Source organism: Beta vulgaris, chromosome 1 (genome assembly GCF_026745355.1).
Source record: "Beta vulgaris subsp. vulgaris cultivar EL10 chromosome 1, EL10.2, whole genome shotgun sequence".
In the NCBI taxonomy this organism is placed as follows: domain Eukaryota; kingdom Viridiplantae; phylum Streptophyta; class Magnoliopsida; order Caryophyllales; family Amaranthaceae; genus Beta; species Beta vulgaris.
Genome location: NC_079202.1, coordinates 49,966,538 through 50,037,764, shown reverse-complemented (window position 1 = coordinate 50,037,764; position 71,227 = coordinate 49,966,538). Strand labels below are relative to the sequence as shown.

Here is a 71,227-nt window from a genome sequence, read left to right as displayed (position 1 = left end):
TTTGTTATTGTTGCGAATTTTGGTGTCAAATTCATGCCATTGTTTGTTTTTATGCGGTTGTTATTATTTGTTTCATGAACTCAACCTACTTTATCTTTATCTCAGATACTTGGTTATTTCATGTTTTTATGATCCGAATTTCTGGGGGTATAACTTGTTAATTCATGTTTGTTTGTTCCATGGAACTAAATGATAACAAAATTTATGATACAAATTGTAGATGGGCATATTTTCATGCCATTCTTCACTTGTTGTTGATTATTTCATCAGATTGATTTTTCAAGTATTTCAGAACTCATCTTTTCTTACTTTTCTTATATAATAAATTTAATGATTTGCTTCCTTGTTGTTTTAGAAATTGTTGTTGATTTTGAATATGTAATATATGTTGAATTTTGTTGGGAAAGAAAACAACTTTTATTAGTTGTATGTTTGCTTTTGATATGTATAGGATGACATTTTTTACTTATTATTTGGGGCCTCATAATTTAATTTAGCATAGTGCCCCTAAATTCTACGAGACAGCCATGTTAACCCCCTCCTTCCTTTGTTCGTAATCTCATTGTTCCCAATTTTGGATAAAATTTATAATTGGATTGTGGATTGTGGTTTGTAGTTGTATGATGTCGATGATGCTCACTTTATCGTTGATCTTGTATTGAAGTTCTAAATTGAATGGTTTGTTCAGGACTAATTTGACCATTTTAAATTTTAAGATTTTCTTTTATTTTTTTAATAATTCACTGGTCTGCTAAAAAAATCCAGATTTTGGCGTTCCCTTGGTTATCAATCTAGAAATCGTAAATGTGTTAGTTTTGTGGATTTCATGGGTTGGTATTTAGTATGTTTCCCAAGTTACATGCCCTTGCATCTGCGCTCTATCAAAGGATAAAAATAACATAACACTGTGGGACTTAATAACTTCTTCGCGTTCAGAACGTATCGTTATCCCTTCTTTATCTACAATCTAGAAATTGTAACTGTGGTAGTTTTGTGGATTCTATGGTTGGTGTTTAGTATGTTTCCGAAGTTACATGCCCTTGCATTTGCGCTCTATTAAGGGATACAAATAACATAATATTGTGGAGGGTTTTTGCTGACTTATAATCCGAGCATCATAACATCTACAGGTGGATTACTAGTCATTTGTGGTGATGAATCAGTCAGAAATTGGAGAGACATCTTGTCAGGATGCTGTTAGCAAAGATGGCAGTGTGGAGATTACATGCTTCAGTGATGATCTTTATGAGACCACTGTTCATTTTCAGATAATAAACCTTCACAAACAGGTATTATTAGGGTCTGCTACTTCGACACCTTCATTGACCCGATACTTGCATACTTCATTTCAAAACAAAAACTTGACATTAGTCTACTACATGGACGAGTCTGACACACAAACACCCATATTCAAGTAGACATTTTATCCGAGTCTGAGTTACATAGTTGTTATGCTGTACATCCATCTGTTGATCATTAGCTTTTTCCAGGTTTCCGTCCCTTCAATTATTATGAATTTCAAATGATAAGATCTGCAGAAGTGGCGATGTTGGGGAGTGCCTCATCTCCTCGTTGTCTTTGTAGGTTCTAAGCCTTTAGATGCTTTGAGCACATAACATTCCTGTGTTCGTTAGAAGCTCAGCATTTTTCTATATGGTGTTCATAGTTGTAGAGAGAGGGGAAGCATAACGTTGCCGGTCTTCCTGATAAAACACACAACTTCTCATGTCTACCATCAATCTTAGTATATCATTTGTTCATTCTTTATGATTCGGAGGCTAGTTGCCAAAATGATGTAATATTTGAACGGCCTACATTGCCAAATAACCATTCGTACTTCCCTGTGTCTGATTAGCTCTTGTGTATGGTTCTCGGTCCTCTTTTTTTTATGAGTCTAAACATTTGTCATGTTTACCAAGTTAGATGGTCTCATGTCTGGCTGGTTTATCCCTGTGCTTAGTTACCCCTTGCTGATATAAGTCATGTGCAGACCCTAGTGTGGCCGTGAGGCTTCTTCTTTAATCTACGTACTTCATTCTAATACTATATTCCTTACCAAGTTCTCTCTTGATAATTATTCTAGATTTATGTGTGGATCGGTTGCAACTCTGCTAAGCTGGGACCTCTTTGTGCTGCTGGCCCGACCCGACCTGTAAGTTACTGACATCGAGTTGAATTTAGCATTTTCTTATGTTCCCTTGTCTGCTTTACATCCTATACAAGTGTACAATTATGTAGAATTTTAGCAAGAACTCTATTTACCAACTCTGTAACTGCAAAATTGCTCAAAGAGAGCAGTACTCTCTGTGTGAGAAGCCAGAAGCCTTCCCATTCTTGTTTATCAGCATGTTTTCACCATAACCTTGTTTGTTATCTCTGTTTCCATCTAGAAGTTTATATCTGCTAACAATTATGTGCAGAATAATACAGTCAGCGTGACTTCTATACTTGGGAGCACATCTGATAATGCTGGGTTTGGCTTTGCTCGTCGGTTAGGTAATGCTGCTCTTCTGCCTTTGATTTTTTTTGTAATCCTGGAATAATGAGCCTCTCACCAATAGGGATCCTCTCTCCCACATAGTGTCTCAAATAGTTTTGTTTTGTCACTTCACCCACTTACATAAACTATTTAAGGTAGTTATTTTTAGATTGATGAGATGAAAATTAGAATAAAGTTGGGATACAAAATTGGATCACTTCACCCACTTACATAAACTATTTGATCTTCTGTTTGATTTTTTGTAATCCTGGAATAATGAGCCTCTCACCAATAGGGATCCTCTCTCCCGCAGCGTCTCATCTAGTGTCTCAAATAGCTTTGTTTTATCACTTCACCCACTTACATAAACTATTAGAATAAAGTTGGGATACAAAATTGGACATACAATCTCAACTCCCTTCTCTAACCTTATTGGTGTGATGGGTTGCAGTGCTTCGGACTGGATTGAATATAATATTGGCTTGCAATCTCCCAAAGGATAACCCAATGCTCGAGGTTTGCCCTCGTTTCAGTGAAATTTTTACTTTCAACTGTTGCACGCCATTTATGTTAATAAAACGATGTTGCATGATGAAAGCTTAATCATTTTTGTATGTAAATAGAGATTTCTTTAATTTGTAGATTGGTGCTGAGAAGAAGCTGGTAGAGAAGTTGATCAGCCTGGGGTATACAAAACCGAGATCCAAAGATTTGCCACATTCATAAAAAGACTGGTCTGCTCATCTAGAGATCAAAGAAACCCTCTAGCATGAATGAACTTTGGTGTGATTTGAATGGTTTGCACTCAAACATAGATTTATAAGGATGCCATGGCTGCTGGTGGATAGTAACTATTGAGAGCATGCTAACTTGGAGGAACAGGATACTGATTTATTAATCTGTGCTGCTTCTTTGTCGAATCAATAGGTTCTCACGAGTCACGAGGTTTGTAATTGATTTTGCATCTGATTAGGAAATGAAAATCGAAAGCAAAGCTGCTGTAATATACTTGCGTTATTATAGAACTGAGACAAAATTGCTATTATAGCTGACATAATTCTCATGTGAGGATGGGGAATGTACTGGATTGAGTATGAATACCAGATTTGTCCGAATTCTATGTACATCTAGAATGATTTGGGTAGCAGCGTAGCACCAAGTATTGACATGGTATGGGAAATGGTCATTGATGTGCATTCGATCTACTAGGATGTGTTTGGTGAACTTGGAGTATTATTTTTTACAGCCATAAAACATGCAAAACTACAAACGAATCAACATAATTCTACTTCTTCGACTTGCTTGTGCGCTTATGCCAGATCGCGGGGCTTCTGGACTTGAGTTCTTGAAATCTTTGTTAACCTGCACTAATTAAACGATTTCGCAATTGTTTCAACAAAAATTATTAAAAGAGACTGTTTCATTTTAATATAAAAGTAGACCTAGTTACTAAATGGATGAAACTAGTCACCGAAAGAAATTAAACTAATCATATGGGCTAATTCTCTTTTTAATATGGGTTTATCATTACCTAATTTTAATTTTAAAATAGGCGTTTTTTACAAGACAAATTCAATGACTGCTATTACATATCAGATTTCCTTTTTCATGTTTATTATTGGTGTTCTTTTTACAAACAACTTAACTTTCAATATGTTTCTCAAACTTTTGAGTATTTTTTTTTAACAAACTGTAATCGGCAAGCTGATAACTTACAATTTTTGTCTTTCCTTTAATTTTTCCCTCATAAGGAACAAAATGCTGTAAACAAACAAAATCTAGAATCTAGAATAGGAGTTTTCACTTCTCATAAACAGAAGAGGGCTTACATTACTGACACCAAAAGTATATAAACAACAAACAACTGCTCTAAATTACAAATTTCACTACAAACATACTATTACTAGTTACTACTACATAAATAAGAACTGTTGATTATGTGAGTTAGTGCTACAAAGTACAAACTATGGAGTACATCTAAATTAAAATCTACACTACAGATTTAAAGCATTCAAACAATTTAGACCAGCATTAACTTCAAAACTCTTCTCTTCTCACTTCATTATCTCTTTCCCTCTTTTAGAAGTGAGAATTTCACTGTGATCAACAACAATTTCTTATTTCCTCCAACATTTCACCCATTTCCTCCCTAATCTTCTTCCATATTAGGAGTAATACTCTTCTATTCATTCAAATTTCAATTATTAACCATCCTAAAATCTTGACCGCTTCAATTTCGGTCTCAAAATTCAACAACAAATCCCAACCACCACCAACACCACCACCACAAATTAGGCCGGCATGGGATTCTTCCGGGGACGCCCACGCTTCTTAGTCCCCGGAGTAGACATCCCTAACGGCACTCTGCCGAACCCTGCTGAAACATGATTACCCAAACCAGCAGAGCCACTTCCATCTGATATATCAATACCACCCACAGATGCATTCACATTAGGCACATTCATATTCATATTCACATTCCCACCACCACCTTGTGCCCCAGCTGCCACAGGGGTAGTAAACATACCTGCCGGCATCCAATTCGGAAAACCCGAATTCAGATTATGATTACTATGATTCACATTATTATTATCATTACCATTACCATTATCATTATTATTAACACTACTAACATTAACATTATTAGTAGCACCATCATTATTATCTGAACCAACCTTCTTCTTTCCCTTGGCCGTAGTAGTACTAGTCTCAAGAGAGAATCCCAAAGGGAAAAAACCCCAACAACAATAGTACGCTTCTTTTCCAGGAACCATAGGCGGAAGTGAGTTTATTACCGTAGCATGAAAAGCTCGTTCGCAATTCTGACACCGAAGACAACAATCTTCATAAGCTCTTGGATACTCATACAAAACATAACAATATGGACAAGCTGTCCAAAAATTGGATAACTTACTATTACCTACTCCCTTTCTCCCGCCCAAGTTGCTTCGCGGTTGATTATTCCTCGAAGCAACGTGTGCGGTAGCGGGTGGCGGCGAGGGATCAGATGAATCTACATCAATTCCTCCACCGCCGCCACCTGCACCTCCGCCACCGCGGGGGCTTCTCCTAACAGGGAGCTTATCTTTATCCGCACCAGCACCACCAGCACCACCACCAGCACCAGCAGGTCGAAGGTCGACTTTCTCGTAGACGGATAGCTCATGGTCGTAAAGGCCACGCCTGGAAGGATCTGATAGAGTTGCCCATGCGTCGGCTACGAGCTTGAAAGCGGAATCAGCGAGGGGGAAACGGTTTTTGTCGGGGTGGAGGAGGAGAGCAAGACGGCGGTAGTTTTTTTTAAGGAGATCAGGGTCAGAGGAGAGAGAATGACGATTTGTTTGAAGGATGTTGTACCAATCATGGTGGCGATTGTTGACTACGCGCTTTTCGGATGCGAATAATACGTCTGTAATGGCTAAGATCTGGTCGGATCCTTCGAGGAGAGGTTCGGTTTCTTGAGCGAGAAGGGCGAATTCTTTTGAACCAGTTAGATCTCGGTTTTGTAAGAGTTTTTCTGCTATGCCTAGAAGACGTTCTGCTTCTGTGCGGTTTGGGTTGGGGGATGGGTTTGTGGTGGGTGTGGTTATGTGGGGGTGGTGTTGATGGAGGTCCATTTTTGTCAGGAGAGAGATTTTGAGAACTGGGAAAGATGGAGTAGATTGATTTGGAGGGGGTGATTTTTATTACAAGAGTGAGTAAGAATGTAAGATGGATGAGTGTGTTGAGACTTGAGAGGGAGAAAGAAGATCGGAGAAATGGATGAGAGAGGAAATAGTGGTTGTTTTGGTTTGAACACGGGTTGGGTATTTGCTTTTTGCGGTCTTTAAGAATGAACTTTGACCATAATTTTATAGGAAAAATGGACATAAATAATCTCAACTTTTACCGGTGTTTTTAAAATAGTGTTAATGTATAATTAATTTAGTATAATTTAAGGATTATCTACTCAAAATGGTCCTTGATAAGTTGATAATCGATAACAAGTTAATTTTTGAGACACATATCTCGAGTTATAACTATTTTAATTTTAATTAAAATAATATACCCTTTTTCAGAATTCTTTTTTCTCTCCTCCCTTTCAATGGTTGTGAATATTGTCACTCATTTTCTCTCTTCTCCCTCAACTCCACTACTTCACCTACCCCACCACTCGCTTTCTCTTTCCTCCTCTTTATTGCTTTCTTTCTCCCTATGCTTGTTGTGGTTGCTTTTTTCCGCTGTTAATTGTAAGCTGGGATTGTTTTGAAGATCGGGTAAAAGTTGGATTTAATCCTATCAATTTATTCATTTTGTAATCTGTATTTGAATTTTCTATTTTCTTTGTTATTTAATACTTGTATAATATTGGTTGGAGATGCGTTTTAAGTGATTGTTTGGTTATTTGTGGAAAAAAAGAATTTAAGAAACTTCTAATATCAAGAATATTTTAATTCATAGGAATTGTAAATCATTAGTTTAGTTGTGTAAAGGATAGGAGTTAGCTCAAGTGGATAAAGCGCTCCTCCTTGGCCCTTAAGGTCAAGGATTCGATCCTTACCCCCAGCATTATGATGAGGTATTTCCTTTGCATGCTATGCATGCCTTATCAGTCAATGTGTTGGTGTTTCCTACAAGCTAGTAGCCTTGTAGTGACTTAATTTCCTAATCAAAAAGAAAAAAAATAGTTTGGTTGTGTATGTGGGGAGTGACAATCCCCGTAGGAAAGTTCTATTTCGCAAAGAAGTACATGCACCCAAGTGCATGTAGAGCATGGTGCACCTTTTCTAAACTACGTCGTTTTATCATTTTTCGAGTCTATAATTTTAAAAAATTATTTTTATTTGCTTCCTTAAATTTTGCAACTAAAGATTCCTTTTTCAAATTTAAATTTAAGAAGTATATGTTCTTTTATCTTCAGTGTAGATGTTCATTTTCTATATATTATTTTCATTATAATCTTTATACTTTTATAAATATAAATTTACACTTTGTTTAATTTTAAGTCGTGTGTTCTTTTTAAAGTAGAAAAGTTGTTGAAAAAAGTTTGTGTTCTTTTATATAAATGGTATGTTCTTTTTGGGTGCACGATGAGCATTGTGCACCCTAGTGCATAATCCACGCTTTGCTCTAGCGGTACTAGGGGCAAGGGCTCCGTTCTCTTCAACTTATTTTTACATAACTTATTGTTATTGAATTTAGCTTATTTTTGCTGAATTTAACTTACTTTTACTGAATTTGATTTATTTTTATTAAACTTATTTTTACTGAGCTTAATTTTTACTAAACCTATTGTTGCTGAAACTTAGAGTAAATATTTGTTTTACTAGACTTATTTTTGCTGAAATAAAATTATTTTTGTTGGATTAAACTTATTTTTACTTAAACTTATTTTTTGATAAGCTCGGTAAAACATAGCTCTATGTTTGTTAATTCTTCCATTTTAAATGGGAAATTAAACTCTCCTGAAAATTTCCACTTTATACAATTATGTGAAACAAACTATTATAAAGTCTTCTACTTTACATTAATTCCTACGTCTCATCTTTTTGTTTGTCAATCAAACAAGCAATTAACTAAATAATTTATTTAATAACTGTAACCTAGTCCACAATTGATATATAAGCTATTTTAACTAATTTGTCTAATTACTTTCTTTAATCTCTATCATATAATAGAAGGGGGGAGCAATGGTGTCCTCTTTTGAAATGCCTATTTTGTCCCCCTTCCCTTTCTAAATTACAAAAGTAATGTCAAAATCAAAATCGACACTCAAAGAAAACTAACGAAAATTAATTTACAACACTCACTCACAAATCACTTAAAAGAATAAACTTTACAAATCACTCAGGTTGAGAAAATTGTTAGAAATAGTAATCTAGAAAAATCTAATGTAATAATCAAGATGAATTCTAGAGTTATGTAAACAAGTATCTATTGAAATTAAAACATATTATAGAAAAATCTAGGAATGAAGAATCTAGAATAAACTAGCATGAGATATTATTAGATCATATAAGAATAGTGTAGAATATTCTAGATTTAGACATACCACTCCTATAAATATGTGTTAGCATTGTATGTAGGTGGAGTCATATTATGTACTTCCTCCCACATTCATAAGCAAGAGTTCTCTTATGGAACCTTGCATATCACATAACATATGTATCTCCCCCAAGTTTGTAACAAATTATTCCAATCAATGAAAATTCATAAATTACAAAATTGGTCCATTAAACTTCCGCATGTGCTTGTCAAAAAATTCTATCATGGTATTAGAGCCAGAAGATTCTGTCTCCTCCAAGTTTTCACCAAAAATACGGTAAGTCATTGTATGCATGCTTCCCGAATCATGCATGTTTGTTTCAACATTACTCCATGCATGTTTCATTATTCAATATGTAATTATACATTTCACATGCACATACATATGGTGGTTAAAATGCCAACCAAATTAAGTTGTTGGCTAAACAAAGCCACAACAATACAAGCATATGGGTGGCAAATACAAGCTAGCCCTATGCATTTAAGGGTGACTGAAAAAAATGTCAACCCTATTCATCAAGGGGCAAAGAAAAAGACCCCAAATATGTGCCGGGCAAAAAGACTCGAGCACAAAAGGGCATTAGACCCTAATACAACAAGCTGGGCAAGACCCAAGCACAACATGGGCAATAGACCCAACAACAGTGCATGTGATTGGCAAAGACCCAAAATACATATTGAAGCAAGAAGACATCATAAGTCGGATCAACAATCAAAATGCTGAAAATGGAAGGAAACAAGGAGCATGGAGTTTACCAACAATGAATCAAGCAAAAAAAAAAAACACAAAGAATATCAGAGAAGCAAAAGTGGAGGAGTAAACAAGAAGATAAAGGTCGGGGAGCATTAACAAGGTCACAAGGACATCAAGAACACCAAATAAGTGCGCAACTTTTGATCTTTGCAAATTCAAGGAGGACCCAACAAGGATACAATTATGGGGGAGTTGAGCAAAATTATTTACAAGTATGAAAGTCAGATTTTTCAAGATTAAGGGGGAGTGTTAGAAATAGTAATCTAGAAAAATCTAATGTAATAATCAAGATGAATTCTAGAGTTATGTAAACAAACATCTATTGAAATTAAAACATATTATAGAAAAATCTAGGAATGAAGAATCTAGAATAAACTAGCATGAGATATTATTAGATCATATAAGAATAGTGTGAATATTCTAGATTTAGACATACCACTCCTATAAATATGTGTTAGCATTGTATGTAGGGGTGGAGTCATATTATGTACTTCCTCCCACATTCATAAGCAAGAGTTCTCTTATGGAACCTTGCATATCACATAACATATGTATCTCCCCCAAGTTTGTAACAAATTATTCCAATCAATGAAAATTCATAAATTACAAAATTGGTCCATTAAACTTCCGCATGTGCTTGTCAAAAAATTCTATCATGGTATTAGAGCCAGAAGATTCTGTCTCCTCCAAGTTTTCACCAAAAATACGGTAAGTCATTGTATGCATGCTTCCCGAATCATGCATGTTTGTTTCAACATTACTCCATGCATGTTTCATTATTCAATATGTAATTATACATTTCACATGCACATACATATGGTGGTTAAAATGCCAACCAAATTAAGTTGTTGGCTAAACAAAGCCACAACAATACAAGCATATGGGTGGCAAATACAAGCTAGCCCTATGCATTTAAGGGTGACTGAAAAAAATGTCAACCCTATTCATCAAGGGCAAAGAAAAAGACCCCAAATATGTGCCGGGCAAAAAGACTCGAGCACAAAAGGGCATTAGACCCTAATACAACAAGCTGGGCAAGACCCAAGCACAACATGGGCAATAGACCCAACAACAGTGCATGTGATTGGCAAAGACCCAAAATACATATTGAAGCAAGAAGACATCATAAGTCGATCAACAATCAAAATGCTGAAAATGGAAGGAAACAAGGAGCATGGAGTTTACCAACAATGAATCAAGCAAAAAAAAAAAACACAAAGAATATCAGAGAAGCAAAAGTGGAGGAGTAAACAAGAAGATAAAGGTCGGGGAGCATTAACAAGGTCACAAGGACATCAAGAACACCAAATAAGTGCGCAACTTTTGATCTTTGCAAATTCAAGGAGGACCCAACAAGGATACAATTATGGGGGAGTTGAGCAAAATTATTTACAAGTATGAAAGTCAGATTTTTCAAGATTAAGGGGGAGTGTTAGAAATAGTAATCTAGAAAAATCTAATGTAATAATCAAGATGAATTCTAGAGTTATGTAAACAAACATCTATTGAAATTAAAACATATTATAGAAAAATCTAGGAATGAAGAATCTAGAATAAACTAGCATGAGATATTATTAGATCATATAAGAATAGTGTAGAATATTCTAGATTTAGACATACCACTCCTATAAATATGTGTTAGCATTGTATGTGGGGTGGAGTCATATTATGTACTTTCTCCCACATTCATAAGCAAGAGTTCTCTTATGGAACCTTGCATATCACATAACATATGTATCTCCCCCAAGTTTGTAACAAATTATTCCAATCAATGAAAATTCATAAATTACAAAATTGGTCCATTAACCTTCCGCATGTGCTTGTCAAAAAATTCTATCAAAAATCACGTTATAAAAATCACGCAAATTAAATCACTCAAATAATCAGAAAACTTTATTAAAACTAATTAAAGTTAACATACAAACTAAAACTACTAACCTAGAACGTCAATACATACAAAAACATTTACAAAAATTTACTTACAAATCACTATTCTCAAGAATCATTCACAATTCCTGTCAAAAAAAAAAGAATCATTCACAATTAATGGTGGGCCATGATAAAAAAAATAGAGGTGTATTTGTAGTGAAATTAGTTAGAAGTTCGACAGTGAAAAAAATTTATTTACCTTTTTAATAGTGTTTCCTATATATAATAAAACCTTTACATATATTTGGACCTATCTTTTTCTATTATATACTAGCGATTAATTATCAAGGTAAAAATGTTTATATAAAATATCATTTAAGAATTAAAGTACAACATATCTCTATTATATAAGGGAAGGGGGGAGCTATGGTATTCCCGGATGAAGAGATTGTGTTACCCCTTTCCCATTCTAAATTACAAATTCACTTACAAATCAAAGGGGGCATCAAACAAAAATACCAAAAATATAATTATAACAATCACTCACAAACTACAACCTATGGAAAAATTGACTTGAAATTAAAGTGTACACTTTTTTTATAATTTATGAAGACTGAAGTATTGTACTTAATTCAAAAATCAACTAAAAAATTATAATATTAGAAATCATAAATAAACTCAATAAAATTTCTATTTTGTTCATAGAATTTAACTTTCAAAAGTAAAAAAAATTTTAAAAAAAATGGTGAGAGACTTAAGTGACAGAAACCAAACCAATCAAATTTTGCAACTAAGAACCATTATACTTCATATGTCTAATGTTCAAATTTCGACTCTTATGCCGAAGAAAATCGATTTTGTGTTTCGAAAAAAATTCATGCGTGCAAAAAGTTCTAGTATCTTCCTTAAACTACGTGTCCTACCTAATTTGTGCAAGTAGTAAAAGTGGTACATATGTAAAGACTTTTGAGGACATGTGACGCTTTATAAACTTTTGTTTTGGCGTTGTTTGGTTGACAAAATAAATCATGGGAAGTGCAAATTCCTAGAAAGTAGAAGTATATGAAGTTGTTTGGTTGGCAAAATCATGAGAATTTGCACTTCCTAGGAAGTTCTACTTCCTCCAAAATGGAGGAAGTTACTTACCTAGGAAGTTCTACTTCCCATTATCAACCAAACACAATTTTACAATTCCTAGAAATTTCAAATACATGGAAAAAATAACTTCTTAGGAATTAGGAAGTATGACTTCCTATATACAACCAAACAAGACCTTTGAATATAAAGTTGAGAGATTTTATTGGATTGGTACATAAATTCTTACATTGCAACCACAAATTACGAGTTGGATTTGTATCGAACATTTCTTTCAAATGAGGTTGACATTGAGAGAGGCCTTTGTAACATTGTAGTTAAAATCTCGATCCAGATCTTACGATCCAACAATCCGAAAGGATCTCACCGATCCCCAATCTACGTAGGATGTTAATTTTGTAGGATTTTTTGATCCCGTCCAACCACAAAAAATCACATGGTAAGATCTTAATACGACTTTACGATCTGATCCTATCATAAAAAAATCATAAAGTTATTTCACATATTATATTTCTCCAGTTAGATTTTGGTTGCATGTTATTTCAATCTTATAATATTGAAAAACTATCACCATTTGTTAATAAAATAAGTCATTATTAATTTGTGTAAACTTTAACATGAGTTTTTCACCATATTATACCATAATTATCTATATTTTACGGAATTGTAGGATCTTACGATCCAATGATCCGATCCACCGATTCGACCCTACCAACCCCTACAATTTAAAATAGGATCCCGATTCTAATATCATTGCTTTGTAAGACATGAGACGAACATGTGCCTGATTAACAGTTTTGTCAATATCTTTTAGTAAAAATGTATAGATTTTATAAGGTTGCTTCATGTGAACACATATTTTTTTTATCCCACTTTGTTTTCACGTTCTCCAAAAATTAACTTTGAGCGTAATATTAGAAAATTAATATAAAAAAAATCCTTTTCTAAGTAAATAGGTGAACAACATATAGAAGTATAAGAATATATTATCTTAATTTTGAAAAAAAAATCACAGGCGGAGTCGTTAAAATTTGACCATAAATTCAATATAACTAGTAGGACATTCTCCACATTTTCATTTGAACTTACAGCTTAGAAATATAGGCAATTCTAAAAAAATTAAAATCTCAATAGATTTATTATGTTTCCTTTCACACATTTTTATCTATCGATTTATTTAATGTATATATTTTATGGGATAGGAGTTTTAAGTGATTATATTTAAAGTAGCTTTTAGTACTTTGAATAAGTCATCGCAATTTATAATTAAAGTGAGACATTTTTATAATGCAGAATTCAAATTGTTATTTTGGAAAAATTAGAGTAATCTTGCTACATAAACAGATGAGATCGTGCAAAAATCATGTTCAGAAAAACGTATATGTAACATTTATATAAATATATCACAAGACGTTCCTAAACAAGGAACGTATGCCACGCAACACTCTTCCTAGAAGAGTTTTAGTTCATGTACTTCGTGTACAATAAAAATATAGAAAAATGTATAGTACTTCCTCTGTTTGTTTTTTTTATCTTTCTCACTTTCTTGTGCACATCTTCCAATGCGCATTTTTGAACTTAAATATCTTTTATTATATATTAGTAAAAATTATAACGATTGAATATTAATAATGTACTAATTGAGACGAATCAAACAAGACCCCACATGACTATATTTTTTTCTTATAAATTGAAAAAAAATAGAGAAGATTCTCTCTAACTATGAATAGTGTCAAGATTCTAAGTGATAATGATAATAAAAAAAAAAAAACAGAGGGAGTATATGTTTTGATCCCATGACTTCAAATTCATATGCAAAAATTTTAATCATTAGACCAAGTTGTATTTAGTATTATCATTTTAAAGTACAATATTAATAAATGATTTTTTTAAACTCGGGACATAGCCCGAACCTAATAACTACTTTTATCTAAAACCCTCTCAATATACAAATATAATATTTAAGTCAAGGAAACATGGAATTGCATATACAATTTTCGAAAGCAACAGGTGATAATCTATTGGTATTGGTATCACCGTCGATTAGGGATGGCAGCGGGTCGGACTTGGACCGGATTATGCATAATCCGACTCCGACCCAACAAGAAGTCGGATTTAAATCTGAGTCCGTTTTCGACACCGACTCTGACCCGATTTAAAACACGAGCATTCGACTCCAAATTCGTCCCGACTTAAAATCTGCATATCTGACATAAAATCTGCACATCCGACTCCGATCCCAATCTGACTTATATTTTCGTACATGTTTTATAATAGAAAAGTCTTCTACAATACAATAATCCGATAAGTACTATTAATCTAATTATCATATGGAAATATTATATAGTACATATAATCTAAATATTACTATTATTTTTAACAATCATTTCTTCCATGAGAAAATCTTATATAACACAACTAGTTTTTGGACCCGTGCAAAAATGCACGGGAACTTTTTTGTTTAATAAGCTTGTTTATATACCAACTACAGTAAAAGCATATAAAAGATTCTCTACGTCTACTCGATTTAATATACGCTTATGTACTACTCGAAACTCAAATGAGTTTAACCTTTATACCATATTAAATTAATAAACTTTGAACGATGTATTGAAATACAACATAATCATATACATATTTAACCAAAAACAAAGTATCAATGATGCACTTTACACAGAAAGACAGTGAATGCTCCTTTATGTTAATTATGAAGTTGTTTTGCAAATACATGACACTCTTAGGTTGTAGAAGACTTATTTATATATGTCATTAGCTGTAATATTAGACATATCATGTTCTTTCTCACAAATCAGTATTATTATACACTTTCTACCCGCGATTTTAGAATTGACCACATGAAATTGGCTGTGGCTGAAAACCGAACCTGGAAGATACAAATCCCATATGTGATAGGGATATCTTTGACTTTTATTTGTAGTCATTGCTAAACACAATTCAAGGGAAATTTTGTTCCATTTGATAGAATGAGTGTCATACGGGGTATAAATATCATATTACTCCCCTTTCCTTGACATACTCAGGCCCCCTTTAAATGATTTTCTAGGAAATACCAAATATATAGTTTATGGACATGTGCAAAAATGCACGGGAAGGGATTTGCTTAATAAGAAAAAATTTCCAATGAAACGAATAATAGACAACAAATTTTCTAATGAAACAATAAGTAAAAGTTATAATAACAAAAATTACAAAAATGTGTATGAAGTTATACGTTTTAGAACAGTTCCTTATAAACAACATTTGTAGTTGTTTTGCACATTATTCTTTTTATCTCAAATAAGAATTTTAAGTCTTTTTTTGCTCGTGACTCGAAAAATAGCGACATATAGCTGATCATGACTGGAAATAAGCCTTGGTAAATACAACCGTACCCGACGTGCGAACAATGATTGTCCTTGACTTTTGTTTATAGTAATGGCAAAACACATCGTTAAAGGAAATTGCCGTCTTTGAAATCTGATAGGAAATTTTGTTAAGTCAGACGGTGTTAGTGTCATTCGTGGGATGAATACCTTGCCACCAACATTACTCCCTGAAATGACGGTAGCTTCAATCACTCGATTGCCTAAATGCTTGACTACCAGTCTCGTGCCATTACACAATCCAGATGTCTGATCAATATTACGAAACAACATGACCGGCGCACCAACTTTTAACTTAATACTATGATTTGGCAGTCCCGAATACTTAATTTTGTTTAGGAATTCAGTAGAATATATTTCATGAGCCCCTAAGTTCCCTTCATCTTTACTAATTGCATCACAACTCAAGTACATTTTCTCATCACCTGGAATTGTAGACAACACATGATCATTTACCTTCTCAACTATTTCATTAGGTGTGCAAATTGCACAGGAATTTTTTATTTTATAAATTTAAAATTTTAATATGTTTCTCCTAAATCATGGTCTGAATATTAACTTGTGATTTAAAGTTATTATAGTCATATATTTAATGTTATGGTGGAACATGTGAGCAACAATATTTTAGAAAATCTGACTGGAAATTTCTTTGCTTTGCCCATTTAAATAAAATTTTAATTCGCACCACTACTAACACTCAATCATGCAACCACTTCCACTCCTACATTCTACAGTCATGCTCTCCCCCTCTTTCTTGTTGTCTTGCACCACTGCTGCACGCCTGCACTATACCAGGCCACCCACTGGCCACCACCAACCAGACTACCACTGCTTGCGGCTGGGAACTTCATCAGATGTTATCTTATAGAAAATTTTGGCATATTGTATAAATTAAGGGAGTGATTGCACACAAATGGGAATCATCAATGACCTATCACAAAAGTCTCATCATATTATTTCCTTTATATAATACGTCATTATTTTCCTGAAATTCCAAGCAACCTTTTTATAATCATATCGTGTATTAAGAATATATTAAATTGGCTTACGACCCATATGTTCAGTAACTAACGTATCTAATATTATGGTGGGACACGTGACCAACCGTTTTTCTTTAAAAAGGTTTACTGAGAAAGTCGTCGATGTGCCCATTGCTTCACTTAGAAGCTCATACAAAATCACAATTCGCATCACTACTTGCACTCTATATGTAACCACTTTCACTCCCGCTTTCCCCAGCCCACTCACCCTCTCTTCTCTTATAATCTTGCATCATCATTGCAATGCACCAGGTCACCCACCGGGCAACCACTACTTGCACGGGGAATTTCTTCAAACGTTATCTATTTAGAAAATTTTGGTCGATTGTACAATTTAATTAACGGAGTGATTGCACAAAAATGATAATCTTCAATGACTTGTCACAAAGTCTCATCATATTATTAACGTTATATACCTTTTTATAGTCTTGTATCATTGTACGTCACGTTCAAAATTAATATGAATTAATTTTTAATACTCCATTTGCTTTAGAGTAATCCTATCACCTTTCATAATCTTTTCTCTTAATAGTATTTACACTTTTATGGTGGAAAGGATCCTTCTATTTAAAGCAACTTTTGACTTTGTTACATTACGTTTTTTTTGTCATCTTGTATTATGTTATTTTTCCTTTTTTATTCATTTTGTTCTCCAGTTATAGATTTCAGTTACTACGTTTTTTTTCTATTTGTTAGAAAGCACCAAATATGTTGCTTATTTCACGTATCTTGATATTTTGTAACTATATGCAAATGTTTAACATTCATTCTTATAGTTATATTTTCATCCTATTAGTAACATTATGTGATAATATGTTTGCACAGACTCCATTGGTCATCAAATTTTCACGCATTCATAAATAATTATCTTTTTACCTTAATTAAATGATATACTCCTCCAAACCCATCTGATATAAATTCCTCCACTAATTACATCTCTCTCACACATTCTTCTCATATTCATGTGATATGGAGCCCTCCACTGTTCTTTTTCTTACTCAATCAAGTTTTTTGTTTATACTTGTACACTATTTGTCAACAATACCTACACCCACTACTATATACTCTTAATATGTGTGTCCAAACCTTACATGACAATTATTCAAGAATGGAGGGAGTATACTTTATAGAACGATTTCCTACAATGGCGTCTAAAAGAAGAAATTCCCGTTTCAGTGCTAAGAAAAATAATTATTGCACAATCTGGGGTCCAAATTTTGGTTCGAATAAAAGATTGAATGACATAGTGTTAGAGCAAAAGAATTTCTTATTTTGGTGTTAAGCCATCTAAAGATTTTAACTTTATAGTCTTGTATCATTTTTTAACTTTTATTTTAGGATTAATATGATTTTTGACGAACTTTTTATGATGTTTATTACCTAAATTGTTCAAGTCTCTTTCTATAATATTGTTAAAGTGCATTTCTATTATGTGACTAATATTATAAATCAAAATGGTTTTTGTCAAAATCGTTAAGCAGGGTATTTTTTTTCTTATATACTTGGTTTCAACTGACATATACCATTTCTAAAACTTCTAATTCGTTAATATTCTGATTATAACATAATCCGTTTTTATTTTCATATTGTACATAGATATTGTAATTTGATTTTTTTTATCCCACTGCCCAAAAAGTATAAAAAACTTAATTATGGTAGTTTCCTTAAATGAATTGGATATTGTAGTATTGTACTTGTCTCGTTACCTAAAATAACTACTCATCCTACACTAACGATTCAAAATTGAAATGATTTTATGTAGAAGTTTAATATACTAATATGATTGCTATTGAAGTATTAAAATCCATGAACTTAAAGTATTATAATGGTATTTAATCATTGCTAATTTGCTATTGAGTTAAAATATTTACAATATAATATTATACATTTATATACACATGTCAATAAAGTTAAAAAAATCAAAACCATTCATACAACTTGTCAATGGATTCTCTCGACTAATACTACACATTAGTTCACCAATCCAAAAAGAATGTGAAATTTGCATTCATTATACTATAACCATTTACAATATGATATTAGATACATTAATGATTCATGCAACAAAATAACCAAACACTTCATCTATCTCTCTCTTCATCTCATCTTCTCTTCATTGAAAATTAGTAACCTCCATGAGAGACAAAATTGAAAGATTTGTTTGACACTTCATCTTCTCACCTCCACTGGTAAAAAAAAAATTGTGTAGCAAACATTGTCATACAGGCTCTATATCTTTAGGTAATTATAACTACTGGTATACTGCCTCTGTGGTACTCTGTATAGTTGGTTTAGCTGCTTCTTTTGGTCTGCAGTTTGACTTGCTTTTGTTTCACATGCTTTTCAGCTGGGTCGTAATACCAGCAATACGATATGTAAGAAATTTTTGAGAATGTTGGCCCTAGCTGACAAGTGACATGCTTTCATGGTGTCTTAAACTCCATTATTTTCCCTACTGAAGAAAAAAGAATATATCTAGTGATTCAACTTTTTAAAAGAAGTGCTATGCCCGTAGAGTAGACACATCTGAAATTGCATCTAAAGGATATAAATCCTAAAACTTTTAAGTGCATTCTCACTAAATGCGCCATGAATTATGCGGTTAAACCTATGAAGAGGAAATCTACAAGAACTTGTGTGAATATGAAAAGTTGGTTACTCCTATGAAGACTCTTCGTCAGTGTGTAGCACAGAACATGCTACTCAACCACCCTCATGTAGAAGATGAACATGCCACTAAAAATTAAAATGGGGTAAATTTATTTACCACCTTAAATCCCTTGGATTTAGTTGGAAAAGGGGAAATGAGAAAAATACTGCAACACGCATATTCTATATATAAACGGATGTTTAGAAATAATGCAATTGACAGAATTGTTATTTTTAGATGCCAAAACATAGCCGAGATTATCTTTATACAAGTTGGCAAAGTTCCTAGTTGTATATGTCAATCAGGCAATTGAGCTTCTTCTGTTTCATGTTCCTTTAACTCTGCTTCTTGGAATTGAAAACGCTCCTCTTTTAAACTGAACATATATGAATTTGAGCTATAAAAGAACATCTTATTTTCCTCATAGATATGTTATATATATTGAATATGGACAATGATCATGTTCATTTCAAATAAAGTGCACATTTATGTGGAGCACGCGCTTCGTCTTTGAGTTGCTTCTTGTGCCGGGATCGGGATCGGGCTTGGGTAAACACTTCTGAGAACTTGGAATCATCATTCAAGCTTCTGTCATTCACCTTTCCACAAGCTAGCTCAACAACCTAAAACTTCAATCTACATATCCTCCTTTAATAACAGGATTTACAAAGCACTCTTAATATCAAAAACTCAGTTAAAAACCACTCTTTATAACACAGGTATGGGCTATGGCTCCATGTATCGGGTACGTTGAATCACGATACCTCTGGCAACTAATTCTTGGTGCAGTGAGTTGATCACATGGGAGCATCGTAATGATCTTAGTCTCTAGCTTGAATATTTCAATAGAATGTGTATTAATCACATATAGGAATATGCCTTCGATCAAATCACACGACAAAAAAAATTATATTCATTGTATTAAACATCATAAATTCGCAATGTTAAGATGAGCATTCGGCATTCCAAATCTAAAACTTTTACATTAAGTACAAAAATATAGTTTATTTGAATGCCCTCTCTCCTCTATCACCGTGGTTTGCTTCTAAATTCCAATGTTTAGATGAACTCTATCATTAATCTATGCTGCTCCTGATGTGGTGCTCGTGGGTTTTCTCTTTCCTCTTCTTCGTGGACTACCTGCAGTTGCATTGCTACTGTTACTGATTTGCTGCTTTTGAATTTTATCTCTCATCTTACACCGTCGTCGTTTGCTTCCAATGTATAACTGTTGCAGTTGGGTTGTTGTTGTTGTTGCTTCTCTGCGTGCCACTGTGGTCGAGCATTATTTCAGTTCTATTGTGCGTTGTGGTGGTTTTTACAATGATTCATAGATTCCAATTGACCCTATTTATATCAATTCCATGCCAAAACGTATGCAATACACTTCAATACATATTCAGTGGAAATGTGTATAATTAGCGGAGATCATGGAAATGTGTATAATTAGCGGAAATCATGGACATGGAAATCATCCTTGATTGATATTTTGATTTCATTACCATATATATGAATTAGATAGGCAAAATCGGATGTACATAAAATTAGAAAGAATAAATTCAGGGAAGGAATAAATCGGACATGGAAATGCTACTGTTTCCTTAATTATATAGATTACGTATCAATTAAAATCTGTAATTGACATCACTTATATAGATTACTGAATCAATTATATGCGTGATTAAGGGAAGGGATATCCGTGATTATGGGAATTTCACACTCTTTGATTGCTTTGACACGTGGACACTCTCATTGAGCTTCGAAAAAATACTGATCAACGGAGCATGCCACGTCATGTCACGTGGGATTCAAATCTCTAACTTTGCGACACGTGGCCTCAAGGATTCTACTTTAAATATATATATAGATTGGCTGAAAATCGAAGTCAGGTTATATATACATAAACTAGTTATTAGGCCCGGGCTATGCCCCGGGTAAGAAACAATTTTATTTATTAATAATACTTTATGATAGTATCACTAAATACAACTTAGCCTAGTGGTTAAAACTTTAGTATATGTACTTGAGGTCTTGGGATCAAACCCTATACTATGCAATTTCTTAAAATTTTTATTGTACATGGATTACATGAACCAAAAACTCTCTAGGGAGAGCGCCACGTGGCACAATTTCTTGTTTTCGCACGCCTTTTAATATATTTGTATAGATGATACTCCCTCTGTTTTTTTTATCTTTCTCATTTGGAATCTTGACACTATTCATACATAGAGAGAATCTTCTCAAATGTTCTCAATTTATAAGAAAAAACATAGTCATGTGGGGTCTTGTTTGATTCGTCTCAATTAGTACTTTATTAATATTCAATCGTTATAATTTTTCCTATTATATAATGAAAGATATTTAAGTTTTAAAACGTGCATTGGAAGACGCGCACAAGAAAGTGAGAATGATAAAAAAAAACAGAGGGAGTACATCAACATAAATAAGAAAAAATGATTAATTGACTTAAAGTTGAAGTCGGATTCGGATGTCGGATTATATTATGAGATCCGACTCCGATCCTGCTACGACTCGGAGTCGGACTTTTTAAACGGAGTCAGATGCGAATTATTTTTTATCGGAGTCGGCTAAGATTTTTTCTTTCGGATCAGAGCGGACTAGGGTCGAATTTGGACTGGATTGCCATCCCTGTCGCCGATCTATGAATATGAATATTATTCTTAAAAAATTAACTTGGACTCTATTGATTATTAGTGTCCATCTATCATGAGTATTATTCTTAAAAAATTAAGTTGGACTCTATTAAATTGGCCTTTGAGTAAGTGACCCGATAATTTAGAAGAAATTCATCTTACCACGGGTTCTCGAAATAGATCTAAACAAAATAATAAAAAATAATAATGCCGTGACGCGACAATTCACTGGCGAATGTCAGCACAGCTTCACTATGGAGTGTACCCCATTTTTATTTGTCAACAAACTCGTCTTTTTTCACAACCTTCTTCAATGATTCACTTTTGTTTCTGAAACTCTTTACTCCCTTATTTCTTTATCTGAGCACTTCCAATTTGCTGTTTTTTCTTCGTTAGTAAGTACTCGTACCTCTTCTACACCTCTTGTTTGCTTTGCTCTTGCAATTTTCTTTCTTCTTGATTCTGAATCTTCCGCAAGATTCTTACTTTTTTTTGTCTGTTCACTTAAATTATACCCTTCTAATTTTTTTTCCGCAAGTGCATTGTTTCTGATTAAATTGCGTGAAATATAGAGTTTAATGTACTCCTATGTTGTTTTTTTCTGCTGGTGATTTTTATTTTTATTTTCTATTTTTTGACTTTTTTTTTTGTGTGTGTTATGTGAATGTGGGTTCGATTTTGTCTTCTAAGAAGTAGCTGAAAGAGGAATTTCTAAAGGTAGAAGCATTTTTAGTGGGTAATTTACTAATTTTTGCCAAAATGTGCCCATTATAGGATGATTTAGCAGAGAAATGCTACATTTTTCAAACATACTTTGCTATCATATGCAATTTCTGGGTATTTTCCTGATCAGGATATTTCTTTCTCTGATCTTTTTTTTAGTTTTGAAATTTGGCTTTACTTTTTGGATGTAGTGTCTTTTATTAGTGGAAATGTGGAATGATTGGAATACCAAATTACTAAAGCCATGAGGATGTGTGTGTTAACATTGTCAGGAAACATGTCAAAGTTATAATATAATCTTAAAGTTGGGCAAATTAATGTCAAAGTTATAATATAATCTTAAAGTTGGGCAAATTAATGTCAAAGTTATATTATAATCTTAAAGTTGGGCAAATTAATGTCAAAGTTATAATATAATCTTAGTTGGGGATCTGCTGGTTTCGCCAAATGGGAGTTTAATTAGCCTCTCTCATAGCCTGGTAGATTGGAGTAATATAGAAATCAATGGTGTTTGAAACCAGACGAGGTTTAGAAATATTGGCTTAGTGGTTCAATGATTGCTAGAGCTTTGAACCACTTTTCTTACAGAAAAGGAGATTTGGTAGGGTTGGCAGTCAAGTATTTTGGGGAACTTTGCTTCCCATAACTGGACATGGGAACTAGGAACTTTTCCTTGTCATTTCCTTAATTTGGGGTTTGTAGTCGTTATTTAAGCGAGTGGCTTAATTAGCGGGTTTTCGTAGAGATATAAATTGGTGTATTAGATGTGTCATTATCTTAAGGGTCATCTCTTACTAGGTGTCTACAGAACAAGTATTGATTTTTTTTTTTTTAATTTGTTGTGCACACCAACGTTTTACTTACAATAGTCCTTTATTAGTCGACTGGCCGTGTTGTCAGCGAATACAACATTGATTTCTTCTTTGTCAACTTATGAGGTTATAATAGTTAAATACGGAATAGTTTGTTGGATCAACATATGTTAATATAAGTATATGTGTTGGAATGCAGGGATCCTTTTGGAAGATTAGCTTTTGATATGGAGTATGATAATCTGTTCAGTCACACTTCTTTGGGTGCAATTTCTTGTAATATATAGGGCAGTGGAAGCTGGACAATTGTTGTACTTTCTAGTATACTGTGTATAGACTGTCTACTCTAGCCAGAAAAAATTTCACTTGAAGTTTACAATGGATAAGAAAGGTCTTGCAAATGGCAAGGAACATGTGGGTGACAGGGGAAAGGATGGAGCTCTGCAAAAGCAGTCCAATGCTGAGTTCAGACCGGGAGAGATAACATGGATCAAGTTGCGTGGCGCTCCATGGTGGCCTGCACAGGTGCATTTGCTCTTCTTGATGATTTCCTTTGTATTTTCCCACAAACCTAGAATTGGACAAGATGATATGATTGTCAAGCTAATTACTTTATTTGGATGCTTCTGAGATAGATTGTGGATGAAAATGCAGTAAGTGATAATAATAAACCTCGCAAGGGAAAAAGCAATGAAGTTCTCGTGCGCCTATATGGAACATATGACTAGTTAGTGTTTTGTTCTTCTTACTTGTATGTTTTTGCTATGCATTTCTTGAAACACCTTTAATAAATTCTCTGTTTGACTATTTGCAGCTCATACGTGGACCCTGTGGCAAGTCTCTTGGAGTTTAATAATGTTAGTTTCACTTCCTAATTAGTATTTCTGTTTAAGGCTTAAAGTTGATAGCCTTTTGATTCTTATAACTCATGAATTATATATCTTCAATGGAGATTTTCTAACTCATAGCATTTAGGTTCCTGACTACCCAATAGTACCCACTAGATGGTACTACACCTGTTTAATACCATGGTCACTTCTCTGTGATGATTGCTATTCTTCAAATCTCAGGTACTAAAGCAAAATAAGAGTAGTCAAAGAGATATGTTTCAGAAGGCCTTGGAGCAGGTAGTTTTTATGTGTTAATTTATATATCATGCATTCTTGGTGAACACTTTATCAAAAATTTATGTTTTGTATTTTATTGGAATTTTCTTGACAATCGTATGTGATCGTAGGAACTCTCTAAATTACGATCTCGGAGAACTAACTCACGAAGAGCTAAAGCCAAAGGTAAGCCGAATATGTAGTTGACAGGTCCTGAAGGCTCTTTTTACCCACTATATTTCGTTTCTTATTCGTTTTCCTTGGAGGGGGTGAAGGGAGGGTATGTCGGGTAGTAGCTCTTCTCTCAAGCATCTTTGTTTCATGTGTCATACAGTGTGAGATGTTAATGATTTGATTTTGGGTTGTCTTGAACTTCCTATTGCTTGAATTGAATCCTTGCGTGATTTCATCTTTCAGTGTAAACAGTATATATGGCTTGAAAAAAATATTGTGCGTCGAGATATTGCGTGAAATAATGCCGTGTAGTATTTAATATGAAATGACTGCTTGGTGTACCTTGCTGGCTATTGGCTGAAAAAAAAACACTGAAAGGATATGTTTTTGAACTTGGAGGACTGCGATAAATATTTCTTTGTGATGTTTGGTGTTCACTCTCAATGTAATAGAATCAATTGTACAGTAGCAATCTGTAGCATGGAGTTCTAAATACATGGTGTTGGTTCCAAGAATAGGTGGGTGGGTTAATAGTTGATGTTTCAAGGACTCCTTGATGCTGCAAGACTGCTTAATGGTAGAAATTACCATAGTCGAACGAGTAAAACCTTTTCCTGAGACCTCGTCAAGAATGCATGATTGCTTGGAAGTGTGATATTATGTGGTATAAAAGGGCAATGAAATTGTGATTTCTCGATACTGCTTTTATTAGTTGATATTTTGTCATCTGTTGCATCCGTCATAACCTTGAAATACTAGAATTTAGGCCCTGTTCTCTGGGACTTTTCCGTCAGTTTGATTTTTATGCTTGTATTCAGTTCAGTTTGGTTTAGTTCAGCTTCCATTTCAGTTTAGTTCAGCCAAATTCAGTCCAAAAGACCCGAGCCTTGTGTGTTGTGTTCTTAGGAATAGCTTTATGTTGTTTATGATTGATGTCAATAAATGATGAACAAGTGCAGGGAATGGAAGTGTAGGCAAGGAGAAAACAGTACCTTCGAAGAGAGCAACTGATGAGCTAGATGGGCTTAAGAAGAAATGCAAACCAGATAGTTTTAGATATGTGAGTATACCTTCTCTTCTTTATGGACAACAAATCATGTGGAGGTAAAGATGACGACCTACCTATGAATATAAATCACACCAAGAAACTATATAAAACCTATATAAGGATTCTGACCTGATCAGCTGGCTATCGCCTAGCTGTATTATATTGCAACATATATCTCGATGGTCAAACTTTACAAAACAAAATATATTTAAACAAATGTAAATGAAAAAGTTACTATCATAAGAGATTTTGTTAGATTCTTTCCAATATATATTTTTAAGATATCAACTTTTTATGCTTTTTTACTTATCCATAAATATAAAGATATTGATGGCCAAAGTTTGTTGTGTATCCTATGAAAAAGATACGTAATTATATTGCAGCATTGTGCTCGACATAGTTTTTGAGAGTTTCCTGAGTTGTACGACAATTAGTTTTCCCTCTTTTTTTCCAAAAAGAATTTGGTCTCTTTTAGTTTTTTGAGCAAGATCTGCATTCGTCGGATGTCATGAACTTATTGATGCTGAAGAAGCAGAACAAACTGACAGCTAGATAGCTAATTGTAGGTTGGTAATACACTAATATTCTAGCATCTGTTGGAGGGTAAAGCTGATGTAACTATAGCTATGTTCTTGAATCATGCTTGAGCTTAGCCCATGAATTTTTATTTTTTTAAAAAGATGTTTCTCTCAGATATTCAAGGTGAAGGAAAAGTATAAATCAATACTCTTGTGTCTCTGTGATGTTCAGAAACTTAAATGCAATACCCATTATCATTATTCAGTGTTACAGTCTCTGAATCGTGTTAAACATTACCTTGATGTTTCAGGATGACACTCCTCAGACACCGGAAGGAACTGCTCGGAGATTGAAAGTAATGCAGGATCTTGGCCTCACAGCCCCTTCTGGGTCCCCATTTCTGAAAGATGGACGAGTTTTATCTGCTGTGTAGTGAACAAATGTTTGTGAGTTAGGTACATTGATTATCCCCTACAAATATCTAGATTAGTCATGCTTTTTGTTAGTAAGTGTTGTATTCAGTGTATCATTCTAATCTCAAGTGGTTATTTGGGGAGTTCGGCAAAATGTGGAGTGACTGGTGCAAAGATACAAAAGAGCAGAAGCTTTTTTTTTGGAGGGGAGGATTTCAAGCTGAATTCTTTTAGTCCAGTGGCAGTTTTTTTTTGTTTTTGTTGTAGAACAAATGAAAAATATGCAATGCCTCCAAATGTTTAGATTGAGGTTTACAGCTTTCATTCAGCTGATCTTCTTGTTGCTTTGTTGTGCAATGTCGTTCTATTGTACAATTTTTGCCCTGATTTATTTCACTTGACCCTCTCCTCCTGTAAGCCGTCTACGCCCCTCATCCACCATCACTTTCTGCACCGCACAAGCACCTGCCACATGCACTACCGGATTGTTTCATGGCCGGACCATATCACCATGGCCCCTTTCATGCAATGTCTGGGAGTACTACATGGCTCTCCAACTTGATTATATACTGGTGTTTTGATAGGAAAGGAAATATGTGAAACATGATTCCATTCCAGACAAAAGTTGTTTGGTTGGACGCGAAATGTAGAACTTTAATGTTGGGAGTTTTATTTACCAGCCAAAAATGTACTACAAAGTACAAACACAATACTTCCTCCGTTTCTAAATAAGTGCAACATTTCTTGTTTGCACGTTTGCCAATGCATTATTTTAACCATTAATATCTTCAATTATCAATAAGTAAAAATTATAAAAAGTTTATATTAAAAAATTCACATTCAGACGAATCTAACAAGATCCCACATGACTATGTTTTTCCTAAAATGTAAATCACCAAAGCTAATTAAAGTTTAAACTGTGAATAGTAAACACTATGCAAATGTTGCACTTATTTAGAAACGGAAGAAGTATTAAACAATATCACATTCGGAGATCTTAAACTTCCTTATCTTCGTAGTAATGATGTACCTCTTTGCCTCAATTGCAACCTTCCTATAACTTTCAATGTGGTAGATGAGAGAAGCCCTTAGCAGAAAAATGTTAATCAACCTAATCGTTTTCAAGCCGACTTGATATTTGATTTGTCCCCTTATGAACAAAATTGAGTCAACAATAACTTGATTGAACAAAATAAAACCCAGAGTAACTTGATTCGAACAAGACTCGAATCAAGAACAATATGATTCAAAATTGATCTAAATTCATTAATGACCCATTTTTGAAATTCGCTTAGAATTCAGATTAACTTGGTAATAACATGTCTCATTCTCAAACTCAAAATTAGTTGGACTTGAATAGATCAATGAAACCATATGATAAGAACCAAATCCAATTAATGATCCATATTGAAATTTGCTTAGAATTCAGATAAACTTGGTAATAACATGTCTCATACTGAAACTCAAAATTAGTCCGCCTTGATTTGATCGATGACCCCATCCGACAAGAACCAAACCCAATTAAATTTACAAGAATACATTAACTCGATATAGTGAGACTTGATCTAAATACCTAATTTTGATGACTATTTTCATTTGTATATGTAGACAAATGGGGCCACTTCATTTTGATGACTACCTTATCTATTATTTGGTGTACAATTTTTTCATTTATTTTCAACAAAAAAAATTCGTCATTTCGTGTACGATTTTACACAAACAGTATTATATAAGATATTTCGATGCGATGCTAACTGAATGAGCAGCTACTCGAGTTTGACCATTTCAACGTGATAAACCACCCCCAACACGGCAATTACTTGTGCTATATAACACCCTTGCACTCTATGCACAAACACACACTCAATTAAACCCACAAACATGAGATCCTACAAAATATTTGTTCTTCTTTTGTGTTGTTTACTAGGAATAACATCAGCTGAGCTATGTGGTAATCAGGCTGGTGGTGCACTATGCCCCAATGGCCTTTGTTGTAGCCAGTATGGATGGTGTGGAAATACCAACCCATATTGTGGAACTGGTTGTCAAAGCCAATGTTCGCCTAGCAGGGGTGATGTCGGGTCCATCATCACCCCTGCCTTGTATGAGCAAATGCTCAAACACCGCAACGAAAATAGCTGCCCAGGTAATGGGTTTTATACATATAATGCTTTCATTGCTGCTGCACGTTCTTTTAGTGGATTTGGCACTAGTGGAGATGATAGTACTCGTAAAAGAGAGCTTGCTGCTTTCTTTGCTCAAACCTCTCATGAGACCACTGGTTAGTCATTTTATTTGATAATACAGTTCATAATTGTTTCTCATCTATGATAATTAGTGATGTTGGTTCTTATGTGATCATGGATATGATTTTATAATTGTTGAGTTTACTCCTAAACATGGTTGTCTTAGAAGATTCTTGTAAGACAAATTTCATCTAAACTAAAATTAATAGAGTCACTACTTTTTTTGTTATTGGAAAAATGGCGAAAATATGATGGTCAACGCTGAAAAATCGAGGTCAACCACCGAATTCCAACAAGTGGTGGCTTCCAACAAAAAAAACCAAAAAGATGGCTAATTAACCAATTTTTTTCAAAGGATGGTTTCTCACAAAAAAAGTGGTTATAAAAAGTAGTTTCTGATAAATTTTCCTTTATTCTTCTACTTTAGAATTTATCATGGTTCGGATTTTGAGAAAATTTGGCCCAATTGAAGAATTAGATTGGACAAACTACTCATGAGTCATGACTTAATTAGCTTGAATAAGTAATAATCTAGGCCATCAAAGAATATGTTTAAATTAATTGCTTGATTATTGGGATGGGAAAAGAAAATCTCTTCAACCTGGCTAAAATCAAACTTGATTAGATGGACGATTGAGTCAATTTTGATCACCTGTGTTTATGGGACGGAGGGAGTACATTTTAGATATGAAATAATTCAATAATTTCCTTGTGTTTTGTTATATCATGGTGTGTTTGGAAGACCTTTGAATCTTTGATAAATATTGTTACAATCAATTTATTAACAGGAGGATGGGCTACTGCGCCAGATGGGCCATATTCATGGGGTTATTGTTTTCTTAGAGAGCAGAACGCTCAAGGAGCCTATTGTGATTCTCCCAGTTGGCCATGCCCTGCTGGTAAATTGTACTACGGTCGAGGCCCCATCCAATTGACCCAGTAAGTTTTTTTTCTTTCTTTCTGCTCTAATATTTCTAAATTACTTGTTTTCAATAGATTAAAAAAAAGGAAATAGTCACCAAGTTTTGAGACTACTTTATCCGTTCTATGATAACTTTTCATTTGCTTTTTCTAAAGTCAAAAATTTAGTATAAAGTTTGATCATAAATTCCCCATTGAAAGGAAAAAAAATATAATCACATGAAATTTTATTCAATTTTCAATGTGTCTTTTAGTAATTTTTATTTATTTATCAATAAGTAGTCAAATACTTCATCTATTTCTTTTTAAGAGCAACACTTTAACTTTTGCACTATTTACACATCTTACTTTGACCGCATCTTTTATTAATATACTTCCTCCGTTTCTAAATAAATGAAACACTTCTTATTTTCACGTTTGCCAATGCATTATTTTAACCATTAATATCTTCAATTATCAATAAGTAAAAATTATAAAAAGTTGATATTAAATTTTTTTACATTCAGACGAATCTAACAAGATATCACATGACTATGTTTTTTCTAAAATGTAAATCACCAAAGCTAATTAAAGTTTAAACTGTGAATACTAACACTATGCAAATGTTGCACTTATTTAGAAACGGAGGAAGTATAAAGGAAAATGTTATACGTAGCCCTAAGGACTACGTATAAGCGGTTAAAAATGAAAATATTAAGCAATAAATAAGCATTAGTTTTATCAATTAACGTGTGATTGTGCTATTAATTCTTCAGATAATACTATTTCAGGAAATATATTTAATGCTTATATATATCCCATAAAAACAAAAATGATCAAATAAATGTTGTCGAATTTTCACTGAATATTTCATGATATTAACTTTTGGGTAATTTTTACAAATGCATAATTAGATATTTTGATGGTCAACATTGTGTGTTTCCAAACATAAAAGTCAAATTATTGCACTTATTTAAAAACAAAGGAAGAGATAATTAGGTACAAGGTGTATCTTGAACACTATTTTTTTTTCGGAATTTCATTATGAACGAGGGAATACCAAATTATAAGATTAGGTTTGGGAAGTGGTGTACTGGAATTCGAAAGTCATGAGTATTGTGTACCTTGGTCCTTGGATAACAAAAGGAAAATGCTACATCTACCCCGTGGATAGTTAACCTACTAGAAATAGAAAATTAAATAACTATTAAAACTAATAAGTTGGATTCCACTATTTATTTATTTTTATGTATAGTAGATTGTTGACCCACTGGGTAGATAAAGTTTTTCGCATAACAAAGCTCCCCGTTGCTGAATGCACAATGCGGGCGTGACCTAGTGCATGAGGTGCATATGCCACGTCTCTATCTCCATGTAGTGCATGATGTGCAAGCATTGGCAGCGAGCTGCGTCCTTGATGCTCCTGACATCCCTGATCCCAGTATGCTCAAATAATGTGCAATTTGGTCATAAATTCTAACTCATTATCCTTTCAACATTGATGTTTAGTAATGTCTCTAGTTATTAGCAAAACTTTGTGTTATTTAGGCTTGCAAACAAAGCCAAGACATCCATTTTTGGAGTTATAGGCAGGCAAAAATTGAATTTTTTAAAGTTGTAGTTAGGTAATATTTATTGCGTGATTTGTGCAGCAACTACAACTATGGGCTAGCAGGTCAAGCCATCAACGTAGACCTTATAAACAACCCAGATTTAGTTGCCACTGACGCAACCATATCATTCAAGACAGCCATATGGTTTTGGATGACAGCACAAGGAAACAAGCCCTCGTGCCACAATGTCATCGTTGGAGGGTGGAACCCATCATCGGCGGACCAGGCGGCAGGCCGGGTCCCAGGCTACGGTGTGATTACCAATATAATCAATGGTGGGCTCGAATGTGGCAAAGGCCAAAACGCTAAGGTGGCTGATCGTATTGGGTTTTATAAGAGATATTGTGATATTTTGGGAGTCAGCTATGGGAACAATTTAGATTGTTATTCCCAGCAACCGTTTGCACAAGCGCCTAGGCGGACTAGCGGAGCTGCGGAGGACAAACCAATTAAACAAAGATATATGTTCATGTAGCACAAAGTAATAATATATCTTCCCCTCAAAAAAATAAAATGTAATAATAATATGTTCTGGCAAAATAAAGGTAGCAAAGTAGTAGATACATATAATACATATGTAAACATGAAGACCCATGCATGAGCTTTACACCATACGCATATAATGTACTTATTGAGAACATCATTTTCGATGAGAATCCTAAGTGCACGATATAAATACTGAATAAATTGTCTCATACTTACTAGTACGTGTAATGTTTTCGGTTTGTTATATACCTAGCTACCTTAATATGTGTACAACTCTTCCAAGCTTATCAATTACCACAAATTATACTTGGTTATTTATTTTTGTCAAATTTGGCTAAAAACGAACATGTACCTTAATTAGGAAAGAGAGAGGGAGAATTATTAGCACTCATCTCTTGTAGCAGTAATCTGTGCGTGCTATGGTTCAACTCCACGACGTTTTTGCCTAATCTAATGTCAAAAACAGGGGTTATGCACTGCTCATTATTGGAAGAAACTTTAGCTAGTTTTGTAGAAGTAATGCTTTAGAATAAGTGGCATTGATAATTTTGTCAACGTTTCTACTTACCTTATTAATATATATATATATATATATATATATATATATATATATCTTCTATTATATAAGGGAAGGGGGAGCAATGGTGTCCTCTTTTGAAATGCCTATTTTGCCCCTATTTTTTTTCTAAATTACAAAAGGAATGTCAAAATCGACACTCAAAGAAAACTACCGAAAATTAATGTACAACACTCACTCACAAATCACTTAAAAGATGAAACTTTACAAATCACTCATACAATTGAGAAAATCACATTATAAAAATCACGCAAATCACTCAAATAATCAAGAAACTTTATTAAAACTAATTAAAATTAACATACAATACTAACCTAGAACGTCAATACATACAAAAACATTTACAAAAATTTACTTACAAATTACTATTCTCAACAATCATTCACAATTAATGATGGGCCATGATAAAAAATAGAGGTGTATTTGTAGTGAAATCAGTTAAAAGTTAGACAAGGAAAAAAATTATTTACTTTTTTTATAGTGTTTCCTATATTCCATCCGTCCTCTATTAGTTTACCCGTATTCCTTTTAAGAGTGTCCCTTATTAGTTTACCCCTTTTTTTTTTTTGCTATTTTTGGAATGAGACCACAAACTTTTCATTACACATATATTCAACTTTAAGAATAAATAATCTTTTCTCTCTCTTTGTATGCCCCACAATACTATTCCTCCTAAAACTCTGTGCAAAAAAAAAGGGTAAACTAATAGAGGACGGATGGAGTATAATATAACTTTTACATATATTTGGACCTATATTTTTCTATTATATACTAGCGATTAATTATCAAGGTAAACAGATTTATGTAAAATATCATTCAAGAATTAAAATACAACATATCTCTATTATATAAGAGAAGGGGGGAGATATGGTGTCCTCGAATGAAGAGACTATGTTAGCCCCTTCCCATTCTAAATTACAAATCTACTAACAAATCAAAGGGGGCATCAAACAAAAATACCAAAAATATAATTGACTTAAAATCAAAGTGTCCACTTTACTTACAATTTATGAAGTATTGTACTTAATTCAAAAATCAACTAAAAAATTATAATATTAAAAATCATAAATAAATTCAATAAAATTTCTATTTTGTTCATAGAATTTAACTTTCAAAAGTAAAAAAAAAAAACAAAAAGAATGGTAAGAGACTTAAGTGACAGAAACTTAACCACTCAAATTTTGCAACTAAAAACAATTATACTTCGTATGTCTAATGTTCAAATTTCGACTCTTATGCCGAAGAAAATCGAGTTTCTGTTTCGACAAAAAATTCAAGCACGCATCGCGTGCAAAAAATTCTAGTATATATATAAGGGAAGGGGAGAGCAATGGTGTCCTTTTTTAAAATGCCTATTTTGCCCATTCCCTTTCTAAATTACAAAAGGAATGTCAAAATCAAAATCGACACTCAAAGAAAACTACCGAAAATTAATTTACAACACTCACTCACAAATCATTTAAAAGAATAAACTTTACGAATCACTCATATAATTGAGAAAATCACGTTATAAAAATCACGCAAATCACTCAAATAATCGGGAAACTTTATTTAAACTTAAAATTAACATACAAACTAAAACTAATAACCTAGAACGTCAATACATACAAAAACATCTACAAAAACTTACTTACAAATCACTATTCTCAAGAACCATTCACAATTAATGGTGGGTCATGATAAAAATAGAGGTGTATTTGTAGTGAAATCAGAATTTAGAAGTTAGACAAGGAAAAAAATTATTTACTTTTTTATTAGAAGTTAGTATTGTACTTAATTCAAAAACCAACTAAAAAATTATAATATTAGAAATCATAAATAAATTCAGTAAAATTTCTATTTTGTTCATAGAATTTAACTTTGAAAAGTAAAAAAGAAGACAAAAATAATGGTGAGAGACTTAAGTGACAGAAACTAAACCAATCAAATTTTGCAACTAAAAACAATTATACTTCATCTGTCTAATGTTCAAATTTTGACTCTTATGCCAAAGAAAATCGAGTTTCTGTTTAGAAAAAAATCAAAAAATTCTAGTGGTTGATAAATGGCAGAGCTGTGAAGGAAGGGGTTCGAAGAGAAATTGAAAAGGAAAAAAAAAAACGTGATTCATTAGAACTTTGTTTGAATAGGAGGAAATAGAGAAAGGTACAGAAGGAGAATGAGTTTCCTTGTTTGAATAACAGATTGGGAGGAGATAGAGAGAAAAATCTATTTTTCCTCTCTCTTCAATAAACATAATCTCTTCCACATCGACTGGAGAAATTTGGGGAAAAAATGAAGCACCATCCTCCCCCTCTCCTCTATCCCTCCTTTTCCTTTTTCCTTTTCCCTTTTGGATTGCTATCATGCGCGGGGCAGAGGAGGTTGCTTACTTGCTACAACAAGTAAATCTTGAATCAACATTCATTAACATCCCCATAATTTCTCTCTCTTCATCTCATTCGTCCACATCACTTTCCAATAACTTTATCACCTACCTTTCCTATTTCACAATTCCACACCTCCATTCATTAACCCCCCCATTCACATTCTCTCTCCTACTTTTCCATACCCCACCTCCTTTTCTCTCTCTTACTTTCCATACCCCACCAATATCAATAAAATAATTTGATTCATCACATTAATTTTAGATAATTTTAATTAAATCAAAATATGGTAATTATAATTAAATAATTGCCTTATAATTAATCGGATTAATTCATTAATTATATTATATTACAAAAAAGCGTTATTTTAATTACACAATTTACCCATTTTTCATTTGCGGTTTAATTTGACAATTACATAATTGCTAATTATAATAGTTTACCCGATTTTAACATTAAATATAACAACAATTAAATACGCAAAAAAACACCATAAATTTATTTGAAAAAACACAAATTACCATAGAATTAATTTTAAATAAAATATTGCAATAATTTAGATCTTCAATCGTCATCAGTAGACTGGTGATTAATTTGCCAAATATGTTGAACCAAGTCTCATTGTAAGGCGTTGTGCACATTTCTATCCCATGCATTAGCTCGCCTTTCCATATATCGTTCCATTCCAATATCATTAAGTCGACCATGTTGCACATAATAGTTTGTACGCGTTGATCCGCTAATTGTTGTTGCATTTTCTTGCTCGAATTCTGACATGTCACCATAATTCTGATATGTATCTCGCTCATCCTCAACAATCATATTATGAAGAATTATACAAGCCAACACTATCCCCCACAACAACGTTTCATCCCATAATACAAGAGCTGGTCTTTGTATTATTGCGAAACGTGATTGAAGAACACCGAAGGCCCGCTCAACATCTTTTCGGACCGATTCTTGTCGCTCAGTGAACAATTGATCCACGGGATTCATTGAGAGTCGAATCGCTGGGATGAACACGACCCACTTAGGATATATCCTATCAGTTAGATAGTATTCTTTGTTATATGTGTTCCCATTGACTGTAAAGTTCACTTGAGGGGCATTACCTTGATATAAATCATCAAAGACCGAAGATCGTTGCAATACGTTGATGTCATTGCAAGTTTCAGGTGTTCTAAAAAATGCGTGCCATATCCATAAGTCACCAGAGGCAACAACTTCTAAGATAACCGTTGTTGTTTTACTCCTTCCTTGGTATAATCCTTTCCAAGCACGCGGACAGTTTTTCCATTGCCAATGCATGCAATCTATACTGTCCACCATGCCCGAAAAACCCCGTCTTCTCCATCATATAGGAGGCGCTGCAAATCTGTAATGGTAGGCCTCCTCAAGTACTCTTATGTAAACGCTTCTAGAACCCCTTTAACAAAGTGAGCAAGGCTTGCTTTTGTAGTTCACTGTTGATGTACTCATCAATTGAATCAGCTGCTACCCCGTAGGCTAGCATCCTCAACGCTGTTGTGCATTTCTGGATAGGAGTGACTCCTAATTTCCCAGTAGCATCTTGACGTTGCTCGAATTATTTATGTTGTTTAGCAAAACTGCATCCACAACTCGAATGAATAGAGACCTACACATACGAAATCTACGTCGAAACATAGATTATGGGTATAACGGACGATCAACAAAGTAATCGTTCATTAATCTTGTGTTTGCAGCTTCACGATCTCTATCAATGTACTTAAGCTTCTTGTAAGACCTTCTTCTGTTGCTGGATTCTTCTGCAACTGGGACAACAATCATTTGAGCAACATGCTCGATCATGTAATCTTCTTCTTCATCTAGACACTCGTTCACAGCGATGATGTTGTTGACATAGTCATCAAAGAATTCATCACTTGAACTAGAAGAATTTTCATTTGGGTTCATGTTTGTGAGAAATTTTTAGAAGCAGGAAAGCTATAGTGTTTGTTGGAAGGAGAATATTGTTCTCAAAATCAAATGCAATGTAACTTCTCTTTTATAGACATATATAGATAAGATTGCAATCTATATCTACGGATATGATTGGTTGTGTCTATGCGGATAAGATTGGTTCTATCTCTGCATATTGCAATATATAATGTCAGTAAATAAGATAAAATGCAGTACATAACGTCAGTGGATAAGATTGGTACATGACATGAATCATTAGAACACAAGTTCATTAACTAAAACACGATTACATTTAAAAATTTAAACAAGTACATTAATCATAAATCAATACAACATTAATCATTAAAACATATAATAAAATTTATCCTAAAAACAAATGAGTGACTTCATGAACTCTTCCTTCAGCTTCGCAAGATTCTCTTCCTCAAATGGTTTAAGATACGATTTTGTCATCAATAATTGAAACATCTTAAACCTCATTTTAGTTTCATCTCGTTGTTTCTGGTACTCGAGCATATAAGACATTCCCTTCCTCATTAGACCTCGCTCATTTTGCATAGCGCTTAAAGTGTTATTAAATTCATCCAAGCTTGTTGCAACACCTTTCAATTTGTTTTGGGCTTTCATTTTCTTCCAGCCGTCGGGACGCATACTTGTTCCGGCTTCGTCGCTTGATCTCTTAGAACTCCCTTCACTTACAACGGTTGAATCTTTACCAGGCATCCATCTTGTAAGGTGGTGCATTGCTTCCCAACAATGGTAAAACTCGAAAGCTTTATCCTTTTTTTGTCTGTAAAGGTCATGTGCTTTAGCCTCTATGTCATTAATAACCTCACCACTAGTTTGCATACGCTGAACTACTGCAAGTTGTGCTACCCATAAAGTAACACCTTCGTTGATTTGACTCCAACGCCTTTTAATAACTCTCATGGTTCTTTTGTGCATGACATTCGGTGTTTTAGCAGTTGTTGCTTCATAGGCCACTTTGATTTCAAGCCATAACGCTCCCTTCTCCCGGTCTGTTCCTTTCTCAGGATCACCGGAACAATTAAGGTAAGCGGACACCAAGTGTCTATCTTCTTCTGCGACCCACCTATCTTTCACTTGCTTACTTATAGTTACTTGCGGTTCTGGAACTTGAACTTGAACTACATCTTCATCATCATCGAGTGATTGCGTTGGAAATTGGTTTTCAACTCGCATTCTATTGCTACTACTGTCTCCTCCCGGAGTTGTGGGATATGGATCTACGCGTTGAGATGTTGGATGTTGTGTGCCAGGTGACAAATTTTGAGGAGCATTCTGGTTTACAAAGGCTTGAAACATAGCAAGGAATTGAGGATTGTTTAGCATTTTCTTATCAAAAGGAGAATTTGAATTTGGATTTTGTTGCAAATTTGGATTTTGTTGGTAATTTGGATTTTGTTGGTAATTGGAATTTTGTTGGGAAATTGGATTTTGTTCGTAATTTGCATTTTGTTGATATCTATTCCTATAATTAAGATGATTGGGATCCATAATTATCAAATAAGATTTATGAAATACTTAATGAAAATTATGGATTTTTTGGAGTGTTGAAACTATATCAAGATTGGTCTCTATTTATTGAGGATAAAAAAATATGACCGTTGGTATAATTTTTTTTATTCATTATATATAAAAAGTTATGGCATTTTTAATAAACGGTAATATTACCGTTGTAAAAGTTAAAGCAGCGACACATGGCGAGTTGTGGTTGGTTGAGGCATTGGTGTTGCAACGTGTAACACTTGGCGTGATTTGGTTGGTGGGCTGATTTTTTTTTTTGGCAAATACAAAATTCTGGAATTGCACCTTCACGTGGGATTCTTCCCATTTCTCTTCCACATGGCAGCACACCACAGGCCATCATTATTGGATGGTTTCCTATTTATTGGTGTACCCCATTTTTTTTTTCATTATGAGTGACATACCTCCATTGGTGGGAGGGTTCCTATTTTCTGATTTTTACAAATGGGGAACCCCAATGTAGGTCCTTGGTGTTCCCCATTTTTTTTTATTAGAGCATCTCCATTCATGGGGCACCCCATTTCTTCTCTCTCCTCACCTTATTTGTCCACCTCATTTTCCACTACCTCCCCATTTTACCTTACTCAAATTTGAAACACATACCTCCACTCATTTACCTCCCCATTTATCTTCTCTCTCTTATTTCCTACACCCCACCACCTTTTCTCTCTCATACTTTCCCATACTCCACCAATATTTTATCTATTGATTATATACTCCATATTTAACATGATTTCTTTATAATTAAATAAAAAAATCGTAATTATCCTCATTAATTTCATAATTAATCAATAAATAATGACACACTAATTAAATTCGGTAGTTGCTAATTACGCTATGTAAATTGCTAATCACGCTATTAAAACGATAAATCGTTAATTTATGCTCATCTTTTAATTAAGCTACTTAATTGAGATTTCTTACAACAATAGCTAAACTTAATATTACAAACAATAATTCACTCATCATTGGTTGATTGGCGACAATTGTGCCAAATGTGTTCAGCCAAGTCCTTTTGTAAGGAGTTGTGAACATCTCTATCCCACGCATCAGCTCTTCTTTGCAAATATTGTTGCATCCCTATATCATTGTAGCGACCAGGTTGAACAAAATATGTTTCAAGCCTATGGCTAGACGAAGTACTAGCAACCGAGGCATTTTCTTGTTCAAAGTCTGATGCGTCTTGATAATTTAGATATGTATCCCGTTCATCCTCGACAATCATATTGTGAAGAATGATACACGCCAGCATTATTTCCCACATTAAGTGTTCATCCCAAATGAGTGATGGCCTTTGTATTATTGCAAAGCGTGCTTGTAAAACCCCAAACGCACGTTCGACGTCTTTCCGAACTGATTCTTGACGTTTGGTGAACAACTCATCGACGGGAGATAGTGGGAGTCGAATTGCTGGCATGAACACTGCCCATTTAGGGTAGATCCCATCTGTTAGGTAATATCCCCTATTATAGGTATTACCATTCACATTAAATGTGACCTCAGGAGCTCTTCCTTGATAAAAATCATCAAACACCGGAGAGCGTGCCAATACATTGATATCATTGCAAGTTTCCGGTGTTCCCAAAAATGCATGCCATATCCATAAGTCTCCGGAGGCCACGACTTCTAGAATTACCGTTCAGATTTGGACTACCTTGATACAACCCTTTCCATGCTCGTGGGCAATTTTTCCATTGCCAATGCATGCAATCTATGCTGCCCATCATTCCAGGAAAACCCCGCCTTTCCCCGTCACGTAAGAGGCGTTGCAAGTCGGTTACTGTAGGCCTCCTTAAGTACTCGGTCGTAAAAGCTTTTCGAATTCCTTGCACAAAGTGCACAAGGCACTCCTTTGCTGTTGATTCGGCAATTTTGATGTACTCGTCGACTGCGTCAGATGCTGATCCATATGCTAGACACCTCAATGCTGCTGTGCATTTCTGATGAGTGGAGGCACCTAGCTTCCCAGTTGCGTCTGGTAGTTGTTGAAAAATTGTCTTTCGCAGCGACTGCGTTCATAATTCGAAAGAAAAGAGGACGATGCATACGAAATCTGCGTCGGAACATGTCTTCGGTATATAGAGGACGATCAACAAAGTAATCGTTCATTAACCTTTGATTTGCATCAGCACGGTCTCTTGGAATAATTTTTTTTTTTTGGGAGATTTCTTTTGAGTGGCTTCTATGATTGGAGCACAATTGTTTGAACAGCTTGTTGAATTACGTAGTCTTCTTGTTCTTCAAGATACGCGTTGTATAAAATCATGTTATTGACCATATCATCAAACTGGTCATCACTTGAACTTGAAGAATTGTAATCCAAGTTCATGTTTCCTTTTGTTGCAAGAAGAAAGAAGAATGAAGTGGTTTGAAGGAAGAAGAATGATATTTTTTGTAGAAAGAAGGATGGTGTTATGGTGTGATGTTATCATTCAACCAATTCATCTTTTATAGACATTTGATGATAAGAGTGCAATCTCTGAAGATAAGAAAGGACTACACAATCCCAAAAAAAAAGATTTTCAAAAGATAAGATTGTAATCCACTTTTCAGAAGATAAGATTGTAATCCACTTTTCAGAAGATAAGATTCTCAATAGATAACAAATATTAAAACAATACAAACTAGGATAATAAATACTAGAATTACGAAAGAATTAAGGGTACTAAATAAAACAACCTTATAACTAAACTACTTCATAAACTCTTCTCTTAGCTTCTCATAGTATTCGAACTCAACCGCATCAAGAGATGGTTTGGTCATCAACAATTGATACATCTTGAACCTCATTTTCTTTTCATCTCGCTGCTTTTGGTAATCCATCATTTCTTCTATATTTTTCCTTATTGTAATTCGTTCACCTTGCATTTCACTTAAAGTGTTGTTGAAATCATCTAAACTTGTAGCTACTCCTTTCATTTTCTTTGTGCCTTAGCCTTCTTCACACCATCCGGGCGAACTGATACAACTTCATCACTTGACCTTTTTGAACTTGATTGACTCACAACAGTTGAATCGTATCCGGGTTGCCATCTTGAAAGGTGTCTCATTCCCATCCAACAATGGTACAATTTGAAAGCTTTTATTTTGTTTTTGTTGGTATAGTTCATGAGCTTTAGCCTCTACATCCGTAATAGCCATTCCACTTGATTTCATTCGCTCGGCTTCACCGAGTTGCGATACCCACAAAGTCACGAGTCGGTTGATGGTTCTCCAATGCGCTTTAATTGACTTCATGGTCCTTGGGTGGATGAGTGATGGTTTTTTTACCACTTCAACATCGTAGATGCGCTTGATTTCTTTCCAAAGCTTTGCCTTTGACTGATCTGTTCCCACTAATGGATCACCACCACAATTAAGGTATCCGGAGACCAATGCTATATCCTCATCATGTCCCCACCTTTCTTTTAGTATCTTATCTTTACCTTTTCCACCTTGGTCCGCTTCATCTTCATCATCATCATCATAAGCATCATCATCGTCTCCGAGTTGTTGAGTTTGGTAATAATCTCCAATCGGTATTCGGTTATTGCTCCCGTCTCCCCCTGGAGTTGTAGGATTTTGATCCATATATTGAGACATTGGAGATGAGAGATTCACCGGAGTATGGGGCGAGGTTTCGAAATTAGAAGGTTGTTGACTTTGGAGTACAAATGCTTGGAATAAGGCTTGGATTTGAGGGTTATTGAGCATATTTGGATCAAAAGCAATATTAGTATTTTGACGATTTGGGTTTTGTTCGAAATTTTGATGGAAATTTGGATTTTGTGGGGAATTTGAATTTTGTTGGAAATTTGGATTACTGTTGGAAATTAGAATTTTGTGGGGAGTTAGAATTTTGTGGGGAATTTGGATTTTGTGGGTGGTTGAGATTAAATTGATAATTTGGGGTTCTTTGAGGCCTATTTCCATAATTAGAATTATTAGGATTCATAATTATGGATAATTTGTTTGGAAGTATTTAAAGAGTAGAGGAATAAAATGTATAATTAAGATGAGAAAAATTAGAGAAATTAAAGATTGGAAAAGGTAGAGAAATTTGAATGTATCTAAAATATGGCATAATTGGTCTCTATTTATAGACAATTAAAAAATATGAACGTTGGTATTTTTTTTTTATTTTGATTAGCAGATTTTTTTTAAATGCCAAAATTATGCAACGGCTATTTTAAAAAATAACCGTTGCTTTTAAAGGGGAAATGGACATTTGGCGGCATTTGGTTGGTGCTGGGTGTGCGTCAGGCTGGCAGGGGCAGCCTGTTCAGTTTTTTTTTTCTTTCTCCCAAGTGGTCCTGCCGCCACGTGTAACCTTCTGATTTCTTCTTCATTTGGGCAACTCCCCTAGAACTTGAGCATGCTCATTAAATAGGGAACCAACCCCACTCATGTGGAGGCTCATTTGAGGAGAGAGACTCCATATGGGGAGGGTATTTTTACCCATTGGAGGTGCTCTTATGAGTGACATATCTCCATTGGTGGGAGGGTTCCTATTTTCTGATTTTTACAAATGGGGAACCCCAATGTAGAACATCAACATTCATTAACATCCCCATAATTTCTCTCTCTTCATTTCATTCGTCCACATAACTTTCCACTAACTTTATCACCTACCCTTCCCATTTCACAATCCCACACCTCCATTCATTAACCTCACCATTTACCTTCTCTCTCCTACTTTTCCATACCCCACCTCCTTTTCTCTCTCCTACTTTCCATACCCCGTCAATATTAATAAAATAAATTGATTCATCACATTAATTTTAGATAATATTAATTAAATCAAAATATTATAATTATAGTTAAATAATTACCTTTAATTAATCAGATTAATTCATTAATTATAGTATATTAAAAAAATGTTATTTTTAATTACACTAGTTTAAGCGTTTTTCCTTTGCGGTTTCATTTGACAATTACATAATTGCTAATTATAATAATTTACTCGATTTTAACGTTAATTATAACAAAAATTAAATATGCAAAAAAATACCATAAATTTAGTAGTGGTAAAAAACACAAATTACCATACAATCAATTTTAAATAAAATATTACATTCATTTAGATCTTCAATCGTCATCAGTAGACTGGTGATTAATTTGCCAAATATGTTGAACCAAGTCTCTTTGTAAGGCGTTGTGCACATTTCTATCCCATGCATTAGCTCGCCTTTCCATATATCGTTCCATTCCAATATCATTAATTCGACCATGTTGCACAGAATAGTTTGTATGTGTTGATCCGCTAATTGCTGTTGCATTTTCTTGCTCGAATTCTGACATGTCACCATAATTCTGATATGTATCTCGTTCATCCGCAACAATCATATTATGAAGAATTATACAAGCCAGCATTATCTCCCACAACAACGTTTCATCCCATACAAGAGCTGGTCTTTGTATTATTGCGAAACGTGATTGAAGAACACCAAAGGCCCGCTCAACATCTTTTCGGACCGATTCTTGTCGCTCAGTGAACAATTGATCCACGGGATTCATTGGGAGTCGAATCGCTGGGATGAACACGGCCCACTTAGGATATATCCCATCAGTTAGATAGTATCCTTTGTTATATGTGTTACCATTGACTGTAAAGTTCACTTGAGGGGCTTTACCCTGATATAAATCATCAAACACCGAAGATCGTTGCAACACGTTGATGTCATTGTAAGTTCCAGGTGTTCCAAAAAATGCGTGCCATATCCATAAGTCACATGAGGCAACAGCTTCTAAGATAACCGTTGCAGTTTTACTCCTTCCTTGGTATAATCCTTTCCAAGCACGTGGACAGTTTTTCCATTGGCAATGCATGCAAACTATACTGCCCATCATGCCCGAAAAACCCCGTCTTTCTCCATCATATAGCCTATAGGAGGCGCTGCAAATTTGTAATGGTAGGCCTCCTCAAGTACTCTTCTGTGAACGCTTCTCGAACCCCTTTAACATAGTGAGCAAGGCTTTCTTTTGCAGTTGACTGGGCAAATTTGATGTACTCATCAATTGAATCAGCTGCTACCCCGTAGGATAGCATCCTCAATGCTGCTGTGCATTTCTGGATATTAGTGGCTCCTAGTTTCCCAGTAGCATCTTGACGTTGCTCGAAGTATTTAGGTCGTTTAGCAGTAACTGCATCCACAACTCGCATGAATAGAGACCTACGCATACGAAATCTACGTCGAAAGATAGATTATGGGTATAACGGACGATCAACAAAGTAATCGTTCATTAATCTTGTGTTTGCAGCTTCACGATCTCTATCAATATACTTAAGCCTCTTGTAAGATCTTCTTCTGTTGCTGGATTCTTCTGCAACTGGGACAACAATCATTTGAGCAGCTTGCTCGATTATGTAATCTTCTTGTTCATCTAGACACTCGTTCACAGCGATGTTGTTGTTGACATAATCATCAAAGAATTCATCACTTGAACTAGAAGAATTTTCATTTGGGTTCATGTTTGTGAGAAATTTTTAGAAGGGGGAAAGCTATATTGTTTCTTGGAAGGAGAATATTGTTCTGATAATCAAATGCAATGTAACTCCTCTTTTATAGAGATATATAGATAAGATTGCAATCTATATCTACGGATATGATTGGTTGTATCTATGTGGATAAGATTGCAATCTATATGTAAGGATAAGGTTGGTTCTATCTCTCCATATTGCAATCTATAATGTCAGTAAATAAGATAAGATGCAGTCTATAACGTTAGTGGATAAGATTTTTACATGACATGAATCATTAGAACACAAGTTCATTAACTAAAACACGCTTACATTTAATAATTTAAACAAGTACATTAATCATAAATCAATACAATATTAACCATTAAAACATAATAAAATATATCCTAAAAATAAATGAGTTACTTCATAAACTCTTCCTTCAGCTTCGCAAGATACTCTTCCTCAAATGGTTCAAGATACGATTTTGTCATCAACAATTGAAACATCTTAAACCTCATTTTAGTTTCATCTCGTTGTTTCTGGTACTCGAGCATATCAGACATTCCCTTCCTCATTAGACCTCGCTCAGTTTGCATACCGCTTAAAGTGGTGTTAAATTCATCCAAGCTTGTTGCAACACCTTTCAATTTGTTTTGTGCTTTCGTTTTCTTCCAACCGTCGGGACGCACACTTGTTCCGGCTTCGTCGCTTGATCTCTTAGAACTCCCTTCACTCACAACGGTTGAATCCTTACCAGACATCCATCTTGTAAGTTGGTGCATTGCTTCCCAACAATGGTAAAACTCGAAAGGTTTATTCATTTTTTGTCTGTAAAGGTCATGTGCTTTAGCCTCTATGTCGTTAATAACCTCACCACTAGTTTGCATACGCTGAACTGCCGCAAGTTGTGTACCCATAAAGTAAGCGTTGAGATGTTGGTGTGCCAGGTGACAAATTTTGAGTTGTGGGATATGGATCTAAGCGTTGAGATGTTGTGTACCCATACGCTCAACTCGCATTCTATTGCTACTACTGTCTCCTCCCTGAGTTGTGGGATATGGATCTAAGCGTTGAGATGTTGGTGTGCCAGGTGACAAATTTTGAGGAGTATTTTGGTTTACAAAGGCTTGGAACACAGCAAGGAATTGAGGATTGTTTAGCATGTTCGGATCAAAAGGAGAATTTGAATTTGAATTTTGTTGCAAATTTGGATTTTGTTGGTAATTGGAATTTTGTTGGGAATTTGGATTTTGTTGGTAATTGAAATTTTGTTGGGAATTTGGATTTTGTTGATAATTTGTATTTTGTTGATATCTATTTCTATAATTAGGATGATTGGGATCCAGAATTATCAAATAAGATTTATGAAATACTTAATGAAAAATTATGGATTTTTTGGAGTGTTGAAAATATATCAAGATTGGTCTCTATTTATAGAGGATAAAAAAATATGACCGTTGGTATAATTTTTTTTTAATTCATTATATATAAAAAGTTATGGCATTTTTATTAAACGGTAATATTACCGTTGTAAAAGTTAAAGCAGTGACACATGGCGCGTTGTGGTTGGTTGACGCATTGGTGTTGCAGCGCGCGACACTTGGCGTGATTTGATTGGCCTGCTGATTTTTTTTTTTTGCAAATACAAAATTCTGAAATTCATCTTCACGTGAGATGCTTCCCTTTTCTCTTCCACATGGCAACACACCATATGCCATCATTGTTGGTTGGGTTACCTATTTATTGGTGTTCCCCTTTTTTTTTCCATGATGGGTGACATACCTCCATTGGCGGGAGGGTTCTTATTTGCTAATTTTTACAAATGGGGAACCCCATTGTGGGTGCTCTAAGGTCTAACACTGAGGTGGAATAAATAGTTTGGTCCATCCAAGTTAATAAGTAGTTCATACTATTTGAAGACTAACTATAGTTGAGACTTTTTTTAATCAAATTTCCAGTTTATAAAATATATTAAGAAGGGAGAACTTCAAAAAAAAAAAAAAATTTGAGCAAATGGATCTAATAATTGAAATATTAAACTCCCACATATTCCCAATTTTAAGCACCCAGATCAAAAATCACCCAATATCAATTGAGTTTCAAAAGTTTAATTGCGTATATTTGGTTTGAGTTATGGGTCTACACCAATCCCTTACATGCCACAATTCGACTCAATCTCCATAAAGAAAAGGGTGACCTAACTTTTCTTATACCACTTACTAGTTTTCTATGCATGCGAAATCGTTATCAAAATTAAATTAATTAGCACCATGATTACATCTAGTATTAGTTTGAGGCTTTGAACAAGAACGTGGATACTCGTGAGATTGATATTAGAAGATGGAGAAGATCATGATAGTTTCCTATAGTGTTGTTGGTGCAGTTATTTTTTTTCATATAATAAAAGATTTTTCTTAAATAAAAAAGTGAAAGTATTGGGTCAGACCGTCTGACCCAATACCTTCCGTCGGACGGGCTGAGCCCATCAAAACGCGCGGGCTTTTTTTAAAAGTATGTTTCATGGCTGGACCAATAGTTGCCATCAAGATATTTAATCTTCACAGTCACGGAGCTTCTAAGAGTTTCATGGCTGAATGTGAGGTCCTTCATAGCATCCGACATCGAAAATTAAAAGAGAAAACATGGAGAAGAAGAAAGATGAAGACATGGAAGAAGATCCCCTCAAACAAAAAAAGGAAAAATTACTTGGAACAGTACAAACTATGGCCGTTTTTTTTTAAACAGTACCAACTATATTTTATTCATAAACAGTACTAACTTTGGGCCTATTTTTTATCGCGTAGGACCATAAACTGTTTTACAGGTTAACTTAGGTTAATATGGTGACGTGTCAGTGTTGAGGTATTTAAAGCGCGTTTCTGCCTTTTTTTAATTTGTTTAGCTTATTTAGGTAACCTTTTCTATCTTCTTCTCTCATAAGTCATAACGGATCTTTTTTTTTTCTCAATGGCTGTCAATCACAACTACTCTCCTGGATCTAGTGCTTCATCAAGTAGAAGGTCGAATTCAATGGCGTCAGGGTTGCAATGTGGGCATAATTTAGCAGCGAAGTTGTGCGTTTCAAGAAGCAGTGGGAAGCGTTTTTTGGGTTATCCATTATGGCCAGTAAGTTTGAGCATTTCTCCTTATATAATGGCATTTCTTTGAATCAATAATGGTTAATTTGGGTTGTTTTGTTTGTTAATCTTGTAGAATAGCTGTGGATTTTCGATTTTTGAAGAGGACTTGTTGGCTGGTAGGGTTTGCACAAGGTGCTCAAATTTGCAATTGAGGTTGGCTGAGAGTGAGAAGCGAGTGGGTGAATTGGAGGAAAAGGTTGCTTCATTGAAGGACATGAAATCGAAGTTGAAGATGAAGAATTCAGAATTGGAGGGTTTGAAGGCTGAAAAACAAAAATTTATGGGCATTATAGTGGCTATTGTTGTAGTGGGAATTTGTGTTGTTGCTATGTTGAAGTGAATTTAGATGTGCTGCAGTTTAGGATGTTATTTAGTAGTTGTACTTGTATTGCGCATGCTTTATTTAGTACTAAGATGTACCATGTGTTGTCCACAATGAAAGAATCAAATGCACAAATTTTTCTTTGCAAATACTTTTGCCATGGCACAAAATAACATTACATCAAGCAAATGTTTTACATAGACAACCATATATCATCCAAAATACATCAACTTTAAGTAGCAAAAAAACAGCAATGAATGTATCACATATTGACTAAGATCTAGGTGTTTGCTGTTGATGATTGACTTCCAATAGGGCATCCAGAAGTTGAGGCTACATCTTGTTGCACTTTCCTTGGTCTTCCTCTTCTAGATGTTGGCTGTGAATTAAGCAAAGTAAGTTAGAATTGAACAAAATAAGTTAAGATTCAGAAATAAAAAATTAGAAGGCACTTACATTGACATAATTGTTGCCATCATCACCAACTAGCAATCCAAACCCTTGAGGCAGCTTCTTTGGTCTTCCCCTCCCCCTTCCTTGTCCTCCAACTACAGCAGCTCCTGTACCACTTTGTCCCCTTCCTCCACCTTGTCCCCTTCCTCCACCTTGTCCCTTTCCTCCTTCTAGCACCTAGACCCCCTCTGATCACCCTTCCTCCCCTACCAGTTCTGGTTGGTTGAGATGTAGCCTCATGATGGACTACTGTTGATGTTGAGGCCTGTGTTGATAGAGGTTATGATGTTTGGGCTGTTTTCCTTTTCTTTTGTGGAGGCTGTTGTACCCCTTCAGTTGTAGGTACTACTTTGCATCTTCTTACATTGTGGGTGGTTGACTTACACCTAGAGCAACTCATCTGAACTCCATGTTTGGTCAGCTTGCCAGGTTTTTTTGAATTCTCAAAAGGATCTTTAATCCTGTTCTTCCTTGGTCTACCTGGGCCAACCTTGATTGGAGGTGGGTCAAGTGGCATGGTGACTTTAGGCCAGTGCCTTTCACCTTGGATAGGAGGAATGTAGACTGTGTAGGATTTAAGGTAGGTGTCTTTTCTAAAGCACTCATGCACAAAGTCCTCTGCCTCCATCTTGCAAAAGTAAATGCAAGCAATGGCATGGCAGCAAGGCACACCAGTGAGGTCCCATTTTCTGCATGTACAACTCCTACTCTCTAAATCAACAGCTAATGTGTCCAAGTAGTAGTTAACTTGGAATTTTGTCATGGTGGAAGGGAAACAATCACACATGGCAGCCTTTGACTTCTCTTGTTCTAACTTAGCTTGCACCCTAGGACAAATCACTTGGTTCTTTTTTTCCAAATTTCCAACCTTTTCACAACTAGTCTTTGCATAAGATTTGATCTAATCTCTTCCAACATATATATAATGTGTTTTGTCCTAGAGTTTATTATGTAACCATTAAAGGTTTCAGCTAGATTGTTCACAATAACATCCACTTTTGTGTCACACTTAAGGAAGGCTCTACAGAAAAGAGTTGGATCATACCCTTTGAATGCTTCTACTGCTGCTGTGTTTTCCATACCCAAATTATCCAAAACTTCTTCATAATCTGCCATTGAGTAGCTTTTAGCTGCTGTCCAAAATTTCAGCTTGAAATCATCTCCTCTAAAAGCTTTGTGCCAGTGTGCAAAAATATGTCTAGCACAGTGTCTGTGCTCTGACATAGGCAACACACTAGCAACTAATGTCAACAGTGCCTGCAAAACACAAGTAATATATTAGGTCTTCTCAAATTAACAAGTAGCAAAGATCATGCACAAATGTATTTGCACTTACAGGGTTCTCATCAGAGATGACAGTTAGGCCAACCCCAGCTCCAAGCTCCAAACACTTTTGCATGTTCTTCATGAACCACTCCCAACTTTCACTGTTCTCACCCTCAACTACTGCCCACAACACTGGATACATTTGCTCATTGGCATCCCTTCCAATTGCTGCCATGAGCTGACCTCCAAGAAAAGTCTTCAAGAACCAAGAATCAATACAAAGCAATTTCCTACAACCCTCAATCCACCCTTTCTTTAGCCCACTGAAACATATAAACAACCTTCGAAAGATTGGTGGTCCACCAGGTTGTTTGGAAGGAAGTGTGCAAAGATCCACATGACAATCTGGATCTGCATCTTTAATTGCTTGCAAATACATGCCTAGCTTATTGTAGTGCTCTTTCATGCTTCCATGAAGCATTTTGTGTGCAGCATACTCAATCTATAAGCTAAAGAGATCTGAATTGCAACTTTGTAGGCTTGTCTCACTGTTTCTTGGATCTCCTTCCCTGGCCAGTGAGGCCTTGACTTAAACACCTCCAATAGTTGCCTTGCCAGCCAACCAGACTTCAGTTGCTTGTTCTTTGTCATGTTCCTAGTGCAACAATGTTCACTATTCACAGCTTTCACAAGGAAACATGCCCTTCTCTTGTCCCATGAACCATAAACTCTAAATGGACAACCAGGAAGACACTTAGCTTCCAACCTCTGGAGCTTATTCTTGTTGCTGTCTGCAAAACACAAGTTTCGCCCTTGTGTTATTGCATAGTGTGCAACAGCATCTCTGAACGCTTCTCTACTTCTGAATCTCTGACCTACCCTCCAAGTAAAAGTGCTCCAATCAGTACCCTCACCCACTAATTGAGATCTCCTACTCCTCCTACCTTCATCATCACTTTCAGTAGGGGTATGAATACCATCATCAATATCTTCATAATCACTTACTGCTTCATCACCCTCTCTTCTACTGCTATCACTCCTCCCTTCAGTCCCATCAGTTGGTTTAACAGACCCAAAAGTACCTTCATCAATTTGCCTCCTCAATTTCTCAGCTATGTTAATGAGCTCAGCATTCCTCAACTTCACCCTTTGCCTTGTCTCCCTTAGCTCATCATCATCAGAATCAGCTTGCTCAATGTTTTCCACAATGACCTCCCTCTCACTCTGCTCCCCCTCAATCAATTCTTCATCTACCACAAACCCATCCCCATCAGACTCACTACTATCAGTTGACTCATCTGGAGCATAACCTGGATTTGAGTTACTACTGTCTGACTGACCACCTAACAACTCAGCATATGGTATATGTGACTCAGGTCTGTCATCATAGAAGTCATGATAATCTTCAGGTAGTGTTTCTGAAGGTTGACAGTTTTCTTTGGGTGCTTTTGAAGAGCTTTCTTCTATTTCAGGTGCTAGTGTTTCTGAAGGTTGACAGTTTCCCTTATCATGTGGGTTGGGTGGTTGTGTTGTTGTTGAGATTACAATAGTATGAGGATTGGTGCATGATTTATTAAACCTAGGGCTAGATCTTAGTGGGGAGGTCACTTTTTGTTTTGTTGACTGTTTGACCTTTTTCGGTGGGGTCACCTCAACCTCTTGGATTCTTTGGACCACACTCAAACTCTCTGAAGGTTTGTCTATAAGTATATTCTTTGGTTGCCTTCTTGGAATGAGTTTCTTTGGACTTTTGGGCACAGGTACATAATGCCCATCAAAAATCACCTCTGGCAGTTTGTGCAACACATTGGGAGTATCAACCCCATGAACCACATACAAGTCCAAACTCCTACTCTTCATTAACAGTTTACCCATCTCAAGACATTCATCATCATTATAAACCTTCTTCAAACCATCATCTAAACTACAGTTAGGCATCAAATACAAAATCTCAGAATTGTCTTTATACCCCCCACATTCTTCAACCATCACTTTCAGTGTAAACCAACTCAATTCATCCAAATCAATTCTTTTTGTTTTGCCCTGTCCCCCCACATACTTCAGACGATTATTAACTTCCTTAAAATTACCCCCATGCCAAAAACGTAGAGTAGCCCAACCGACGAATGGGTCATCACTACAATTACAAGTAATAAAACACAATTAGTGGTAATAATCCTCATCAAACACACAAAAAAACTCATCTTTAACCCTAATTTCGAAAAAATTTGTCTAATCAAACACACAAATCAAACACAAAAAAAAAACTCATCTTCAACCAATTTGCACCTAAAAAAGAATAAGATACATACCTTGCTGCCATTGAAATCCACTTCGAATATGCTCAATCGCAACCAACTTCAAATTTTTCTGCTTCGTTTAGGTTAATTTCGGGTTTAATTTTGGTTTGCTTAAGTTAATGTCTGAGGATAGTGGTTGGATGATTTATAGGTCATTAATGGGTTTGGAGGGAAATATGAGGGAAATAAGTGGGTGTTAACTTGTTTAACCAGTTTCAAGTCATTCGTCCTACGCGATAAAAAATAGGCCCAAAGTTAGTACTGTTTATGAATAAAATATAGTTTGTACTGTTTAAAAAAAAACGGCCATAGTTTGTACTGTTCCAAGTAATTTTTCCGAAAAAAAAGACATGGAAGAAGATCATGGAGATGCCAGATCTGAGAAGAAAAAGAAGAAAGAGAAGCGCATATTGCTGCAGAAGAAAATAGGGCGAAGGAAGATGGAACTATCAAGAAGAAGAAGAAAAAGAGATGGGTTTATTCTTCAGAATGTAATGTGAATGTGAGGTCCTTCATAAGAAAAAGAAGAAATGGAGTATTATTCTTCAGAATGTAATGTGAGAAAGAAGGCAAAAGATCAGTCTCCTTCTGGTGCCGGTAGAGGAAGGAAAGGTGGGAGTAAGTTTGCCTTTTTTCAGAAATATTTAGAGGTAAGTTATTTTCATTTAGACCTAAGTTACTTTCAGTTAGACTTAAGTTACTTTCAGTTAGACCTAAGTTACTTTCAGTTAGACCTAAGTTACTTTCAGTTAGAGGTAACTTACTTTCATTTAGACCTAACTCACTTTCATTTAGACCTAAGTTACTTTCAGTTAGACCTAAGTTACTTTCATTTAGACCTAAGTTACTTTCAGTTAGACCTAAGTTACTTTCAGTTAGACCTAAGTTACTTTCAGTTAGACCTAAGTTACTTTCAGTTAGAGGTAACTTACTTTCATCGGTTTTTTCACCAGGTACCCCTGTACTTTAACAAAATTCATGGGGTACCCCTAACTTTAAACTAATGCACAAGGTACCCTTATTGTTTCAATAAAATGCACCAAATGCCCTTAATGACTAACGGCGTTAAGTTTCCGTTAGTCATTAACCCTAATTAGCCCTCTAACTATAATTAAGCCTTCTAACCCTAACACCTCCACACCCACCCCCAACCTAAACCATAACCCTAACTACCACCCATCCACTACATCCCCCTTCTACCTTCCCCAGCCCCTCCCCCACTCACCACCACCTGCAACACCCCTCCCCTCCTTTACCCACCCTTCGCAGCAGCCGCCTTTCCCCCCCCCCCGCATCACCCCTCCCCTCCACACCCCCGCGGCAGCCCCCCACCCTCTCCACCCTCACAGCCATCCCTCCCCATTCCCGTCGATTTCCCCCACCCCCGTGAATGCTGTTCTTAATTTCTCTCTCCTTCTTCTTCATTGATTTTCTTGATTCTAAAAACTGATTTGAAAACTGATTTCAAAAATGATTTCAAAAGGTTTTCGCAAATTTTCGTAAAAGGTTTTCGAAAACCATTTTCAAAAACCTTTTCGAAAATGGTTCTTGATTTCGAAAATGTTTTCGAAATTGATTTTCGAAAATGTTTTCGAAATTGATTTTCGAAAATGTTTTCGAAATTGATTTTCCAAAATGATTTCGAAATTGTTTTTGAAATTTATCTTCGAAATTGATTTTTGAAAACAGTTTTTGAAATCAAGAATGGTGGTGGTTGCTCTGCTAGGGGAGGGGGGTACGCTGTCGGGGGTCGGGGTGGGCGTGGGGTTGGGGGTGGGTGTTGGGATGGGGGTGGCGGTGGGTTGGGGAAATCAAGGGGGAAGGAGGCCTGCTGCAGGGGGTTGCCGGAAAAGCGACGCGAGAGGGAGGTGGTTGCCGGCGACGGAGAGGGGTTGCTGGTGGGGGGGCTGGGGTTGTTGGAGGGGTGGTGGGTTAGGGGAGAGGAAGGGAAGTGGTGGTGGTGGTTGGGGGTTAGGGTTTCAAGTTATGGAGTTAGGGTTTTGTTAGTTAATTAGGGCTTAATTAGGGTTTAATTAGGATTAGAGGAGTTAATTAACCCTAATGACTAACGGAAATTTGACACCGTTAGTCATTAAGGGTATTTGGTGCATTTAACTTAAATAATAAGGGTACCTTGTGCATTTTTTTAAAACCAGGGGTACCCCATGAATTTTGAAAAACCACAGGGGTACCTGGTGAAAAAACCCTACTTTCATTTAGACCTAACTTACTTTCATTTAGACCTAAGTTATTTTCAGTTAGACTTAAGTTACTTTCAGTTAGACCTAAGTTACTTTCATTTAGACTAACTGAAAAAAATGAAGACTAACTGAAAACAAATTAAAACTAACTGAGAAAAAATTAAGACTAACTGATAAAAAATGAAGACTAACTGATAAAAAATGAAGACTAACTGAAAAAAATGAAGACTAAATGAAAAAAAATTAAGACTAACTGAAAAAAAATTGAAACCACCTGAAAGTCGTCCGACCAAAGATTATGGTCGGACGAGTCCGACACAATACGTTCTCAATAAAAAATTAGATGAAGATTGTAGAAATTAACTTGGGTAGTTTTTTTATTTCACCTTTATTTAAAATGAGGTAGTTAGTTTTATTTTTTTATTTTTTGATGTCCTGTCTCTATCGACTGTGTTTGGCAATTAAAACATTTTTTTATGAAATATTCTAATATAAAAATTAGGGTTATGCTATATGCAACCCTTAGGGTTGCATATTAGACATAAATACACTACTTAAAATGGAAATAAGTTGTGAATTTATGAAAAAATTTTGCATCAACCAATGTAATAAATAATCAATTAATGCAACTTATTTCCATTTTTAACTTCTTATATACAGCCCACAGGGCTGCATTTAGCTTTTTCCTAAAAATTAACTAGTCAAATTTTCTAATACCAGCTCAACCTTTAATTTTACCTCAAACTTCTTCTCACCAAACAAGATTGTTGTCCTGTAGGATATAGATTTTTTACTAACAAAAAAAAAAGAGCTCGACTCGATCACAAAAGCAGCCCCTAAGGAAGAAAGTCATTAGTTTAGTACTGAAACACTGAAGGTCTGAAACAGCATACACCGCAAAATTTCAGATTTGTTGAGATTCATCCACTCTCCAAAATGATCTCCCAATTTTTCGTTCTGTCTCAGCGAGGCGACAACATCGTCTTTCGAGATTGTAAGTCTCTCTCCAAATCTAGATCTATCAACAACTCTCCTGATTCAATTCAATTCAATTACTGTAATATAACATTTCATTGAATTTATTCAAAGATTTATGGTGATGAATTCATCTTTCTCGTGTAGATTGTTTTGTGCTATTATCGTTTTTTGATTTTAAGACCTAATGTTAATTGATCTAGCTCGAATTTTGGTACTTTGTTGTTGCTGAGATTGATTCTGCATTTCGCGGATTTTTGTGCTTAGGATTGTTATACAGTAGTTAAGCATACCCTAGGTAGTTTATATGCTTTCTAATGCTCGAATGTGGTCGATCATTCTGCTGCTCAGTAGATCGGTCAAGTGATTCAGATACGTGATTCTGCATTTCGCGGATTTTTGTGCTTAGGATTGTTATACAGTAGTTAAGCAAACCCTAGGTAGTTTTTATGCTTTCTAATGCTCAAATGTGGTCGATCATTCTGCTGCTCAGTAGATCGGTCAAGTGATTCAGATATGTCTTTTAGGTTTTAGTGTAATGTGGTCAGAATGGACTGTTTCATCATGCGTCATTTGTATTACGATGCGAGGAGTTAATTTCGGATGATCTTGTTGAAGGGTTGAAGAGTCACTGATGGAAAAGTGAGCGAATTGACGATTTTGCTTTATACTTGGTGTACTACATTATAGTGTCTCCAACTTTTGGTTAAGTGTGAAATAGTGAGATGCACTTCCAATGGAGAATGCAAGGATTATAGGTTTTGCAATCAGCTACAGCGGGATATTGTAATAAACACTTAAAGGTCATAGTGTCTTTCTGTGGATTTCATTGGATTTTGAATCCTTTTGAGCGGCTACGGCATAGGGATACTGTCATAATGGGGTAGTATGAGATGTGTGGGAACATAGTTTCTTCAGATCTTCTCATCCCTTGTAGTAATATGATCATATGGGTACTCAATGATTTTTAATGTACTTTTCTGGATGAAGTGAATTTTATCTTTGTTCATGGATCAGTGGGTGATTTGTGGACAACAGGAATAGTTTTGTGATTGTGGAAAATCTAAGTGTTGGTTTGCATCAGTCCGTGAAATAGGTGGTGTAAGCTAGGGTTTTTGCTCTTACTAACCAGCAATTTGGTCTGTTTACTCGTTGCTTTGAAATTGTTGGCGCATTATGTGGATGGTTTCTCTCCCTCTCTTTTTTGTGTGTTCCTTAGCTTTTCCTTTGATGTCTATGTCTACTTGAAAGCATGCCTTTGTGATATCTCATCACTCTCTCTTCTCATTTACCTGTCTTTATTTTGGTTAGCTAGAGGGTGGCTAAAAAGTCACTTATTGGACGGCTATAGGGTGAACTCTTTTATTGGAGTGGAAAAAGTGTAATATGTGGACAGAAAAATTGTCATATCAACATAAATTAAGTGTAAGGACCCGGATAACATGCTCAAACTATTTCCCCCATTGCATTGAATTGAACAAGGATTTTTGTTCAGGAAGAAACATGCTCTCTAGGTGCAAGTATCATGGTAATTGGTAGGTGACGTACCATGTATCCTAATTCCATATTCATCCCCATGACATGCACAGCTGCACCCCTGGAGTGTGCACTGTGCTTGGTAATTATTTGCTGTAATGGTAATTTTTACACTACAAGTTTCTTGTCTATTCTTTTCTATGGTCAAGTATTAGGTTGCAACCTGGAAATGAAGAACTTATTTGCCTCATAAAGAAACTTGAGCATCAGATACTTAGTGCAGCCTGTCTATATTCGCTTGTCTCATTGTCTCATTTTTCTCTTTTCCATGGTTCTTCGTGCTCTGATCTCAAAGTTTATCTTGAATTTTTATTCTCGAGAAAAGTAGTTGATTAGGAGTCGCAAATTGCTATTTTGCATATTCATAAGTCTGCATTGTCGTCGGCTTCTTCAAATTGAAGTGTATGGTCGACCTTTTTGTTTGGGGATAAGTAATTGAAAATTATATTAGAACGATACCAAGTTAAGGTCAAAATATGGATGAAGACTTTTGTTTGGGTAACTGAAAGCATGTACCCTAAAGTGTTGTGCCGTAGATATTGCTAATGAGACTCCAGTAGTCATTTCTTATGGCCCTGCAGCCTTGCTATCTATGTCAAGAGTATTTTGAATTGTTAGCTTTAACAACATAGTGTTTTATATTTTGAATTGTTAGCTTTAGCAACAGAGTATTTTCTTTTTGAGCATTTACAAGTTGCAAGTCTTCTATATAAGCTATGGTAGTGATGAAACTAGAGGTGGCTAACTGGTCGCTGGGAACAGGTTAATTATTTCAGATCATATATTGATAATGGTTCATTCGGTGTACTTTAGGTCAAATTCGGGTATATTGTGTATTAGTTTATTATGAGAAATCAATCAATTTTAGTCGTAGCATTCCTCTTGGGATTGTTTGGGGAAAACCGGATTGCTGATTTTCGGATAGCTGGTGGGTCAAGTAATTCTGGTTGGCTTGATTTTGCTGGGAGTAGGTAAAGCGAAAGAGCCAAGGGGTTGAACATAATATTTATGGTGGAACGTGGTACGTGGTCTAGGAGTCCATCTGGTTTACTCTAAAGGCTTCGTTCCGCTTTCCCGTTTCCTACCACGTTCCGGAATGTTTAGTGTTCCATATAACAATGATTATATGTTTCCCAGGCTGACGAATGATACGATATTTTTGAAATCAGGTTTCTTAATGGGCTTATTCTCGAATAATATTGGAGTCTTTTGGAATGGGAAAGGAGGGTATGTACTTACAATCCCCCTTGGACAATTTTTTTCCGAGTATCTTTGTTTTTCTTTCCCATGAAAATGAAGAGAGAAAAAGAATATTACTATTGTGTAAACAAAATGTTTGAGAGTATGCATTACACAATCTCCAAGATATTTTTTTGTGGAAAAAGAGTGTCAAGTAAGATATGAGTATGTTTTGAGACGATAACTAGATTAGGGAAGTGCATTTTGCATTACTTCCCCTCATTTCTCTACTTTGCATAATGCTCCAATCTTTGATTTCTTGGGGAGTAAGGTTCTTTTTTTTCATGGACTAGTAAATTTCTGTAGAACCCTTGAGATTAGGAGCTAGTTAAGAGCTTACCAATGTGTTGGAAGTGATAAAATGTTCTCCCTTTTGGTATCTCTAGATCGGAGAGTTTGGCAAGAGATTCTTTTGGTGTCTTTTCATTTTGCTTTGTTACGAACACCTACTAACCTTGGCTTGTCACTCCTTTTCCACTACGCAAATTTATTTGGAATGCTAAGGTCCCTAAAAATCAAGGCTTTCATGGGGACATAATGCGATAGGTTCAAACACTCCTGGAATTTTTACGAAAAGAAAACTCTATTGCTATCTTTCTCCTAATATTCAGTGTCTTGATAGCGAGGATCCTGGCAGTTATATTATTCTTGCTTTTGGCCTGGCACCCTTTTTGTGGAATAGGTTGTTTGACATTATGAGAATCAGTCTGGTATCTCTTAAGACTGCCTCTTAATATGCGTGTCCAGTGTCTTGGTAATGAGTAGTATGGGAGTTATCTTCTTACATTTGGGCTGGCACCCATATTTTGGATAGGCTGTGTGGCATAATAGGAATCAGTTGTGTGTGCATCTGTGGACTGCAGGTTCATTTGATTAACTTTGGGAGGTACTTCCTCTACCCCAAAATTATTGCAACACTTGCCTCCTTTAGTAGCTCTTTAATTATGCAACACTTCCATGCATGGAAAAAAAAGATATACCCACACATGGAAACACTTATACTAAATAACTTTTCTCTCTCCTTGATTTAACATAAATATTAACCCAATACGCCACTTCCAACTCTCTCTTAAATCTCCGTGCCAAAGACAAGTGTTGCAACAATTTTGCAGCGGAGGAAGTATAAGGCTAAGAAAACATTGGTGGGCAGGATGTTTCTTACGTTACGTTTTGTTTTGCAATGCGTCTTATTCTGGAAGTGTTTCTTGGATCAGGTTTAAGTGATGTACCATGAGATTGGTATGTAGTATTCAGTGCTTATGTTGGAGGGTTCTTGTTCCTTGTAGGGATGGGACAATTTCATGTTACATCTGAATTAATTAGTGAAAGTAGATAGACTGAGAAGCACTAAGAGAAAGCATAGAGATTTTGAGGTAAAAAGGGTTGATGTAAGGGAGGAAGAAGAAGTGGGGCCCAAATGCTCGTGGGAGATGTTTTTCTTCCATTTTAGGTAGCACAAGATTACTTTGGGAAAAACCAAATTGGTTAACAGGAAGAATGAGTAGACTAGTAGTACTTCTAAAACAATTATGTTTTGTTGTAAATGATTATTCTGCTGCAAAATCATGTACTATGGTGATGGCATGTGGATGTTTTTCCACTTGGCAGTCCTTAAAGAATTATTACGTTGACTTTTTCATTTGTATGTTACCACAGATCGCGGGGATGTGCCAAAGGGAACTACCGAGATATTTTTCCGTAAGGTTAAATTTTGGAAGGAAGACGGAGAAGAAGAGGCACCACCTGTCTTTGTAGGTATTCTTTTTCCCCTTCTCCCCCTCCCAATGGAAATTGTGAATAACTACATGTTGCATCAATTGAAGGTGTCGAGTTTTGTTTGGGATATCTTCTGTACACTAGATAGCAGATTCATTATGATTCCTCGTGGTAACTTGAAACTAATTTTGTGTTTGTGCTTTGTCTGCGTGTCTTCTAGGAAAAGTTGCGTGGTAGTAACTTTTAGAAGGGTAAATATATGGGGAACTACCTTTTGTGATTGTTTTGGTTGTACCTCTTTTTCCTTAATAGCTTTATTTTCTGGATTCCCTACTACAACAAATCTAGTTAAGGCCTTTGTGACATTAATTTCAGTGAGAACTCTCGCAAATGATACACTTTATTGCTGAGCCGTGCACTCATCTTCATAAAGTGGCACCACGAAAACAATCTCAATCCTGCTTAGTGAGTCCTCACTCCAACAATTTGTTAATAATCATGGAGACACCCTATGGCAGTTTTATTTGAAGTATCTTTATTTGATGATCAAAATCTGCAGTCTACTGCTTCAGCATAGTAGGATTATTATTGATCGAGTATGGTCCTGAATGTCACCAACCATATATAGTAGCAGTGCAGCACTATGTTTTTGTAGTCTATTTCTCAACTTAATCTTTTCTTTTCTCAATTAAACAACTGGGTTACTAAGTTTGATAACTTCTCTCTTTATGCCATTTCAATGGCATCAGGGCAGATTGGGCCGTGCTGCTTAACATGTGCCTAGATAACCCTTATACTACCATGGTACATATGTATTTTATAGTTCTGTGATAGTTTATAAGTCAATCATTAATCTAGATACAGTTGTTTGTCAAAATATTGGGACTTTAGAGTGAGTTGCAGTTACCTATGTCAGATAAATTCTATCATTCCTGCTGAGGTTGATCCACATCAAAGAATATGAGTTAAGGCAATGGAGGAAACTGGGCAAAGATTGCTGATCAGTAAGTTTCAGTGGCCTATCTGCCTATATATCTAGTGAATATGTAAAAGTGAAGGCTTGGTCTCCTTTGAATTTTGAACTGCTCCTGAAGGAGATCTATTTTACTCAGACTTTGCTACTATTGATGGATACAGTAAGATGCCCAGGTGCAAGATTATGCATGTTTTTGGTCCAAAATGAATTTCGACCGTATATACCCATGTGAGAGTTTTGAGTATCCTATACAGGCATTGAACTGAAAAGAACTGTCTCTATAAAATGGAATCGTGATTTTAATTTGATGTGGTGGCAATTGAGATAATGTTTGCAGAACTACTTTCTCTGGCAGTGCTGATGGTATTCAAGTTATCGCGGCCTAATATCAAGGTCGTTGAAAGCCTAAAAACCTTTATAACGCGGTCGAGATATGATACTATGCGTGGACCTAAGTTGAGATGATTATTGAGAAGCTTCACAATGCCTTGCGAAAATTGACATTGTTTTCCAATTCATCATATATTCATAATTCATATCCATGGTTACCTTGTTGTTTATTGCCTTAAACCCTATTGAAATCATGCATCTGTCCTATTTATTTAATCTTTCAATGGCTTATAGGTCATTTCTTTAGTTGAGATTTAATTTTACCCTAACAATGCCTTTTGTATCTCACTAATATTTTTAGTTGTGATACTACCATTGAATTGCTTTTTTATGCATCATTTGCCATTAAATTCTGTTCTCATGTTGCAATACCATCAACAGAATGTAGATGGAGTGAACTACTTTCATGTGAAGATTGTTGGATTACTATTTGTGGCTACCACAAGAGCTAATGTGTCACCTTCACTTATTATGGAACTCCTTCAACGTATTGCCCGTGTTACTAAGGATTACCTTGGGATTCTAAGTGAAGAATCTCTGAGAAGAAATTTCGTACTTGTCTATGAGTTGCTTGATGAAGTCATAGTAAGTAGTTCTGAATGTTCTTTCTCTCTACTTATCTACCCTAACCCGACCTCATGATGTCTACATATCAAATAATTACTTGCGAAGTTTCTGTAGCTGAATATGCATAAATGATAAGAGCTTCCTTCTGGTGTATGAGGCTTTGATCCTCCTGGCATGTACTGGAAACGAAAAGAGTTATTGAACCTTATTTACGAGGATATGGGGATCTAATTTTATGGAATTTTTATCAGCTATGTGCTTCTACCCATCTAAATTTATGTCTCGCTCTGTAGGATTTTGGTTATGTGCAAACAACATCCACAGAAGTATTGAAGTCCTATATATTTAATGAACCTATTGTGGTGGATGCTGCACGCTTGCCTGCACTTGGTCCTGCTTCTATTTTCATGGTACGGGATGAATTGAAGTGTCATGTTCTACTGAAAAGTTTTTTCTTTAATGTCCTAAAATGCTTGGTACCCCCCCCCCCCTTTTTTTTTTTTTTTTTTTTTTGCTTTTGGCTCATTAATTTGTTGCATGTAGCAAGGGTCCAAAAGAATGCCTGGCACTGCTGTGACAAAGTCTGTGGTTGCAAATGAGCCTGGAGGTAGGAAGAGAGAGGAAATTTTTGTTGATATCATTGAGAAGATAAGTGTTACCTTCAGTTCCAGTGTAAGCACAGAACCTTGTTTGAATGTAATTACTATTTAATATTTTATTTGTCAATTTATACTGCTATATTTTCATACTTTCTCAAGTTTATGGCATGAGGCATGATAAAGAATTTGAAAAGATATATGAGAGCTGCTGGTTTGTTGTGGATCAGCAACCAATGGTCTCTATTTCCCATTTGTACAGCGATGCCAACAGACTGCTCTAGTCTGCGCTTCTGCTTCCACTTTATATAGAATTTTTTTTGGGAGGGGTGGGGGTGGGGGGGGGGGGGGGATGGTACTGGAAGGGGCATGGGTTTTAGACTTCCACGCATAATCATATGCTGAAAGCTCTCAAGCTTCCCCTGTTTATGTTATTTCTTGCCGCTTGATTTGAAGTTTGAACTGCAAAGGCAATGTTGGTTTTGCAGGGATACATTCTAACTTCAGAAATTGATGGGACAATTCAGATGAAAAGTTACCTTACCGGTAATCCTGAAATTAAACTAGCTTTAAATGAGGATGTAACGATTGGAAGAGGTGGAAGCTCAGCATATGGTATTATATTAGCTGCTCTAAATTATAGTTTCTCGGATTTGGCTGTCTGACCTCACATATTAGGCTAAATCCCCTCATTTTCGCATAAATTTACAGGTTATAATTCTGCTGGTTCTGGTACGGTGATACTTGATGACTGCAACTTCCATGAATCTGTGCACCTTGATAACTTTGATCTGGACAGAACTCTAAGCCTGGTAAGTGAAATTTGAAAGTTGTGTGCTGCTTTGTTTCTAGCGCTTTGTCTTGATTCTGTAGCTCATATTACCTGGGTATAATAATAATTTTATCTCACTTTTATTTTAGGTACCTTCAGATGGTGAATTCTCAGTAATGAATTATCGCATGACACAGGAGTTCAAACCTCCTTTTCGTATTAACGCTCTGATTGAAGAAGCTGGATCCCTTAAGGTGGTGTATGCTATTCTGTCATGTGAAAATTGATCCTTTTTCATCCCTAACATGATAACCCATCCCAGTCTCATTTCTATGTAAAGTGGAACTTTAGGTTGTGAGTCGAATTTTTGGACTAGGATTTTTGGTTTGTAACTCCAGCTTTCCGTATGAAAGGGTTGCCAAAGAAGTTGCTGATGCTGGAATGAGAAATTTGTTACTTTTTCGTGTCAAGTGTGTATCATGTGAGGAGAAATCCTGTCTATTTGGAGACCAATTTACCTTCATCTTGGCACACAGAACCCCAATTAAACTTTGAATGGCTGATTTTGAAAAGGATGGCTTTACTCATGTTAAAAGAGATTTAGAGAATTCGATGCAATTTCTCCGAAATGAATTCTTGTATGAGAAGGTTTACAAAAATTGCTCTTCAGCATATGCTTGCTTGATAAAGCAGTGATGAGTGTCCTCTTGATGTTTCCTGGAAAAGACAATTTGATATCAGTCCTCTTGATGTTGAGTGTTTTGGCTATCTGCTCTTCGCTGTCTTGCTGCTTCAGAATATATCTGATGACGTTGGTGTTTCTTTGTACTGTTATTGTCTTGGTGGTGGAGACATGAGGAATTTCCATTCGTCATATGGAGTTGAATAGTATTTTTTTTCTTCCCATGGTCTGGGATGTCTGGGTGTTGATGCCTGCATATGGAGCTGCAGCTTTGATGTGCTGGGTCTAGAGAAAAGAAGAATGTTTGACAAGTAGTGCAGTGTCATGTACTCCCTCCGTTTCCTAAAGATCTTCCCTCTTTCCGTTTAAGGGTGTTTCCAAAAGATCTTCCCTCTTTTGCTTTATTCCTTATTTGGCAAAACAAATTTCCCTATTTACCTCTATGTACTATCATATGGTCCACCATTACATATTAATTCAATTTTATTCCCTTTCTCTCTACTACTTTAACCCCTTTTTATTTGTTTACTTATCTAACCCTTTCTCTCTCCTACTTTACTCACACCATGCCCCACACAACTTGATTTTCCTTGGTATCTGTAGGAACAGTAAGTGGGAAGATCTTTAGGAAACGGAGGGAGTATGATGGAAAATTCGGATAGGGAAGCAGGCGTGGTTCATAGTCTTTGCATGATTGCATAATTGCATAATTGCATCTCATCCTCTATTTTTTTGCTCCAATTCCTTGACTCTCATCGATTAAGGATTGTCTTTATACCTACTGTGTGAATTATCCGCCTCATATCTGTATGGACGTCTTACATGAGTGCCTTGCATAATAAGTTTGCCCTCTTCTTGTTACACAGGCTGAAGTAATCATCAAATTACGTGCTGAGTTTCCATCTAGTGCCACTGCAAACACTATTCTAGTTCAAATGCCTCTGCCAAGTTATACTTCAAGGTAGCACTCTTGGCCAGTTCATCGATAGTGTGTCTGAAAACTGCAGTGTTTCTAATTTGTGGAATGATCAAGTTTCCAAAGTTTAGTTATTTCTTACTCAAGAAGCATACCTCATTTAATTAACTACGATCCTCATTGGTTGAAAGCATATGCGTGTGTTTGTGAATTAGACGACCATGTTTGGCCATACATATATGCATGGATAATGATATGAACTAGTTTAGACTGCTGTATGTCCTTATCTTTGGCAAAGGAAATGTAGATTCATGTTTTATATTCACAGTTAAGTGAGGCCTGAATTTTTTTGACAACTTTTCAGAGTTAGCTTTGAGTTGGAACATGGTGCTGTTGGACAGATGGCTGATTTTAAGGAAGCTAACAAGAGACTGGAATGGAGTCTAAAGAAGGTAAAATTGTTTCTATGAATGGCAAATGGAAAAGTTGCAATGACAGAATGTGTAGAACGCCATTCTATTTGTTGCCAGTTGCTAATGTAATGATGTCAACAGATTGTCGGTGGAGCTGAACATACATTACGTGCAAAACTTACATTTTTGCAGGAAACACACGGTGGGAAAATTTCTTATTTAGTTGCTTTTTTATATATTTTCTTATTTATGAATCTGATAGGTTTTAGTTCCTGTAAGATGCATCTTTGTTGGCAATCATGGTGAGGTTTCCTTCTATTTACAGGGAATTTAACGAAGGAAGCTGGACCTGTTAGCATGAACTTCACAATTCCTATGTACAATGCTTCGAGGCTTCAGGTATCACTTCTGTTATGTGTTTGTGAGCTGTTTTCGTGGGCCTTCAATCAAAGGGGAATTTCACCATGTCTGCTAATTAATTGTTGCCTGGCTATGCTATTGTGTTTCAAGATTCTCTCACCTAAGACTTGGTCTGTATGAATTGTCATGCTATTACTCTTAACATCTGATCAATACAAGTGTTATGCACGTTCATCCTTTTAGCTTTTGCTCCTTTACCGAAGGTTTAGATCCTCTGGTTCAGATTGCTGAAGTGAAAAAAGACTGTTGAAAATCAAATTTGCACCTATTAAACATACTTGAATCAGCCAAAATCACAGACTATTGAACACCAAGTAGTTACAGGCTCAATCATGGGCATTGTTCAGTCTGAGAGTAACAAAATCACGATCAGAATAAGAGAATAAAGAATAAAAACTAGAAATCAGCTGAAAGCAGATGCACTCTAAAGCAATACAGCCGAAAAAGAGCTGCCCAAAGTAACTTGGAAAAATCCTAACCATGAAAGAGCTCCATCCAAGCTACGGTCCTGGCAAAATAGCGAGAACACTCTGCAAACTACTCGTGTTAGAGCATATAGATGACATATACTGGAGCCCAGAAGGAAATGGCTGGTGCTGGCAACTCCCACTTGACATGACCCCCCAAGCACTAACTTTTAACTACTAAGCATAAAAGAAATGAATTTTACAGCTTAACCCTGAAAAATGACTATCAATCACAACAGAGCTGCCAAGAAATGAACAAGCCCCGACCCTGTAGCCATCAACCACTTCAAAGCCCAAAAGTAGTTGATAGACTAGACAATCTTTGCCACCACTGCCAGTGATATACTCATATGCAAAAGCAGAACCACCTAAAAGCCATCCAGTAGCTTCAGAAAAAGACCATGTGCCAGTAAAATTTCAAAGGCAGAAAAACCGTAGGCATATCTTAATTTTGTAAGTTGTAACTGCTATAAGGTTTCTTGTACTTCGAGGAAATTTCGGAATATTTTACTTTACTAAATCTATTTAGGCTCATATTCACTAAATTTTATCTATGTGCCTTCCTTAACTGCTATAAGGTTTCTTTTACTTTTGAGGAAATTTTGGAATATTTTACTTTACTAATCTAATTAGGCTCATGTTCACTAAATTTTATCTATGTGCCTTTCTGTTGCTTCTTGCTTGTTTTCTTGGACACTTCAACGATGCTGCTATAATTACTCCTGATCATCATAATAGCTGCAGACTTTCTAGCAGGAAATAAATATTAGTTCTCCGAGATATTTTCTTTAAATGTCTAGTCTATAGAATCAAAGTTTAGCTGTCCTGTTTATTGCTAATGCTGGGTTACATATCTGAGTACAGCACATGATGCTTGGGTTGGTTTGCCCCCTGCCCAAGTCTCAGCTTTGGGTTTGATAAAGGCCCAGTTCAAGATGCTGTGTGTATGTTGGCCTTGTGGTTTTAGAAGGGGGATGTGAGTGCTTTACTTTGCTGTTCATTTCATTTTTTCTGATCATTTTCCCAATTTTCTCAGGTGAAATACCTGCAGATTGCAAAGAAATCGAAAACCTACAATCCATATCGGTGGGTGAGATATGTTACCCAGGCCAATTCTTATGTTGCTCGTATGTGATCAACAGGCGCTACATTGATAGTCAGCTATGCGGAATCTTCCTGTCTGAAGGTTCATCCACATGCATGTGCATGTAATGCCTTGACTTAGACTATAGAACTTGCAGCGAATCCCTTGCCTTGGGCAAATTTGTTTCTTTGTAAGACATTGTACATGTTTTCTGTGCATAGCGTAAAGGACTCAGAGTAATTGTGGCCCTTGTGGGTTGGAAGCCCATGTTTTCAGATTCTCTTTTTTGAACTTAAAATGTATGCAACTTCTTGGGATACTTTGATAGGATATGTCAATTAGATTGTTCCAAAGTTGCCAAAAATTATATGGGAACTTGCCTGAAGATGAGAAATGTCAAATCGGCCCTTGGACTTGACCATTTGGCCTGAGTCTTAATTTGATTTTTTTCACAACTTACAGGCATAACGTTGGATTCCACCAGTCCTACATCTGAAAAAGAGGAAAGATTGGGTGGGGTGGGTAATTAGGAGTAAGAAGTTTGTAGGTGGTTTGAGAATATAACAAATGAAGGTAGGCTACAAAGCCTTGTTTTACACATTTCGTACCCACGGCATATAACTTTTTTATTCAAACAAAATCCCAGGATAACTATACTTCATTTTCTGGAGGTTATATCGAGAGTAATCAATCATTCTATGGACTTGTTTGGTTCACCATATAAAGTAAAAAAATCCTATGAATTTTGAGTACACATAAATTAAGTTCCCTCATCAAATTCATGGGATTTAAAAAATGTTGTTTTGGTTATTTATAAGGAAAGCAGATCTTTTCATAAATTTTTACTTACCTAGTGGAGAGTAGGTAATTGCATGAAGTAGAAGTTCATGCGAAGTTCTACTTTCCTCCCTTTTGTAAACTTTTTGTCATCAAACAACGAGCCTATTTTACACTTCCTAGAAAATAGAAATTTTCATGCTTTTCTTTTTGCATTTCAAACTTTCTATCATTTTCATGCCCCAAACAACTCTTATGTGTTGATCAAGAAAAGCGGATACAATTCTTTTTGCATTTCAAACTTTCTATCATTTTCTTTATCAAATAAAATTTTATTTCAAATTGTAGAAGTATAAATTTATTGGTCTATAGTCTTGAATAGTTGAATCCAATCAAATAGGAAATTTATACATAATATTGAACATTACGACAATGAAGTGAGGTTTAGAATTTTAGTTATTTTCTTATTCGTCCTATTGTGCTTGTCTAAACAACATTGTATTTATCATTGAGCATTCTGGATCCTTTTCTTCTTCAACTTACTTGAAATCCTATCTTACATGTTTTGTAAATACTATTTTGAGTAATACGTTGATCCTTAAATTGTATGTTGTGACAACACTAGAAGCAACATTGCAGAAAAAAAATGTTCTAATGTAGTAATTCTTTAAAGTAAGATGAAGATCCTTTGAGGAAAAATTATTACAAAAGACGGTCTAATTTTAATATAAAAGTAGACATAGTCATTAAATGGAGTAAATTAGTCATCGAAAGAAATTAACCTAGTCATTATTGGGATAATTTTCTTTTTAATATTGGATTTACCATTGCCTAATTTTACTTTAAAAATAGGCGGTCTCTTATAAGACAAACTCTCCTTTGAGGGGATTTGAAGAACCTACTTTGTAAGATTTAAGAATTAAACACCTTTTACAGGGGTGAAAGGAGGACCCCAACCAATTAGATCAACATTAATTCTTTGTTTTAATGTATAATTAGCATCTCTAAGATAACTACTGAAATGCCGGGTCTGGATCCTCTATAGTTTTATGAAAACTCTACAAAATAGAGTTGAATCCTGACCATATATTATAAAATCAAGGGCTCATGATTAGTGGGAAAGGAAAAGATATGGGCAGGATATTCGGGGGAAAATAGGGGGGATTTTTGGGAAAGAAAATACGAGCCTTTGATTTCTTAATCAACGACTGATATTTAACGAACTCTACCATGTAGAGTTATTTTGAAACTCTAGATGATCTCAACACCTGAAATGCCAAACATGTTTTTCAATATACTATATAGTGTGGACTAATACTCTGCAGCAAAATTAGATGGATTATCACATATGAGTGGGGTCCGGATCCTCTAGAGTTTTATGAAAACTCTACAAAGTAGAGTTGAATCCTGACCATATATTATAAAATCAAGGGCTCGTGATTAGTGGGAAAGGAAAAGATATAGGCAGGATATTCGGGGGAAAGATAGGGAGATTTTTGGGAAAGAAAATACAAGCCTTTGATTTCTTAATCAACGACTGATATTTAACGAACTCTACCGTGTAGAGTTATTTTGAAACTCTAGAGGATCTCAACACATATGAGTGACTATAATGAGCCTTATCCAATTACAACTTATTGGTTGTTTGGTTAATATTATTTAGCATAGGAAGTTAGAAATTTTATGAATTGTAATTGTTTGGTGTTGTTTGGTTGACAATTTCATGGGAAGTAGAAATTCCTGGGAAGGGTTTATTCTCTCCAACTTATTTTCAGTTCAATTCAGTTCAGTTCAGTTCAGCTCTAGTCAGTTCAGTTCAGTTCAGCTCAGTTCAGTTCAATTCAGTTTAGTTCAGCTCCATTCTTTTATAACCCTTTTGTTATATATTATTATTATAATGGTATAATTTATTTTAATAATTACTCTTATTATTATTATTAATTTTTATATCATTACTATTAAGTATTATTATTATTATTGTTGTTGTTGTTGTTGTTGTTTATATATATTATTTTGTTTATTATAGCTTTACTTATTATTATTATTACTATTATTATTAGGAGGAACATGGTTTAGGTCAAAGCACAAATAAACCCACGTTTTTTAGCCCATAAACCAATCAAATCGTGTCAAGACGGTTTATGATGTAATTTTCGCGGTCCAACCCAATCATTATTTTTATTACTAAATATTATCATATTATTAAATCTAATTATTAAAATAGTAATATTAATTTACTTCTTAGATATTATTGTTATTATATATCATCATCAAGTATTAATATATTAATACAAATAATATAAAATGATTAATATTAATTATCATTATTATCATTAAATATTAATATTATTATTATTGTATAATTTATGATTATTAATATTATTTATTTATAACTATCATTTGAAAAATCCAAAATACTATTATTATTATTATTCATTATTATTACTTACTATTATAATTATTATTTAATATTCATATTATTATTGTTTAAATATTATTTATATATTTATTACATTCAATTTAATTCAATTTAATTTAATTCATTCAATTCAGTTCAATTCAATTCAGTTCAGCTCCAATCTGTTCAGTTCAGTTCAGTTCAGCTGTTTTATGCCGAAGAGAACAGGCATGAAGTTCCACTTCCCACAAAATGGGGGAAGTTACTTACCTAGGGGGACCTAGGTAATTGAAAATTCCCATGAGAATTTTTATTTTCCATGGGAATTTTTATTTCCCTTGAATTACCAAACAACATCTAGCAATTCCTAGGAAATACAATTACATGGGAAGATAATATTACGAGAATTTGCACTTCATACATCAAATCAAACGAGCACTTAATCTATTGCAGTAAATTTGAGCATTTACCATCCCTCATTTATTAACATTCTATCCACTTCTTTTTCATATAGTGAAAAAAACATTGTTAACATGAAGATTCGAACCCACAACCTCGAATATGAAAGAAAGAGATCCAACTATCATTTTACCATACTATTATTGCTTATTTAATCAAATTTAATGATGATATATGAATGGTAAACTTTTGAAATTCATATATTTAATGAGATGACTTTTTTAAATAAGTATGAGATTACTTATATAACTACTACTATATTGTAGCACAGAGAAATCCCGAAGCATCTCCCGTGTCTAA

At 35.2% G+C, this 71,227-nt stretch overlaps 8 protein-coding genes and 1 pseudogene across 11 annotated transcripts in view; 4 read left to right on the top strand and 5 right to left on the bottom strand.

Annotated features, from left to right (window-relative positions):
• LOC104891201 (uncharacterized) overlaps positions 1–3,603 on the top strand; it is a 3,805-nt gene extending 202 nt beyond the window's left edge. The window contains exons 2-6 of the mRNA XM_010676865.4: positions 1,131–1,289; positions 2,084–2,152; positions 2,421–2,496; positions 2,931–2,995; positions 3,122–3,603. Coding sequence (XP_010675167.1) covers positions 1,155–1,289; positions 2,084–2,152; positions 2,421–2,496; positions 2,931–2,995; positions 3,122–3,205 — 429 coding nt within the window. The 5' untranslated portion in view covers positions 1,131–1,154 and the 3' untranslated portion in view covers positions 3,206–3,603. The remainder of the gene's footprint in view (positions 1–1,130; positions 1,290–2,083; positions 2,153–2,420; positions 2,497–2,930; positions 2,996–3,121) is intronic.
• Positions 3,604–4,258: 655 nt separating this feature from the next.
• On the bottom strand, positions 4,259–6,296 carry LOC104891211 (hypothetical protein). Its single transcript, XM_010676875.3, has one exon. The coding sequence runs from the start codon at positions 6,094–6,096 to the stop codon at positions 4,771–4,773; it is 1,326 nt and encodes a 441-aa protein (XP_010675177.1). The 5' UTR covers positions 6,097–6,296; the 3' UTR covers positions 4,259–4,770.
• A 15,899-nt stretch (positions 6,297–22,195) lies between these two features.
• LOC104891217 (PWWP domain-containing protein 4) lies at positions 22,196–27,071 on the top strand. 2 transcript variants are annotated; one of them, XM_019248695.3, is made up of 8 exons: positions 22,196–22,343; positions 23,683–24,008; positions 24,138–24,210; positions 24,298–24,340; positions 24,554–24,610; positions 24,721–24,775; positions 25,723–25,823; positions 26,641–27,071. In XM_019248695.3, the coding sequence occupies exons 2-8, from the start codon at positions 23,969–23,971 to the stop codon at positions 26,761–26,763; spliced, it is 492 nt and encodes a 163-aa protein (XP_019104240.1). In that variant the 5' UTR covers positions 22,196–22,343; positions 23,683–23,968; the 3' UTR covers positions 26,764–27,071. The 2 variants fall into 2 exon arrangements, with proteins under 2 accessions (XP_019104240.1, XP_010675180.1); XM_010676878.4 differs by having other exon boundaries at positions 24,119–24,210.
• Positions 27,072–28,539: 1,468 nt separating this feature from the next.
• On the top strand, positions 28,540–32,209 carry LOC104891226 (basic endochitinase). The gene is made up of 3 exons (XM_010676890.4): positions 28,540–29,024; positions 29,778–29,928; positions 31,542–32,209. The coding sequence occupies exons 1-3, from the start codon at positions 28,625–28,627 to the stop codon at positions 31,975–31,977; spliced, it is 987 nt and encodes a 328-aa protein (XP_010675192.1). The 5' UTR covers positions 28,540–28,624; the 3' UTR covers positions 31,978–32,209.
• A 3,340-nt stretch (positions 32,210–35,549) lies between these two features.
• Positions 35,550–36,866, bottom strand: LOC104893346 (uncharacterized; annotated as a pseudogene).
• Positions 36,867–37,238: 372 nt separating this feature from the next.
• Positions 37,239–38,225, bottom strand: LOC104893353 (uncharacterized). The gene has a single exon (XM_010679450.2). It carries the CDS (start codon positions 38,223–38,225, stop codon positions 37,239–37,241), a length of 987 nt encoding a protein of 328 aa, XP_010677752.2.
• Positions 38,226–39,378: 1,153 nt separating this feature from the next.
• On the bottom strand, positions 39,379–41,990 carry LOC104885007 (uncharacterized). Its single transcript, XM_057392350.1, has 3 exons — positions 41,403–41,990; positions 40,057–40,429; positions 39,379–39,932 (listed from the first exon to the last, which is right to left on the bottom strand). Exons 1-3 carry the CDS (start codon positions 41,988–41,990, stop codon positions 39,379–39,381), a joined length of 1,515 nt encoding a protein of 504 aa, XP_057248333.1.
• A 1,497-nt stretch (positions 41,991–43,487) lies between these two features.
• On the bottom strand, positions 43,488–44,246 carry LOC130590282 (uncharacterized). Its single transcript, XM_057392349.1, has one exon. It carries the CDS (start codon positions 44,244–44,246, stop codon positions 43,488–43,490), a length of 759 nt encoding a protein of 252 aa, XP_057248332.1.
• An 11,083-nt stretch (positions 44,247–55,329) lies between these two features.
• On the top strand, positions 55,330–67,612 carry LOC104891237 (AP-4 complex subunit mu). 3 transcript variants are annotated; one of them, XM_048641650.2, is made up of 13 exons: positions 55,330–55,538; positions 59,951–60,045; positions 61,758–61,961; positions 62,237–62,353; positions 62,487–62,639; positions 63,028–63,154; positions 63,251–63,351; positions 63,461–63,565; positions 64,860–64,954; positions 65,274–65,361; positions 65,464–65,524; positions 65,648–65,721; positions 67,246–67,612. In XM_048641650.2, exons 1-13 carry the CDS (start codon positions 55,481–55,483, stop codon positions 67,342–67,344), a joined length of 1,377 nt encoding a protein of 458 aa, XP_048497607.1. In that variant the 5' UTR covers positions 55,330–55,480; the 3' UTR covers positions 67,345–67,612. The 3 variants fall into 3 exon arrangements, with proteins under 3 accessions (XP_048497607.1, XP_010675202.1, XP_048497614.1); XM_010676900.4 differs by having other exon boundaries at positions 55,332–55,538; positions 62,487–62,615; XM_048641657.1 differs by lacking the exon at positions 55,330–55,538 and having other exon boundaries at positions 59,945–60,049.
• The last annotated feature ends 3,615 nt before the right edge of the window (positions 67,613–71,227 follow it).

Coding starts and splice junctions, on each gene's coding strand:
- LOC104885007 (XM_057392350.1), bottom strand. CDS start 41,990: ATGGATCAAAATCCTACAACTCCAGGGGGAGACGGGAGCAATAACCGA. Junction 40,430..41,402: donor AGTCAATCAAGTTCAAAAAG/GTCAAGTGATGA, acceptor TTATGAACGCAG/TCGCTGCGAAAGACAATTTT. Junction 39,933..40,056: donor AGGTAGTCCAAATCTGAACG/GTAATTCTAGAA, acceptor ATTTTTATCAAG/GAAGAGCTCCTGAGGTCACA.
- LOC104891226 (XM_010676890.4), top strand. CDS start 28,625: ATGAGATCCTACAAAATATTTGTTCTTCTTTTGTGTTGTTTACTAGGA. Junction 29,025..29,777: donor AACCTCTCATGAGACCACTG/GTTAGTCATTTT, acceptor ATTTATTAACAG/GAGGATGGGCTACTGCGCCA. Junction 29,929..31,541: donor GGCCCCATCCAATTGACCCA/GTAAGTTTTTTT, acceptor TGATTTGTGCAG/CAACTACAACTATGGGCTAG.
- LOC130590282 (XM_057392349.1), bottom strand. CDS start 44,246: ATGGGCAGTATAGTTTGCATGCATTGCCAATGGAAAAACTGTCCACGT.
- LOC104891217 (XM_010676878.4), top strand. CDS start 23,862: ATGGATAAGAAAGGTCTTGCAAATGGCAAGGAACATGTGGGTGACAGG. Junction 24,211..24,297: donor CTATATGGAACATATGACTA/GTTAGTGTTTTG, acceptor GACTATTTGCAG/CTCATACGTGGACCCTGTGG. Junction 24,776..25,722: donor ACGAAGAGCTAAAGCCAAAG/GTAAGCCGAATA, acceptor GAACAAGTGCAG/GGAATGGAAGTGTAGGCAAG.
- LOC104891211 (XM_010676875.3), bottom strand. CDS start 6,096: ATGGACCTCCATCAACACCACCCCCACATAACCACACCCACCACAAAC.
- LOC104891237 (XM_048641650.2), top strand. CDS start 55,481: ATGATCTCCCAATTTTTCGTTCTGTCTCAGCGAGGCGACAACATCGTC. Junction 55,539..59,950: donor CAACATCGTCTTTCGAGATT/GTAAGTCTCTCT, acceptor ATGTTACCACAG/ATCGCGGGGATGTGCCAAAG. Junction 64,955..65,273: donor CTGCCAAGTTATACTTCAAG/GTAGCACTCTTG, acceptor ACAACTTTTCAG/AGTTAGCTTTGAGTTGGAAC.
- LOC104893353 (XM_010679450.2), bottom strand. CDS start 38,225: ATGCTAAACAATCCTCAATTCCTTGCTATGTTTCAAGCCTTTGTAAAC.